General features: G+C 43.9%; 1 protein-coding gene and 1 pseudogene across 2 annotated transcripts; one reads left to right on the top strand and one right to left on the bottom strand.

Annotated features, from left to right (window-relative positions):
- Nucleotides 1-34,031: 34,031 nt before the first annotated feature.
- LOC141110915 (uncharacterized) lies at nt 34,032-71,875 on the top strand. Of its 2 annotated transcripts, none has more exons than XM_073602700.1 (5): nt 34,032-34,645; nt 41,017-41,179; nt 45,571-45,830; nt 49,868-50,395; nt 68,593-71,875. In XM_073602700.1, exons 1-5 carry the CDS (start codon nt 34,544-34,546, stop codon nt 69,115-69,117), a joined length of 1,578 nt encoding a protein of 525 aa, XP_073458801.1. In that variant the 5' UTR covers nt 34,032-34,543; the 3' UTR covers nt 69,118-71,875. The 2 variants fall into 2 exon arrangements, with proteins under 2 accessions (XP_073458801.1, XP_073458802.1); XM_073602701.1 differs by lacking the exon at nt 34,032-34,645 and adding an exon at nt 35,724-35,871.
- Nucleotides 64,593-64,711, bottom strand: LOC141111586 (5S ribosomal RNA; annotated as a pseudogene).
- Nucleotides 71,876-72,089: the final 214 nt, after the last annotated feature.

Below are 72,089 nucleotides of genomic sequence, written 5' to 3'. Positions count from 1 at the left end.
AAGCTCTACAAACTATGTGACCGAGAAACGGGGTATATCTAAGCCTTCCAGGTGTACGAAGGGAAGGACACCCAACTGCAGCCCCCTGAATGTCCAGAGTACATCGGAGCCAGCGGAAAGGTTGTTTGGGAGCTTATATATCCACTCCTTGGAAAGGGTTACCACCTTTATGTGGATAACTACTATACAAGCTTGCCCCTCTTCCGCAATTTTTACCGCAAGGACAATCCAGCGTGTGGTACAGTGTGAGCCAATAGGAAGGGATTCCCGCAAAGGCTCATTACTGAAAGACTATGACAAGGGGAGACGGCGTCTTTGCCGAATGAAGAGATATTGGCTCTCAGGTGGAGGGACAGACGAAACGTCCACATGCTCACAACGATCCACAAGGACACCTATGTGGAAATCCCCCGAAGAAACGGCCCAATCCAGAAACCAAAATGTGTCCATGACTATAATTTGTTCATGGGGGGGAGTCGACTTCAATGATCGGATGATCGAACCCTACCTTCCCACAAGAAAAAGCCGCTTTTGGTATAAAAAAGCCATATATCTTTTCAGTTTGGCCATTTACAATAGTTTTGTTATTTACCGTAAATCTACAGAGAGCCCCTTATCTTCAGTACCAAGAAGAAATTATCTCCACCCTTTTGTACCCTGAAGGCACACCAGAAAGCATTCGCTCAGATTCAGTGAGCAGACTTCACGAACGCCACTTTCCTAAAAGACTCCCCCACCATGAAACAGGCCGGAAACGTCAGAAGAAATGCCGGGTGTGCACCAAAGGAGGAACTAGAAGAGACACCGTGTATTATTGTCCTGATTGTCCTTCCCAACCAGGCCTTTGCATTGATGAATGTTTCCGCCGTTACCATACTTCTCATTATTAGGGAAGTATGGTAAACGTAATTGTCATTTAACGCCACACCCCTTTATGCCACTGTACATACCGCTGCCTTCTCCGGAACTGACCCTGGCCTGCTAAACGACCACGCTTCTGCCTAATGCTAAACTGTGAAACAAAGTGTAGCGCTAAAAAGTGAAAAGTGATAAATAAAAAATAAATATACATAGGTGAAATAAACACACTAATTTAACGTGTCTTATATTAACGTGAAAAAGTCCATCATTGTAGTCCATATGTGAATAGGACCATTATGGTCATTAGCTGTGAGGCTAGTGAGAATGCCGTCACCAGAATGAGCGAAAACGGTCTGGGCTATCCTGCGCCCCAAGATAACATAAACAAAATAGTATGGTGATGGTTGTTGATCGTTCATCAATCAAATGTAAACAAAGGTTTTCAGAAATCCGACAAAACTGAACAAAGTCCACCTCAGTGTCCTATATAAGAACGTGTGAAATTCCCACAACCAGTAAAGTTGGAGGCTTACTGGAGGGTTTGAACCTGAAACAGCAAATACTGTAAGGGTCAAACCGGCTTGTATTGCCCACCGGCAATGAGGGGGATCTTGGCAACCTGGAGAAATAGGGGTCCCAGATGCTTTCATGGAAATATCCTCTCCACACGGGTGATCACATATCCCAGAGTGCGGCCTGGATCAGCGATTTGATCTCCAGGTCATACTTGACGATCTCCTGGTGACAGATCTCTACGTGGTCTTCCCGGGATGTCCACGTAGAGATCTGTCACCAGGAGATCGTCAAGTATGACCTGGAGATCAAAGCGCTGATGGCCTGTTATACAAGCATGCTTCTGCCTAACACTAAACTGTACCTACCTCTGCCTGCTCTGAAACTGACCCTGGACTGTTTGACCATGTTTTTTGCTTGCCTCTTGGATTGATCTGTTACCCTGCTATGCTAGTGGGAACACAGGGGTCTCACATGTGAGGGGCTCCAGAATTGTTTTTCTGGATGAAGAAAACACATTTTTTAGTTTTCTCATTCCGGATTAGGGTCTGGAGACTCGGGGGCTTCCAAGAGATTTGGGTAGGAGAAGCCTCTACCCCTCTCCCCATTCTTTCCTGGCCTGCTACTTGGACCATTTTTCTGCTTACTACCAGGACCAACATTTTGGCACTACTGGCAATGTCTCTACTTGCACTGACCCTGGACTGTATATGGACAGTATCCCTGCCTGTACTGACTATGGACAATATTCCTGCCTGCTGCCTGGACCATTCCATTCACTGTTGCTGACCACGTCCCTGCCTGCTGCCTGGATCGGGGCTCTCCTCCTGTGGAAGATAATATTCCTGCCTGCTGCCTGGACCATTCCATTCACTGTCGCTGACCACGTCCCTGCCTGCTGCCTGGATCGGGGCTCTCCTCCTGTGGACAACTGCACTACTAAAACCACAGGTAATCTTTTGTTTACCCTTTGCTCAGAAGAATGTATTTTAGGGTGTGATTTTTGGTATGTTCATGCTATGTGTTAGAAATATGAAGGGCCTTCAACAATGTAATAGACTGTATGGAAATTAGATATGTAATTTATGCTCCTAGAACGCCTGAATGTGCTACTTCAATGTTGGGCCTCTGTATGTGGCCAGGCTGTGTAAAAGTCTCACACATGTGGTATTGCCATACTCAGGAGGAGTAGCAGAATATATTTTGGGGTGTCATTTTTGCTATGCACATGCTATGTGTTGGAAATATCTTAGAAATGGATAACTTTGTGTAAAAAAAAAATGCGTTTTCATTTTTTTCCCACATTCTCCAAAAACTTCTGGAAAAAATGAACCGTTCAAAAGGCTCATTATGCCTCATAGATTATACGTTGGGGTGTTTGCTTTCAAAAATGGGGTCACTTTGTGGGCGTTTCCATTGTCCTGGTGCTCCAGGGCCTTCAAAAGTGTAATAGGTGGTTGAGAGATTAGATGTGTAATTTATGCTCCTAGAACGCCTGAATGTGCTACTTCAATGTTGGGCCTCTGTATGTGGCCAGGCTGTGTAAAAGTCTCACACATGTGGTATCACAATACTCAGGAGAAGTAGCAGAATATATTTTGGGGTGTCATTTGTGGAATGTACATGCAATGTGAGAGAAATAACCTGTTATATTGACAATTTGGTGTAAAAAAATAATAAAAATAAAAAAAATCTTAATTTTGCAAAGAATTGTGGGAAAAAATAACAACTTAAAAAAACTCACCATACCTCTTACTAAATACCTTGGAATGTCTACTTTCCAAAAAGAGGTCATTTTGTGAATATTTGTACTTTCCTGGCTTGTTAGGGTCCCAAGAAATGAGATAGGCCTCAGTACATCAGGTGTGATCAGATGTGATCAATTTTCAGTGACACAGACTAATACTACTAATTTGGGTTATTTTTACCAAAGATATGTAGCAGTATAAAGTGTGGCCCAAATTTATGAAGAAAAATTACTTATTTGCAAAATTTTATAATAGAAATGAAGAAAAATTATTTTTTTTTACAAAATGTTCAGTCTTTTTCATTTATAGCACAGAAAATAAAAAACCCAGAGGTGATCAAATACCACCAAAAGAAAACTATTTCTGTGAAAAAAAGGACGAAAATTTCATATGGGTACAGTGTTGCATGACTGAGTAATTGTCATTCAAAGTGTGAGAGCACCGAAAACTGAAAATTGGTCTGGTTAGGAAGGGGGTTTAAGTGCCCTGTGGTCAAGTGGTTAAAGAGACAACCGGCCTTTTGAGGGCAGCCACAATGCTGATGCAGCCCTTGAGGAAAATTAAAAACACAAGAGAACCATAACTATTGAATATGTCTAGTAGAAGTGGCTGCTGCACTGGTGCTCGATCCGTATGATCCCTGAGGAAAGGGGAGATTTGAGCTCCCAAATGCATTAGCTACCCACATTTATATTGTACTCCTGTTGGATATCAGCAAGGCACACCATCACCTATTGGGGGGTGGAATGGGGAAAGATGGGGGGAGGGCTATGGCAGATGATATGAAGGTTCCTATGTTACAAACAACCATTGGAAATTGTACGATTTGTACTAAAATAAAAAATATGCAACATACGTTTGCAAAATGTGACAAGTAATAAAAGTTTGTTCACCAATGCCAGAAGTCTGCCAAGCAAAATAAGGGAGTTGGAAGCTCTGATGCACGAGGAGAACTATGATCTAATTGGTATTGCTGAATCTTGGCTTCATCCTTCTCATGACTGGGCTATTAATATTCCTGGCTATGCTCTCTTTCCGAAAGACAGGGTAAAACGGAGGGGTGGTGGTGTCTGTCACTATGTGAGAAGTGATCTCAAAGTGAGTGTGAAGGAGGACCTAGTTGATGGAGAGTGTGATGAGTCTGAAGCATTATGGGTGGAACTGTACATGGGTGTGCGTACTACAAAGGTTGTTATTGGAGTTTGTTGTAGACCTCCCAGTGTTAGTGAGGAGGTGGAAACTCAGCTCCTTGTACAGATGGAAAGGGCTGCAAGGGCTGGGACAGTGATAATAATGGGGGATTTTAACTACCCGGAAATTGCCTAGGGGTAATGGCACTTCTGAGACAGTTAAACGGCAAACATTTATAAGCCTATTACAAGACAATTTTATGGTCCAGTTTATTGAAGCTCTGACTAGGAACGAAGCTCTTCTGGACCCGGTAATCTCAAACCATGCAGAGCTTACTACCAATATTCATATAAAAGAGCATCTGGGCAGCAGTGACCATAACATGATTTCATTTGATGTTAGCTGTAAGCAACAAACACTTCTCAATTTATTTTAATAAATATTTATATTAAATTTTTTTTCAATACTGTTTATGTGAGTTTATTGCTTGTACATTGTTTAATTTTAAAAAATGTGTTGTTTTTTTTTAATTGATTATAATTTATCATTTTTTTTAATAGATAATATTGTACTTCGATTCGGTACGGCAAAGATAATTCTTTACGCCAACGATAAATGCCATACATTTACAGGTATGTTAAAATCTAAATTTTTTTTTTATAATTAAAATTTTTTATTTTTGTTACAGACTTCAACATCTCAATTCAATATTGTATATTCTTGTATTTCCATAGTTTACATTAAGATACACAGAAATAAACATTACAGGAGAAAACTAAGTACGAAGCTATCTTGCCAAAAGTTTACTAGTTATACTACCCCCACCCCCTCCAAGAAAGGAGAAGAAAAAAAAAAAACACAAAAAAGGTTGTTAATTTCCTCCTCCCCCCCTCCCTCCTCCCCGCCATCTCTGGGGTAAGTCTGCTCTATCCCTTCCCACTCCATTCCTTCTACTTCAGGACATGTATTCTCCTACTATACCCTTCTGTGTCGAGGAAAGAAAAAAAAAAAAAAAAAAAACCCCACCTTTATGTGACAAAAAAAAAAAAAAAATTAAGTATTGTGCCATGTGATTAAATATTGATTATCCATAATTGTGTATAACGGCCCCTCTCCTACTTCCACGTATTTACCAAAACCTATAATATAAGAGGCCTCTAATGGCCATAGTGTTAAAAATAAAAATAATTATACCATGTGATAAAAATATTATGGACTATATTGCATATAAACAAACGTCTTGACCCACCCCACTTTGAGTGTCAAACCCTCCACCAACCTTTCCATTCCTCCCCTCACTACTTCCACATGACTTGACTCTCTCTCTCCCCCTCTCTCTCTCTCTCTCTCTCACACTTGTGCGATGCGAGAACACTGCGAATCCATTGCGGATTCCCGCATTGCACCAACTCGCATGTCAGTTCACACTGCCATATGCGAATTGCTGGGGAGTGTCAATACATTGTTAACGGCACCCCCAGTTCAGCTTGAATATCGCACTGCGAACTGACAGTCCGGACATGAATCGGATCACATATGTGTGAACACACATGCGATCCGATTCTGGTCCGAACAGAAAAAAGGGTCCTGTGCGTGTTTGGGCCGAATGCGGTGCAATATCAGCCAAACTATCTGTATGGCTGATATCGCACCGCACAGACATCGCATGTAATCTGAAAAGGATATATAAATAAATATTTCATTTTTATTTATATTACTCTTTACCTCTATTTATTTAATTTAAATCGCAATAATTTACATATATATATATACATATATATATATATATATATATATATATATATATATATATATATATATAGTGAATGACATTGAAAAAAAATTGTGTGTATAGATATACATATATATTTAAATATTTTTAAATGCTAAAATTTGTTTTTAAATAAATTAATTTTGTATACAATTTTTTTTAAATCTCTCTCTCTCTCTTTTTATTTATATATATATATATATATATATATATATATATATATATATATATCTCCTAGATTGTAAGCTCTAACGAGCAGGGCCCTCTGATTCCTCCTGTATTGAATTGTATTGTACTTGTACTGTCCTCCCTAATGTTGTAAAGCGTTGCGTAAACTGTTGGTGCTATATAAATCCTGTATAATAATATATAATATATATATATATATATATATATATATATATATATATATATATATATATATATATATATATATATATATATATATATATATATATATGTATGTGGAGAGAGATTTCTTTGTGCAGTGGTATAAAAATATATATTTCAAAAATACTTAAAAATGCAAATTGATCTTAAAATATTTAAAAATTGAAATATTTTAAATCAAAATATATTTAAATATTTTTTTAAATATATATTTAAATCAACATGATTTGAAATCGAAATATTTTAAATCAACATATAATTAAATATTTTTTTTTTAGTGTTTGCTAATCGTATTCTGCCAGAGCGCCTCGTTTGCGTTACCTTTACAGAGATGCTGGTCTCTCCCTGTACTGAGCTTTGCTTTGTTATCTTTTTTTTTTGTATTGGTTTGGTTGCCATCACAACGGGGCGGGAACTTCCGACGACGACGCCCGTTGTGATGGCAACCCGGACGTTTACGGCGCTGCTCGCCGTAAATACTGAGCATGCGTGGGAATGAGCGGTGAATGCTGGGAGCTCAGCATTCACTGCATCTAGGAGATCAATGCTTGTGGGCTTCCCATGCCAACAAGCAAGATGGAAACGCCCATCATCACATTTTATAACTTCTTCTTACGTACGAAAACAGACAGAGGCTGATATATTACACCCAAACAGTGAGTATTACTTTGTGATTGGGAAAGTGTCTGAATGACTTAAAAAAAAAAAAATGAATGGTCGCCGGACCTCCGCTTGAACTTGGTGTTGAGTTATTCACTTTAAGGTCATCACAGAGAACAAGGGGGCACTCTTTATGTCTAGAGGAAAAAAGATTTAATCTCGAAATACTGAAAGGTTTCTTCACAGTAAGAGCTGTGAAAATGTGGAATAGACTCCCTCCAGAAGTGGTTCTGGCAAGCTCAGTAGATTGCTTTAAAAAAGGCCTGGATTCTTTCCTAAATGTACATAATATAACTGGGTATTGAGATTTATAGGTAAAGTTGATCCAGGGAATATCAGATTGCCTCTTCGGGGATCAGGAAGGAATTTTTTTCCCCTGCTGTAGCAGATTGGATCATGCTTTGCTGGGGTTTTTCGACTTCCTCTGGATCAACTGTGGATATAGGATTGTGTATATGGGATTATGTTCATTTTTTTTTGGTTGAACTAGATGGACTTGTGTCTTTTTTCAACCTGACTAACTATGTAACTATGTAACACCAGGCATACTGGCTTGTATTCCTGCAGAAAAATCTAGTCAAGGGTACAGCTTCTAACTCATATATCCTTCAGTAGTGAGCAGGGTACAAAAAAAAGGGTGTTGATGTGTAAATTTTCATCAGACTTTTTTTTTTTTTTTTTTGCACGAATCATGGCAGCAAAACAAAATCGGAAATGTATGTCTTTGTACTAATAAAGTTAATTGAATCCCTCAGTGATTTTCAAGGTAAGTGGAACATTGGATTTTTTTTTTTTAAGGAGTTTTAGATTAGAAATTTACAAGAAAAAAAAATAAGAAAACAAACTGGTCATACACTATGTGAATTCTGGATCCAGATGATCCAGATCCCTATTTGCCCCCTCCTTCCCAACATCCTTTGATTAAGGCTGGGTTCACACTAATGCGATTGAATGAGGGTTCACCGCATCCAGTTCGCAATAGCAGGAGATTTTGGCCGACTCTCTATGGAGCCAGTTCACATATCTCCCCTTCAGCTCTGGTGTGATTTTGCACAGGGGTTCTGTGCGTCTTTTGGTTTGTTTCAGGTCCGAATTCAGCCAAAAATTTGGGCTGAAATCAGACCTCAAATGGTGAACGGGGACGCACTGGACTCCTGCTGTGAGCCGCATGCGAATATAGTGTGAACCGAGCCTTAATAATCAAAGGAGCTGGATGAAAATCTTTCAGCTTAACAGAGACCGCATCCAATCAGATGCAGTTGCTGTCTGGGTTTTCTGATACAATATAAAAGGCACAGCAGGCGATTTGTCCATCTTGCAGGCTGAATGAAAAAAATCTAACAGTGTATGGCCAGCTTTAGGGAATCCCATAATCCAGCTCCCATGTTGTGATCCTCAATGTATATCTAAAGGCAAAATGTTGGTTGTCATTTTGAATAGAGAATGGAAGGGTAACAACTGCTTGAAGTTTTTTTTTCTTGCCATCTATGTTTCATTATAGAGATTTTCCTTTCACTTCATCTTCTGTTGACTCAACAGGAAATGAGAGGATAGCTTTCTAATGTGAGGGAAATCACTTCTAACACAGTTGTCACAAAAACAAGTGTCCCAATTGGAAGATTTCCCCTCTATTCCTGTTCAGACAACTCAAAATGTTGGATTTACCATCACTTTAATTCCCAGTGATATTGGTGGTCAGGATAATTGTAGAGAGCAAATCTCCCTAAGGGGGCACAGATGGTGATAATGCCCTGACAGTGGATCTAACCCTTCACCATTCTATCCAAAACCAAATGAAAAATTGCCTTTAGTTGATCTTTAATTACTTAATTTATTCAAAATAAAAACTGTATTGCCTCTCATTACACTGGGGTGCTCCTGTGAAGGAAGAGACTGGTGCCCTTCAGAACAAACTGGTGTTTGCCACGAAAAATATGATAGCATAGCGCCTACAACAGAGGTTTGATTGCCTCCATCTCAAAACAACACCTATGCCGTGTACACACGGGTGGACTTTTCGACCGGACTGGTCCGACGGGACAATCCGGCCGTGTGTGGGCTTCATAGGACCTGCAGCGGACTTTTTCGGTCGAAAATCAGACGGATTTTAGATTTGGAACATGTTTCAAATTTTTCCGCCGGAACTTTGCCGGACCCAGTTCCTATTGAGAAATCCGCTCGTCTGTATGCTAGTCCGATGGACGAAAACCAACGCTAGGGCAGCTATTGGCTACTGGCTATGAACTTCCTTATTTTAGTCCGGTCATACGTCATCACATACGAATCCGTCGGACTTTGGTGTGATCGTGTGTAGCCAAGTCTGTTCGTTCGAAAGTCCGTCGGAAGTCCGTCAAAAGTCCGTCAAAAGTCCGTCGGAAAGACCGTCGGGCCTTTGATGCCGAAAAGTCCACCCGTGTGTACACGACCTTACAAAGAAGTACAAAAACCATTCACCCCTGGGATTTTTTGGGAGGTCAAAACACCACTATACATATAAAATATAAAGCTCAAATGCTTTATTACAGACAACACTCCCCTGTTTGTACATCCAAAGCAGAGATTTAGCCTGGAACTCGATAGCTCCCTAGTATTATCCTTTGTTTGGCTACATCATATACACATGATCAATGCTAACATGTTTCGGCTATTACAGCCTGTGACGGGAGGGCCCGTGGAACTCAGAATCCCTTGGAAAGTAGGGGATGCCCTTGTTTCAGCTCCACATACACCTCTTATGTCTAAGTCACCCTGTGCTATCCTGGCACAGGGTGAGTAAGAAAATATATCTTGGACTACTTAAAATGGGACAGTAATATTTGTCCACAATATCTCCCAGGATGTATGTAGCGACTATTATTGGTTTGTTTGATTCTGAACTCAACCTGTTAATTGAGTGAGCTGATCACATTAGCCCAACGATGTATGCTGGCCTAGGCCGACAAGGCCCAGGCCTAGGGCAGCACTTTGCAGGGGGGCAGCACGGAAAGAGTCCCTGCCAGCTTGCACTGTTAGTGTAGTGCCAGTCTTATGGGCCGGACTGGGCTGAGAGGCAAGCAAGTCTAGTGCCCCCATAAAGCGGCCGTACTGCTTCCGGTATGCGGGCGGCCGGCATTCCGCAACTGTGCGGGGGCGCCACTTCTAATTTTGACTGTCCAATCATCCTGGACCACAAACCTTCCTCACTGTGCTATATGTTTTCTGCTGCACCATTGGCATGGTTATATCATCTTAGTCCTCTCCATAAAATTATCAGAAATTTGTGCTTAATGTAGAACTATAGGCAACACTTTTTTGTTTAATTTGGGAAAGAGTAAGGGAGGGTTATAGCCCGTCAGTTTATTTTTTTACCATCCTTGTCCCATTGCAGAGATTTCCCTTCACTTCCTGCCCCATAGCCAAACAGGAAGTGAGAGGAAATCTATGCAAATTAAGGGAATCCATTGCCCCCCCACCCCCAGGCCCTTAGAACTAGTGTACCCACTCGAAAATTTAGAGGCGGGTCTTAAACAGCAAGGGGTATGGCCTTGACATGAAGGGGTGGATCATATTTAAATTAGGGGGTGCACGAGTCTAGTCAGGCTTAGGGCAGCACAAAACCTAAATACACTACTGCATTAGCCTCCAGGACTGGCTAGGAGACGAACAGTCTACTCCTACTATAGTTGTTGATGACTAGGCTGAGGAGGGGGGAGATTGTTGTTTGTATTGTTAATTGTAATTAGCTCCTGCTGTTGTGTTTATACTACTGTGTGAAGCTCGGTGCCCACAAGTCTGTGTCCTACAGGTCATGTCTCTGAGTCATCTGGTCTGGGTAAATGATTTAGTAAACTAGCTCATGTTAATTAGGTTAATTAGGTTACAGGTGTATTGTTAGAGTAATATGAGTAGTAGGGGGAACCTCATCTTCTACTGTATATAAGACTGTATTCTGGTTCTAAATAAATATAGTCCATGTTAGCAGTGAAACAAGTGTTGCCTTGTTTTGTGCTTATGAGCGGTTGGAATATCTGATATCTGAGTCCAGACTGGGAGGAAGTGGTATACTGACGGAAGCACTCAAGTGGAGTGTGGGACATTCCGTGACACAGCCTTACTCATAGGAGTGAGGCTGTAATGGCCGAAACATGTCAGCATTGATCCTGTGTATATGATGTAGCCAAATAAGGGATTATACTAGGGAGTTATCCAGTTGCTGGCTAAATCTCTGCTTTGAATAATCTTAAAGTGTTTCTTGAAACACAGTTCACTTCATCAGGAGTTTGATGTTGCTGACAGGGTGTATGTAATTAAATCTACAAATATTTAATGAAGGAGAAAAAAAATATATGTATAATAAAATTGGGGGGAAAAAGAAGTGGCTGATGATCTCTATTCGCCGCTCTTCCATCCTAGGCATAGCTCCCTGATAAGCAGGTCTGTGTTTGTGAGTGCATCTTTACATTGCTCTTTTTATCAATAAAAACCTCATGCACACAGGATGTTTTGCAAACTCTCCTAAAAGCCTTTTCTCCTGGCAGCAGTGTTTTGGCAGTAAAAACGCCCGACGCTTAAAAAAGTGTCTAAAGCTTTTACAAGCTTTTAGGAGCGTTTAAAGGCTTCAAGAGCTTGGGCGTTAAGGCTGCATTCACACAGGGGTATTCTGAGTTTCAGGAGCTTTTTTTGGGCGACATGCTTTATGTGATGTGGTTTGCCACGATTGCAGCAAGATTTATCGCACGACATTCATAGTAGAACCACACTGCGTTTTTAGGTGCCATTCAAATGAATAGCATCTGAAACGTGCGTTGTGCGATTTGTTATTCACATTTAAAAATTGCAAGCAGAATCGCTGCAGTTCTGTCCACGATTCAAAACACCCATGTGTAAATGCATCCTTATTCATTTCATTGGCCAGAATAATAATTTAGCACCGTTTAGCAGCCTCAAGCATTTTTTTCTGCCAAAACTCTGTGGCTCCTGGACGCACTGGCTGTGTGTTTTTTTTTTGCCACTAAGACCTTGTTCACACTTGAACATTTTTCAGCTTGACGCTTAGAAACATTCAACAAACAAAATGATATTCATTTCAATTTCCCCTGTTCACATTTGAGCAGTTTGTCGCCTGTAGCAAAATGCCTGTCGTTCAAAAAATTACATGAGCTACTTTTAAGGCAGATTGGAGTGTCTTTGTCCCCATAGACTTGAATGGCCTTGAAACGTCTTGAAAAACGCGACATGGGTGTTTTGTTGTGTGGTTTTCTGCTCAGACAACAGCTCTACACAGTTGCGGCCCGTCCATAGGGGGCGCATTGGCACCGCCCCCCCCCCCCCCCCCCCCCCCCACAAAGCCGGTCACAAAAAAAAATGTAAAAAAAAGGACCTTTAAGAAAAAAAAAAGTTCCTTTAAGTGCACTGTGTTCAGGGGCCGGACACAGTACACTATGGGAAGCGTAATGCCAATGTAATCCCGTGATTGCAGGCGAGATGCTTCATTTTTTTCTGATGCTTTGTGGCACTATGCAGTGCGGTGCTTTCCCCGGGTGACAGCGTCCTTTCCGGTTTTGGCTCTGTGGATGGAGAAGCCAGGTAATGTATTCTAACAACACCCTGTAGTTGTCTGCCCACCCCACCCATATACAGCAGCACCTTGTGCTGTATGTAGTCTTCTCATCCTGTGATTGGACTGCGGGTGGAGGGCGTCCTCCTTCACCTCTGCCCCTGGAATCAACCTCCACTCCAGCCCTGCACTCAACAATCTGTTGGAGCATTTCATTACACATCTACTGTATGTGTATACCATGAGGGGTCCCAGCACTGTGTCCTAGAGCCATGCTTTACAGGTCTCTGCTCTCTCATCTATCTGTACCTGTCTATCTATCTGTCTGTATATCTATTTATTTATCTGTTTGTCTGCAAATACAGTATCTCACATACGTGAGTACACCCCTCCCATTTTTGTAAAGATTTTATTATATCTTTTCATGTGACAACACTGAAGAAATGACACTTTGCTACAATGTAAAGTAGTGAGTGTACAGCTTGTATAACAGTGTAAATTTGCTGTCCCCTCAAAATAACTCAACACACAGTCATTAATGTCTAAACCACTGGCAACAAAAGTGAGTACACCCCTAAGTGAAAATGTCCAAATTGGGCCCAATTAGCCATTTTCTCTCCCCATTGTCACGTAACTCATTAGTGTTACAAGGTCTCAGGTGTGAATGGGGAGCAGGTGTGTTAAATTTGGTGTTATCACTTTCACTCTCTCCTACTGGTCACTGGAAGTTCAACATGGCACCTCATGGCAAATAACTCTCTGAGGATCTGAAAAAAAGAATTGTTGCTCTACATAAAGATGGCCTAGGCTATAAGAAGATTGCCAAGACCCTGAAACTGAGCTGCAGCAGGTGGTCAAAACCATACAGCGGTTTAACAGGAAAGGTTCCACTCAAAACAGGCCTCGCCATGGTCGACCAAAGAGGTTGAGGGCACGTGCTCAGCATTCATATCCAGAGGTTGTCTTTGGGGAATAGACGTATGAGTCCTGCCAGCATTGCTGCAGAGGTTGAAGGGGTGGGGGGTCAGCCTGTCAGTGCTCAGACCATACGCCGCACACTGCATCAAATTGGAGTGCATAGCTGTCATCCCAGATAGAAGCCTCTTCTAAAGATGATGCACAAGAAAGCCCACAAATAGTTTGCTGAAGACAAGCAGACTACGGACAGGGATTACTGGAACCATGTCCTGTGGTCTAATGACACCAAGATAAACTTATTTGGTTCAGATGGTGTCAAGCGTGTGGGGCGGCAACCAGATGAGGAGTACAAAGAGTAGTTTACCCTCAGCTTCTTTAGAAAGACAGTGGTCAACCTTGGAGGTGTGTTTGGAGGTCATTACCATGTCTTGCCTACAGTCAAGCATGGTGGTGGGAGTGTCATGGTCTGGGGCTGCATGAGTGCTGCTGGCACTAGGGATCTACAGTTCATTGAGGGAACCATGAATGCCAACATGTACTGTGACATACTGAAGCAAAGGATGATCCCCTCCCTTCGTAGACTGGACCGCAGGGCAGTATTCCAACATGATAATGACCCCAAATTCACCTCCAAGACGACCACTGTCTTGCTAAAGAAGCTGAGGGTAAAGGTGATGGACTGGCCAAGCATGTCTCCAGACCTAAACCCTACTGAGCATCTGTGGATCATCCTCAAACGGAAGGTAGAGGAGAACCAGGTCTACCTACCTGTATCTATCTGTCTGTCCTATCTAATCTATCTCTGTCTATCTGTCTGTCTGTCTGTCTGTCTGTAGGCCCCATCACGGGCGAGTGACGTGGGGAGGGGGTTTGGTTGGGGCTTTGTTTGCGCCCCCCCAAAAAAATGGAGCACCAGCCACTACTGGCACTACACCTGAAAAAATGCCTATAATATTTGCAAATCTGCTCAAAAATGAAAAATGTCCTAAAAAAAAAAAAAAAAACGCTTAAAGAAATGCCTGGAAACGCTCAGCCAAGTTTGAATGTAGCCTAAACCCTGCTAAAAGCCTGTGTGTGCATGGGCACATAGGGGTTGATTTACTAAAACTGGAGAGTGCAAAATCTGGTGCAGCTCTGCAAAGTAACCAATCAGCTTCCATGTTTTTTTTTGTCAAAGCTTAATTGAACAAGCTAAAGTTAGAAGCTGGGAAATATATGGAGAGGTAACGCCGTTCCAGGTGAACAAATAAACTTGATCCGGATGTGCTGGGTGCAAGCCATGGCTCGCCACCAAAAACAATGGGGAAAAAATAAAAATTGCTGCACACCAACAATGCCGTTTCAATGTGGTTTTATTGTTCAAACAACAGTCACATGACAGCCACCAAGACAAAGACACAGGAACCAGAAGAGGTGACGTGTTTCAATCTGTCAATAGTGCTTCTTCAAACCTAGGGCACAACTGAAGTATTCAGCCTTATAAAGGCTCCCTCCTCCTTAACAGGTGTCTGGTAATGCAATCAGAATCCCAAATGCTTAACAAGCAAATCCCTGTCACATATTGTTAGATCCCTGTATATAGAACACCATAAACTACATTACCCAGTATTACCAATTTAAAAAATAATTAATTAAATCTGACCTACATGTAAAAAAAGAATATATGTAAATGTATCACTAGTCATAATAATGGCTAACGTCCCACTCAAAGTTGAGACCAGAAGGGATACGAATCTGGAGCGGATGGATCCAGGGCACCTCCCTCTGGCACAGCATCCAAAAGACATCTCCTCCCCTCTTGGGCACACACACCTTCTCTATTATCTGAACTTTCATGGCAGAGACATTACCATCATGACACTCTCTAAAATGTTTAGCTATGTTGGTTCCTTTGTTTTTAGCTACACTATAGATGTGTTCATAAAAGCGGTCCCTCAACCGTCTCGTTGTCTGACCAACATATTGAACATAACATAGAGTATACTGCAGATGACCAGATATATCACATAGTTAGTATTGCAATTATAAAAGGACTTGATCTCTTCTTCCCTTTGATTAGATGATGCTCGGAACATATTGCCCCCCAGAATATGACCACAGCAAGAGCAACCCAATGACCCACATTTAAAGTTCCCCTTATTGTGAAGCCATGTAAATGACTGGGATTTGATTTTATTATCATATAAACTAGGTGACAAGGACTGACTCAATGTTGGTGCCCTTCTGGGTACTATATTGATACCGTTCTGTAGTATGTTGGCACAAGTGTCATCCATACAAAGAACCGGCAAATATCTATTGATAATGGCTCGAACATCACTAAATTCTATACTAAATGGAGTTAATAAGGTTAATTTATTTTTGTATGAATCTATTTTCTTGCTCGCAGTTAAATTCAACAAATCCTCCCTACGTTTATTTTTAGCGATATTAAAACCCCTTTCACACTGGGGCAGGGCAGGCGTTAGTGTTAAAGTGCTGCTAGTTTAAGCAGCGCTTTACCGCTGTTATAGCAGCACTTCTAACCCCCCAGAAGGGGATAAAAAGGGGTTAAAAGTGCCCAATTAGTGCTGCTTTCAAAGCGATTTGAAAGCGGTGCCCATTCATTTCAATTGGCAGGGGTGGTGGAGGAGTGTTGTATACACTGCTCCCGCACCGCCCCAAAGATGCTGTTTGCAGGACTTTTTTTCCTGTCCTGTAAGCGTACCTCCCCAGTGTGAAAGCACTCAGGCTTTCACACTGGGGCTGCAAAAGAGGCAGTTTACAGGTGCTATTTTTAGCGCAAAAACGCCTGTAAAGCACCTCAGTGTGAAAGGTGTCTAAGAGCTCTGTTGAGCATTCATATATGGTAACCCCTGTCCAAAAAACGTTTGTACAAAGCACTTAAATTGCAATTCATCACTGCAAATACGTTTTAAGCATAAGGTCTAATGGGGTTCTCCACTCCAAAGATGCGGGATCGCTCCCACCAACCCATATAAAGGTTTTCCAGGAATGGAGAAAATGTGGCCCCTATCACAGCCCCGCACCTTTGGAGATAGGAAACCCCATCAAACACAAAGTAGTTATGTCAATAAAAATTCCAGTGTCTCCAGAATAAAGGCCCAGTACTCAATGGTAAGATTAGTATATGTGTCCAGATAAAAGGAAACATCCTCTAACGCTAAACTATGAGGGATTGAGGAATAAAGGCTTTTAAATACCAAGGCAACTGTTTAACTAAAGGGAAGTGAAGTGAGAAGCTGATTGGCTACCATGCACAGCTGCACCAGATTTTGCACTCTCCAGTTTTAGTAAATGAGCCCTATAGGCTAGCACGCAGGGGAGTTTGGAGGGAATCAGAAAAAATGCCTATATGGTCGTGTGATGCTCCTCTCTACACAGTGCTTAGGTTCCCAGCCCCGAAGAGGATGCAGCCCAGCCTAGATAGCTGACTATTATTTGCTTAGATCCTGTCCACAGGGCAGTAACCATTTGTTGTGGTTTTACTTGTTACAACTTGTTACAATTTGGTATAGCATAATATTGTTCACCAATTTTGTCTATCTGTCAGATTGAAATTTTTGTTTTAACCTTGTGAAGGTACACTATATTGCCAAAAGTATTGGCCTGCCTTTACACGCACACAAACTTTAATGGCATCTCAGTCTTAGTCCATAGGGTTCAACAATGAGTTGGCCCACCTTTGCAACTATAACAGCTTCAACTCTTCTGGGAACTCTGTCCACAAGGTTTAGGAGTGTGTCTATGGGAATGTTTGACCATTTGTGAGGTCATGCACTGATGTTGGATTAGAAGTTCAGCCTGGCTCACAGTCTTCTGCTCTAATTCATCCCAAAGGTGTTCTATAGGGTTGAGGTCAGGACTCTGTGCAGTCCAGTCAAGTTCCTTCACCCCAAACTCGCTCAATCATGTCTTTATGGACCTTGCTTTGTGCACTGGTGCGCAGTCATGTTGGAACAGGAAGGGGTCATTGCCAAACTGTTCCCACAAAGTTGGGAGCATGAAATTGTCCAAAATGTCTTGGTATGCTGATGCCTTAAGAGTTCCCTTCACTGGAACTAAGGGGCCAAGACCACCCCTGAAAAACAGCCCCACACCATAATCCCCCCTCCACCAAATGATTTGGACCACTGCACAAAGCAAGGTCCATAAAGACATGGATTAGCGAGTTTGGGGTGGAGGAACTTGCATTTAGGCATCTAGACGTGGTGAAGACGACTTGATGAAGTTTAAACCGAGCATTAGAATGTGGAAGAAAGGGAACTTAAAGTAGCTTTAAAGCCTTAAAGCGGAGTTCCACCCAAAAATGGAACTTTCGCTTTAAGGGAAAGTGACCCCCTGACATGCCACATTTGGCATGTCATTTTTTTGGGGGGGGAGCCGGTACCCTCTTTTCAGAGGGTCCCAGCTCCCACTTCCTCCCGGCGCACCGCGGCACCAGAAGGGAGATCACCTCTCCCCCCTCCCTCTCGGCAATCATCTGGGACACGTCACAGGTCCCAGATGATTGCCCAGCCAGTCATGGCACACAGCGTGGCTCGCACATGCGCAGTGGCGGGTGCCCACACTTACAATTCCGGCACCACAGACAGGAGGGGGAGACGAGCGGGACTTCACTCCCCCGCATCGCTGGACCCTGGGACAGGTAAGTGTCCAAATATTAAAAGTCAGCAGCTGCAGTATTTGTAGCTGCTGACTTTTATTTATTTTTTTTTTCAGCAGAACTCCGCTTTAAGGTTTTTCTATGCAGTAAGGTGAAAAACCTTCTGTGCTGCAGCTCCCCCCTACCCCCCCCATCCCTTTTCTTACGTGAGCCCGATCCGATATAGCAATATGCACAATCGCAGTGGCTCCGGCCGCTGACTCTCTCCTCATTGGACAGATACAGATTGATAGCAGCAGGAACCATTGGTGTCAGACAAGTTGGTTTGAATATTTCAAAAACTGTTGACCTACTAGGATTTTCACACACAACCATCTCTAGGGTTTTACAGAGAATGGTCTGAAAAAGAGAAAATATCCAGTGAGCGGAAGTTGTGTGACAAAAATGCCTTGTTGATGTCAGAGGTCAGAAGAGAATGGGCAGACTGGTTCAAGATGATAGAAAGGCAACAGTAACTCAAATAACCACTTGTTATAACCAAGGTATGCAGAATACCATCTCTGAATGCACAACACATCAAACCTTGAAGCAGATGGGCTACAGCAGCAGAAGACCACACCGGGTGCCACTCCTGTCAGCTAAGAGCAGGCAACTGAGGCTACAATTCACACAGGCTGACCGAAATTGGCCAATTAAAGTTTGGAAAAACGTTGCCTGGTCTGATGAGTCTTGATTTCAGCTGTGACATTCAGACGGTTGGGTCAGAATTTGTGGTAAATAACATGAAAGCATGGAACCTGCCTTGTATCAACGGTTCAGGCTGGTGGTGGTGGTGTGATAATGTGGGGGATATTTGCTTGGCACACTTTGGGCCCCTTAGTACCAATTGAGCATTGTTTAAATGCCATGGCCTACCTGAGTAATGTTGCTGACTAGGGATGAGCTTCGAGTTCGAGTCGAACTCATGTTCGACTCCAACATTGGCTGTTTGCAAGTTCGCCGAACAGCGAACAATTTGGGGTGTTCGCGGCAAATTCGAATGCCGCGGAATACCCTTTAAAAGTCTATGGGAGAAATCAAAAGTGCTAATTTTAAAGGCTAATATGCAAGTTATTGTCATAAAAAGTGTTTGGGGACCCAGGTCCTGCCCCAGGGGACATGGATCAATGCAAAAAAAAGTTTTAAAAACGGACGTTTTTTCAGGAGCAGTGATTTTAATAATGCTTAAAGTCAAACAATAAAAGTGTAATATCCCTTTAAATTTCGTACCTGGGGGGTGTCTATAGTATGCCTGTAAAGGGGCGCATGTTTCCTGTGTTTAGAACAGTCTGACAGCAAAATGACATTTTGAATGAAAAAACTCATTTAAAACTACCCGCGGCTATTGCATTGCCGACAATACACATAGAAGTTCATTGATAAAAACGGCATGGGAATTCCCCAAAGGGGAACCCCGAACCACAATTAAAAAAAAAAATGACGTGGGAGTCCCCCTAAATTCCATACCAGGCCCTTCAGGTCTGGTATGGATATTAAGGGGAACCCCGGCCAAAATTTAAAAAAAAAAATGACGTGGGGTTCCCCCTAAATTCCATACCAGACCCTTCAGGTCTGGTATGGATTTTAAGGGGAACCCCGCACCAAAAAAAAAAAAAAAAACGGTGTGGGGTCCCCCCAAAGATCCATACCAGACCCTTATCCGAGCACGCAACCTGGCAGGCCGCAGAAAAAGAGGGGGGGACGAGAGTGCGGCCCCCCCCCCTCCTGAACCGTACCAGGCCACATGCCCTCAACATTGGGAGGGTGCTTTGGGGTAGCCCCCCAAAACACCTTGTCCCCATGTTGATGAGGACAAGGGCCTCATCCCCACAACCCTGGCCGGTGGTTGTGGGGGTCTGCGGGCGGGGGGCTTATCGGAATCTGGAAGCCCCCTTTAACAAGGGGACCCCCAGATCCCGGCCCCCCCCTGTGTGAAATGGTAAGGGGGTACTTGTACCCCTACCATTTCACTAAAAAACTGTCAAAAATGTTAAAAATGACAAGAGACAGTTTTTGACAATTCCTTTATTTAAATACTTCTTCTTTCTTCTATCTTCCTTCATCTTCTGGTTCTTCTGGCTCTTCTGGTTCTTCCTCCGGCGTTCTCGTCCAGCATCTCCTCCGCGGCGTCTTCTATCTTCTTCTCCTCGGGCCGCTCCGCACCCATGGCATGGGGGGAGGCTCCCGCTCTTCTCTTCTTCTTCATCTTCTTCTCTTCTTCTTTTCTTCTCTTCTTCATTTTCTTCTCCGGGCCGCTCCTCACACATGCTAGCATGGCGGGAGGCTCCCGCTGTGTGACGGCGCTCCTCCTCTGACAGTTCTTAAATAACGGGGGGCGGGGCCACCCGGTGACCCCGCCCCCCTCTGAAGCACGGTGACTTGACGGGACTTCCCTGTGACGTCACGGGGAATGCCACAGGGAAGTCCCGTCATGTCCCGTGCGTCAGAGGGGGGCGGGGTCACCGGGTGGCCCCGCCCCCCGTTATTTAAGAACTGTCAGACGAGGAGCGCCGTCACACAGCGGGAGCCTCCCTTCATGCCAGCATGGATGCGGAGCGGCCCGGAGAAGAAAATGAAGAAGAGAAGAAGAGAAAAAGAGAAGAAGATGAAGAAGAAGAGAAGAGCGGGAGCCTCCCCCCATGCCATGGGTGCGGAGTGGCCCGAGGAGAAGAAGATAGAAGACGCCGCGGAGGAGATGCTGGACGAGAACGCCGGAGGAAGAACCAGAAGAGCCAGAAGAACCAGAAGATGAAGGAAGATAGAAGAAAGAAGAAGTATTTAAATAAAGGAATTGTCAAAAACTGTCTCTTGTCATTTTTAACATTTTTGACAGTTTTTTAGTGAAATGGTAGGGGTACTTTTGTACCCCCTTACCATTTCACACAGGGGGGGGGGGCCGGGATCTGGGGGTCCCCTTGTTAAAGGGGGCTTCCAGATTCCGATAAGCCCCCCGCCCGCAGACCCCCACAACCACCGGCCAGGGTTGTGGGGATGAGGCCCTTGTCCTCATCAACATGGGGACAAGGTGTTTTGGGGGGCTACCCCAAAGCACCCTCCCAATGTTGAGGGCATGTGGCCTGGTACGGTTCAGGAGGGGGGGGGGCCGCACTCTCGTCCCCCCCTCTTTTCCTGCGGCCTGCCAGGTTGCGTGCTCGGATAAGGGTCTGGTATGGATTTTTGGGGGGACCCCACGCCGTTTTTTTTTTTTGGCGCGGGGTTCCCCTTAAAATCCATACCAGACCTGAAGGGTCTGGTATGGAATTTAGGGGGAACCCCACGTCATTTTTTTTTTTAAATTTTGGCCGGGGTTCCCCTTAATATCCATACCAGACCTGAAGGGCCTGGTATGGAATTTAGGGGGACTCCCACGTCATTTTTTTTTTTTAATTGTGGTTCGGGGTTCCCCTTTGGGGAATTCCCATGCCGTTTTTATCAATGAACTTCTATGTGTATTGTCGGCAATGCAATAGCCGCGGGTAGTTTTAAATGAGTTTTTTCCTTCAAAATGTCATTTTGCTGTCAGACTGTTCTAAACACAGGAAACATGCGCCCCTTTACAGGCATACTATAGACACCCCCAAGGTACGAAATTTAAAGGGATATTACACTTTTATTGTTTGACTTTAAGCATTATTAAAATCACTGCTTCTGAAAAAACGGCCGTTTTTAAAACTTTTTTTTGCATTGATACATGTCCCCTGGGGCAGGACCCGGGTCCCCAAACACTTTTTATGACAATAACTTGCATATTAGCCTTTAAAATTAGCACTTTTGATTATTCATGTTCGTGTCCCATAGACTTTAACGGTGTTCGCGCGTTCGAACGAACTTTTTTCCTGTTCGCATGTTCTGGTGCGAACTGAACAGGGGGGTGTTCGGCTCATCCCTATTGCTGACCATGTCCATCCCTTTATGACTACAGTGTACCCTTCTTCTGATGGGTTTTTCCAGCAGGATAATGCACCATGTCACAAAGCTCAAATCATCTCAAACTGGTTTCTTGAACATGACAATGAGGTCACTGTACTCCAATGACCTCCACAGTCACCAGAACTCAATCCAATAGAGCACCTTTGGGATGTGGTGGAAAAGGGAGACTTGCATTATGGATGTGCAGCCAACAAATCTGCAGCAACTGCGTGATGCTATCGTGTCAATATGGACCAAAATCTCTGAGGAATGTTTCCAACACCTTGTTGAAACTATGCCATGAAGAATTAAGGCAGTTCTGAAGGCAAAAGGGGTCCAACCTGGTACTAGCAAGTAGGGCTGGAGAAAAAATGGATTTGAATCTTGAATCGAGTTGAGAGGTCAAATCGATTTTTTTAGATTTTTTTTTTTTTCACCAGGACCGGTGCTGACACTGCGCCGGTCCTGTGGAGCTGCGGGCAGGAGTTTTTAGGTGAGGCCGCGGCTTTGGCCTAGTCCGCAAGGCCGGACGCCACGGACTAGGCCGAGGCCGCGGCCTCGCCTAAAAACTCCTGCCCGCAGCTCCTCAGGACCGGCTCGGTGTCCAAAAAAAAAAACTCGATTCGAATCGTGAATCAAGTTTTTTTTTTTTGAGAAAATCGCCCAGTTCTACTACCAAGGTGTACCTAATAAAGAAGCCGGTGAGTGTGTGTATGTAGAAACCAGAGAATTGGCTCATCAGACCAGATTAATTTTCTCAGACTTCTCCAAAGGTTATGATGCGGGGATATGCATTGCCCTACTCTCCAAATACAGTACACCTTTGTATAAGTCAGCATTAAGATAGCAGTTGTATTTGCCAAGGGATGAAATCCCATATACTTAGATGTACAGTCTCACTGTGTTTCTGAGAAACTGGGCTCATCAGGTGTCCAGCTTTCTATATAATAGGGATATTTTTACTAATCATAAGTATATTCTCTGTCAACCAGTTAGATGTCTGGTTTCTTTGGAAATAAGAATTAGAAAATAGCTGACATTTCAGTGACTGTCAAGATCAATCGATTATATTCATTTGCTCGTAAAGAATTATAGACTTTTCCACACACCAGCAGTTGTCTAATGCGCTGATTGAGGGAGGGGATCTAACAGTTTATCTTTATTAGCATCATCAGAAAGGTGTGTGGGCACACAATTAGTTTACTCATACTGTACTATTGTGCTCCTTTAAAACTACAGGGCAGGAAGCATTGATTTTCTCTTCAGGTATATAAATTCAAAGTTATGTCGCATAATGTTTTGTTTTATGACATTTGAGAAGATCTATACAATAAGGGCACAAATAGGGAAATACTTAAATCGGAACCCCATTTTCGTATTTTTTAAAAATAAAGCAATTAAAAAAAAAAAAAAAAAAGACTAAAAAACTAAAAAAAATAGACATCAAAATTAAAACTGCTGCACAAGCCATGTTGTGATTTAATGTGATTAAAAAATATCTTTCTTTTTCAATCTACAGTGCTGTAACTTTCTGTAAAATTCAGTGCAATATGGCAATTTGGAGGCATTCTGTACACCGTTGGTATACAGAACGCCTCCAAAATGTAATTGCCTGCCTGTGTGATTGGCTCACTGATTTTCCCAGAAGTCTACACTAAGATAAAAATTAAAATTTAGACACCCCCTGCAATAGAAATGTAGGTTTTGGTGAGATACTCTCCAAGGGTTAATCACTTCTAAAGGGATGCAGACACTGCAGCTTTTCTCATTAGAACACAGTAAGCGTATCAGCTGATTAATAATAATCCAGACCAAACCATTTAGAAAAGAGTATGCAGTCAGTCTGGGGAAACAAAGAGCTATTTTGTCACAGCAACAAAAGGAAATTGCTACAAGGTTGGTTGAAATCCCTGCAATGTACATACAGTATCTCACAAAATGAGTACACCCCAAAAGTTTTTGTAAATATTTTATTATATCTTTTCATGTGACAACACTGAAGAAATTACACTTTGCTACAATGTAAAGTAGTGAGTGTACAGCTTGTATAACAGTGTAAATTTGCTGTTCCCTCAAAATAACTCAACACACAGTCATTAAAGCTGTTGGACCCAAAGTGTCAATATTTTGTGTGACCACCATTATTTTCCAGCACTGCCTTAACTCTCTTGGGCATGGAGTTCACCAGAACTTGACAGGTTGCCACTGGAGTCATCTTCCACTCCTCCATGATGACATCACGGAGCTGGTGAATGTTAGAGACCTTGCGCTCCTCCACCTTATGTTTGAGGATGCCCCACAGATGCTCAATAGGGTTTAGGTCTGTAGACATGCTTGGCCAGTACATCACCTTTACCCTCAGCTTCTTTAGCAAGGCAATGGTCATCTTGGAGGAGTGTCTGAGGTCATTATCATGTTGGAATACTGCCCTGCAGCTCAGTCTCTGAGGGGAGGGGATCATTCTCTGCTTCAGTATGCCACAGCATATGTTGGCATTCAAGGTTCTCTCAATGAACTGTAGCTCCCCAGTGCCGACAACACTCATGCAGCTCCAGACCATGACCTTCCCACCACCATGCTTGACTGTAGGCAGGACACACTTGTCTTTGTACTCACCTGGTTACCAATCAACCTCCCTGCCAGCTCAGTGAAAGAGAAGTGCACACTTCTCTTAGGGCCCTTTCACACTGGGGCGGGTGGCAGCGTCGGCGGTAAAGCGCCGCTATTGTAAGCGGCGCTTTACCGCTGGTATACGGCCACTAGTGGGGTTTTACCCCCGCTAGTGGCCGAGAAATGGTTAAAAACCACCGCAAAGCGCCTCTGCAGAGGCGCTTTGCCGGCAGTATAGCCGCGCCGTCCCATTGATTTCAATGGGCAGGAGCGGTGAAGGAGCGGTATACACTCCGCTCCTTCACCGCTTCGAAGATGCTGCTAGCAGGACTTTTTTTACCGTCCTGCCAGCGCATCGCTCCAGTGTGAAAGCCCTCGGGGCTTTCACACTGGAATGAAAGCAGCAGCACTTTCGGGTCGGTTTGCAGGCGCTATTATTAGCGCAATAGCGCCTGCAAACCGCCCCAGTGTGAAAGGACCCTTATGGTAGAGCCGGTAAGATGGAGATATTTCCTATTTTTCCACTGGCACACAGAGCAATAATGCTAATGGGCATGGGGTGATAAGTGGGTGCCTAGGCACAAGCGACACACCCTGTGCGTATGCCTATGACTTGAGCCTACACTGCTTTGGGTCAAGAGTGCATAACACACAGAGTGCAGGGGTAAGAAGTAAGTAACACACAAAGTGCAGGGGGCTCAGAAGTAAGTAACACACAGAGTGCAGGGGTCAGGAGTAACACATGAGTGCAGGGGTCAAAAGTGTGTACAGTATTGCACAAAGTGCAGCATGCATAACAGGAGTAACTGACACACAGGGGTCAGAGGTGTCTCCACGCCATGAATGCCTGCATTTTTTTCCCATATGTCCCTTCTATCTTTTTGTACTCCATCGTGTTCTCCACTTCAGCTCTCTGCACTCTTGTCCATCTCTATGTGCCCTCTCCTGCATCTATCCATCTCTCATGATAATCAGTCTTCCAATTCAGCCCTTTCTCTTCTTTCAGCTCTCCCTATTATTCTCAATGTGCCCCTTCACACTGTTGTGTCGCTTTTCATCTGTCGTGTGAATCTCGAAAAAGAATTTGAACTTCTTTTCGGTAAAATTGCATGTTTACAGCCCCGTAGTTTTTAATGGATGCATCTTAAAAAAGCTTGAAAAGTGCCATCTGTGCGGGTTCATGCACAGATGTCTATTGAAATTGCCCCAGAAGTCGCCAAAAGTAGTGCAGTAACTACTTTTGTATATCGGTATGGCGTTGCACTAATTGGGACAGTGCTGTTGCCGGCAATAGGCTGCGATTTGGCATGCGTTTTGACATGTCAAATCGTGCCGATGTGAATGGGGGCTAAGTTATACTTTAATTGAACAAGCTGAAGTTAGAAGCTGATTGGCTACCATGCACAGCTGCACCAGAGTTTGCACTCTCCAGTTTTAGTAAATCAACCCCAGTGTTGAGTATAGCATGTTCTCTGCTAGCAAGCTTGTACCTATGTTATCCTACAACTTCTTCCTCATGCATATTATTATTATTATACAGGATTTATATAGCACCGACAGTTTACGCATCGCTTTACAACATTAGGGCAGACAGTACAAGTACAATACAATTCAATAGAGGAGGAATCAGAGGGCCCTGCTCGTTAGAGCTTACAATCTAGGAGGGAGGGTCAAGTTATACAAAAGGGTAATAGCTGTGGGGGAAGAGCTAATGGAGAAAATAGTGCAGTTGTTAGATGGAGGCAGGATAGGCTTCTCTGAAGAGGAAAGTTTTCAGGGATCGCCTAAAAGTGGATAAATTTGGAGACAGTCTGACAGATTGGGGTAGGGAATTCCAGAGGATGGGCGAGGCTCGGGAGAAGTCCTGGAGGTGGATATGGGAGGAGGTGATGAGGGAGCTAGAGAGCAGGAGATCTTGGGAGGAACGGAGATGGCGTTTAGGTTGGTATTTTGAGACTAGGTTAGTGATGTAGCTATGGGCACAGTTGTGGATGGCTTTGTAACTTATTGTTAGTATTTTGAATTTAATTCGTTGGGCGAGTGGTAGCCAATGGAGGGATTGGCAGAGAGGGGTAGCAGACACTGAGCGGTTTGTAAGGTGGATGAGTCTGGCAGCCGCATTCATGATGGACTGAAGGGGGGATAGTCTATTTAAAGGTAAGCCAATGAGGAGTGAGTTGCAGTAGTCAAGGCGAGAGATAACCAGGGAGTGAATCAGGAGCTTTGTGGTTTCACTGGTTAGAAAGGGACGTAGTTTAGAGATTTTGCGGAGGTTGAGGCGGCAAGCTTTGGAAAGTGATTGGATGTGGGGCTGAAAGGAGAGTTCAGAATCTAGGATAACACCTAGCACCCTGACATGTGGGGACGGGTGGATGGTTTTGCCATTGCTCTTCACAGAGAAGTCAGGGGAAGAGGCACGTGGGGGAGGAAATATTATAAGCTCGGTTTTGGACAAGTTGAGTTTGAGGAAGTGGTGTGACATCCATACAGATATGTCGGTTAGTAAGTTAGTGATGCGTGAGGAGACTGATGGAGTGAGTTGAGGGGTGGAGAGATAGATTTGTGTGTCATCAGCATAGAAATGATATTGAAAGCCGTGAGAGGCTGACCCAGGGAAGAAGTGTAGATTGAAAATAAAAGAGGTCCAAGAACAGAACCTTGGGGGAAGGGAAGAGGAGTGGAGGAAGTAGAATTGTAAGTGACACTGAAGGTGCGTTGGGATAGGTAGGATGAGAGCCACTGAAGAGCACAGTCACAGAGACCGAGGGAGTAACGTTTTTCGAGGAGGAGGGGGTGGTCAACCGTGTCAAAGGCAGCTGAAAGATCCAGAAGTAGGAGTACAGAATAGTGTCCGTTGGTTTTTGCAGTTAGTAGGTCATTTGTGAGTTTTAAAAGAGCAGTTTCTGAGGATTGTTGAGGGCGAAATCCAGATTGAAAGGGGTCAAGAAGGTTGTTTTTAATGAGGTGGTCACTCAGTTGGTTGTAAACCAGGCATTCAAGGAGTTTAGAGGAAAAGGGGAGCAAGGAGATAGGGCATAGGTTGTTAAGATTGGTAGGGTCCAAGGATGGCTTTTTGAGTATGGGAGTGACCAGTGCATGTTTTAGAGCATCGGGGAAGATGCCAGAGGTGAGGGAGAGATTGAAGATGTGGGTTAGAGAGTGTAGGATGGGGTCAGAGGGTGACTGTAGCATTTGAGAGGGAATAGGGTCCAGGGGACAGGTGGTTAGGTGGGCGATAGAAAGGAGTTTAGCAACTTCGTCTGGAGTAGCAGATTTGAATAGGGGGAGTGTCAGTTGTATTTGTTGACATGGGGTCTTAGCTGGGGGAGATACCTGTAGAGTGGAGATTTCATCACGGATTGTATCAATCTTGTTTTTGAAGTGATTAGCGATTTCCTGGGCAGTGAGTAAGTCAGTGGGGGGAGGCGGTGGAGGACAAAGTAGAGAGTTGAAGGTAGAGAAGAGTTTATGGGGATTGGATGAGAAGGTGTTAATAAGAGTTGTAAAATAGGTTTGCTTGGCAGTGTGGAGGAAAGAATAGTATTTTTGGAGGGCAGATTTGTATTTGTTGAAGTCTTTGAGAGACTTAGTCTTGTTCCACAGACGTTCAAGAGCGCGACTACGTTTTTTGAGAATTTTAGTGTCATCTGTTTGCCAAGGTTGTAGGGGTCGAGGCCTGATTCTGCGTGTAGTGAGGGGAGCGAGCTTGTCCAGGGTGGAGGACAGAGATTTATTGTAGATGGACATGGCTTGGTTGGGGCAGGACAGGGGAGAGATTTTGTCATAGAGGTGGTCGGTAGCAGAATAGAGGAGAGAGGAGTTGAAGTTGTGAAAGTTTCTACGGGTGATGGTTAGGCGATTGGAGGGAAAGGTGGTGGAAGACAGGGGGAGAGAGAAACTAATAAGGTGTTTGTCGGAGAGAGGAAAAGGATTGTTTGAGAAGTTGCATGGAGTGCATAGGTAAGAGAATACAAGGTCAAGGGTGTTGCCATCAGAGTGAGTAGAAGCCTGTACCCATTGCTTCAGGTAAAATGAAGAGGTTAGACTAAGAAGTTTAGAAGTAGCAGGAATGTTTGCATTAGCAGGGATGTTGAAATCACCGAGAAGGATTGTGGGAATATCCGAAGAGAGAAAGTAGGGTAGCCAGGCAGAAAACTCATCAAGGAAAGTCGATAATGGTCCAGGGGGACGGTAGATCACAGCAATTCTTAGGGAAGTAGGAGAGAATAGACGTATACAGTGGGCTTCGAATGATGAGAGTGAAAAAGAGGGAGGAGGGTGAATAACCTGGAAGGTGCTCGGGGGGATAGGAGGAATCCCACTCCACCTCCCTTGCGTCCATTAGGCCTGGGGGAGTGAGTCCAGTGAAGGCCACCCTGGGAGAGGGAAGCAGGAGAAGGGGTGTCATATTCGTGGAGCCAGGTTTCTGTGAGAGCAAGTAGATTAAAGGAATTAGTGACAAAGAGGTCATGAACAGCAGTGAGTTTGTTGCAGACAGAGCGGGCGTTCCAGAGGGCGCAGGAGAGAGGGAGGCTGGTGTTGGCAAGAAGAGGAATGGAGACTAAATTGTGTAGATTGCGACTACTGCCAGAGGGTGTAGGGTGATGGGTGTGTTGGGCACAGTTAAATAAAAGGGGCCCAGGGTTTGGGGAAATATCTCCAGTGATTAGGAGAAGCAGAAGAGTGAGGGAGGTAATATGAGAATATGATTTGTATGAGGGGACATGCTTCAGTATCCTGGGGGGTATGTTAGCAAGTGGGCTTAGAGTTAGAAAGAGGTGATGAGTGCAGTAATAGAGGAAGGGGAGAAGTGAGGGTGATATGTACACATTGGGGGGTGGAGCAGAGGGATGTAGAAAAGAGAGTTTGAGGAGAGAGGCAGCAATTGTGAAAAGGAGGAGAGGTAAAGAGTGCATGTTTCAGAGAGGTAGATGATAAAATGCTTTCAGGTATTGGGTGTAAACTGCAGACATATTTCAGCACCTGAGAGAGAATTCTGCTGCATACCGCCAACCTCAGTAATGTATGGCTGTACGCTAGCTGTATTTAAGTATACACCGAGCTTGCGTAAACTCTTGCATGGGTGTAAATCCCTGAACATGGCTTTTGTTCATCAAGGGATTTACACCTGTGTGCAATGTTTAGACAAGCATGGTGTATACCCGTGTACAGTCATTCATTACTGCAGACAGCTGTGTGCTGCAGCCAGTGTCCCTCCCAGGTGTGGAAATGCTCCCGCAATTTACATTGGATGCCTGAAAGTGTCTGTGTGCATAAAGCCCTAGACATTTTCCTATATGAACATCTTCCAATACTTGTGGATGCTGAAACTCTTGCTGCTATCACATAATAGGACTTTTTGTCTAATTTTCTCATGGTGTGTACTAGGCATTCGGAAGAGTATAACTCCTCTTTTTGCCATCTGTCTCCTACTGGGGAGATTTCTCTTTACTTCCTGCCCCATAACCAAAATAGGAAACAAGAGGAAATTTCTCCAAAGTGAGGGAATCTCTGATTGTCACCAGGGCCACTAGAACTAGTGTCACCACTGGAAAATTTCCACTTTTTTCATTATCTGGTGACAGGGCCGGCCCTACCATGGGACCTAATGGAGCGATGGCTCCAGGCGGCACTTTCAGGGGGCGGCAAATTTCCACCCGCCAGCCATCCTGTTCCGCCCACTCCGCTGCGGATCCCACTGTGAGGAGCCTGGTGTTCTGCCAAGAAGGGTCCCCCATCGGATAGTGTCCACCTTGTACTGCGCAGGCGCAGCATTTGCGCAGTACGGAGGACAAAGAAGAAGCCGAAAGTCTCCGAACATAAACAGCTGTTCATCGGCTCTACACAGCGCCTGCGCAATTAAGAGTACATTAAGCCACACGCTCCCGCTGTTCATGTTCAGAGACTTTTGGCGTCTCCTTTGTCCTCCGTACTGTGCAAGCGCTGCGACTGCGCAGTACAGGGCGGACACTATCCGATGGGGGACAGGAGCGTGTGGGCAGAACAGGGGAAGTCAGACAGCGGGCAGGACAGTCGGCTTGTGAGCGGGCTTGCTGGCCAATCAGCGGGACGGAGGGCGGGGGAGCAGAGAGATGACATCATCTCTCACCGCCCGCCCTCCATCACTGCAGTTCCGCCTTCACTGTGCAGCCGCGGGCAGCAGAGAGATTATATGATCTCTCTGCTGCCTGCCTTTACTCTGGGACACAGCAAGTGGCAATCCGCTACGCATGGCAGGTGACGTCGTGGCAAGTGACAATCCGCAATGTGTGGCAGGTGACGTGGCACGTGACAATCCCCTATCTGCTACGTGTGGCAGGTGACGTTGTGGCAAATGACAATCTGCAACGTGTGGCAGGTGGCATCGTGGCAAGTGACAATCCGCAATGTGTGGCAGGTGGTGTCGTGGCAAGTGACAATCCGCAATGTGTGACATCGTGGCAGGTGACGTTGTGGCAAGTGACAATCCGCAACATGTGGCAAGTGACACTCACAGCCGCGGCTCAGGCCAGCCAGCTAGTGCTTGGTGACGTCAGGTCCTACAGCTCCACCACGCACAAGCTGGCTGGCTTGAGTTCTTATTGAATACACTGTTTTTTTGGATGTCAGTTGCTTATCCTCATATTGGAATAAAGAAACCTTGATTTTAGTACTGCACCATGAAGTCTTCTTTCTACCTTTCATAATAAGCTCCACGAGCGATCTTACCCTGACAAGGGTCCCACGAAGCATACTGCAGCAGTTGGAGAGTTGCCTTTGGAGGAGAGGATTCGGATATCGGATGAACGTGTGAACACACCGTCTCTGGCTGATTGATCCCTCCTGTGTATGCCTATATGATCTCTATAACCTGGGATCCAACAGATCTGGTAAACGGGCCTTTGGTCTTTAAAATCACTTTTTTGGCTGTTGTCTGGCTGCCCTTTTTGCGGGGTGAATAGAGCAATTGTTACACCTTCTGAAGAGTCCAATTTCAATGGATTGACATCTGTTATGGCACTATTTGTGTTTTTTTCATTCCTACACCTATGTGTTTTTATACATTTATTTATATTATTTTGGTTGCGCATCTAAATTTGTTACACATATCTATTAGCTGAATATTCAGGTTTTCTAGTTGCAGCACCACTTTCTTCCTTTTTAATGTTTTTTATCAACAAATATACTTAATTTTGTTTCACCGCTTTTTACCAACACAAATATTTTTAAATATAAGTATATGCACATATGTTAGAGGGTTTAGCGTGGATATTCCACCATATATAATGTATAGAGCCATGACAGGTCCTCTTTATACTCCTATACATGAATAGAGCCATGACAGGTCCTCTTTATACTTAAATATACACGTATAGTGCCATGACAGGTCCTCTTTATACTCCTATACATGCATAGAGCCATGACAGGTCCTCTTTATACTCATTTACATGTATAGAGCCATGACAGGTCCTCTTTATACTTATATATACACGTATAGTGCCATGACAGGTCCTCTTTATACTTATATATACACGTATAGTGCCATGACAGGTCCTCTTTATACTTATATATACACGTATAGTGCCATAACAGGTCCTCTTTATACTCCTATACATGAATAGAGCCATAACAAGTCCTTTTTATACTCCTATACATGTAAACAACCATAACAGGTCCTCTTTATACTCCTATATACATGTATAGAGCCATGACAGGTCGACTTTAGTTATCATGATATAAAATAACTGATGTGGGGGCATTTTGGTGGGCGTGATTTTTTTTTTTTATGGGGGGGGGCAGCATTTCATTCTTGGTATGAGGCAGCACAATGTCTTGGGCCGGCACTGTCTGGTGACAACCCTAAATTTTGGATTTTCTTTCACTTTCGGTAATAACAGTAAACAGGGCAAATGGAGAATCTTCTGAATGGCAACACGAACAACAAAAGAAACACATCAAATGTTCCAATCCCTCTCCACTCTATCCAAAACTAAAAATAAAAAAGTTTTGCCTTCAATTATAGTCATAGTATTAATTCTTATTAGGCACACTGATAATACTAATTGCCCTATTAGCAAATTGCTATTGTAGAAGAGTTATGAAAATAGATGTGCTGCAGCAGCCCGCGATGTGTGTAAAGGCCCGTACACACGATAAGAAAATTGGATGGAAAAATTAATACGACAATCTGTCTGACGATTTTCGGATCGTTAGTACGTAGTGCTTTCAACGCCCGATTTAGATTTTTCGTCAGACAAAAGCTGGATGTGCAGACTATAAAATTTTTTGGATGTGAACTCAGCGTGTGATTTTCGTTTCAACAGTATGGTTTTCGTACGAAAAAAATTGTAAGAGCAAGACTACGCATGCTCAGAAACGAAAGAATACATACAAAACTATTCAACATATTACTATTCAACATATTACGTCACTTCTGACGTTGTATTCTATCGTAAGAAATTTTTCGTATTGTGAGTAACCTTTTCGTATTGTGAGTCTAGACATGAGACTAGCATGTCACAAAAAACAGACGTTTGGTCGTCCGAAAATCAAAGTTTGTGTACGAGGCTTTAGACTTTGTTCAAACCTACAGGTGCTAAAGAGTGTACGCGTTCCCACACGTTGTGTGTTGGGCAGTCAATTAATTCTATTGGGTTGCACTAGGTGCAAGAAATACAGAAAAAAGTCCCTAACTGTTTTAGAAAAAATGTGCCGCACTGAACTGCATGCATTTACAGATTCAGACGCATAACAATTAGTGCTCATGCACATGGATGTTTTAAAAAACGAGCTGTAAAGCTAGGTTCGACGCCTGGAAAAACCGGCGTTAAAAACGCGATTTTTACCGCGTTTTGCATTAGCGTTTTTGCGCGTTTCGCCTTTTTACAGCTCTAGCGCCGCGCCTCGGAACGCACTGGTTCTGGGTTTTTTTTACAGCTTAAAAACGCCTAGGCCATTTGCAGCTCAAAAACGTCTAGGTGGGCATGAATCCATAGACTAACATAGACAGGCGTTTTTAAGCTGTAAAAAACGCTCAAAAACGCGGCTGTAAAAACGTCCGTGTGCATGAGGACTTAATGGCATGGCTGCGCATCTTCTACAGGGCAACACGTGTGAGTAATGTGTAGAACGTTTTGAGAAGGAAGCACTGTTTGATCAGAAATTTGTTGGAGAAATGGCAAAAAAAAGGTTAATATTGCTAAACGTTAATAAAGAGTTATTGCTGTGGACAGTGGAAGAGTGTGCATATGAAGGAGGGAGTCATGGTGTGAAAGGTTTGTAAAAGATTACTGTGGAAAGGGCGGGCTGGCAATGTGATCCTTATCTGTGTTTACTATGGTAGACAGGAAGTGAATGTGTGTGAGGGGAGAGGAGGTCTGTGTGAGAGCAGACTGGAGAGGAGGGGTTGTATTAGAGGAGCATGGCTGACACAGGGAAAGGAGGGGTTGTATTAGAGGAGTATGGCTGACACAGGGAAAGGAGGGGTTGTATTAGACGAGCATGGCTGACACAGACTGTGTGCACTTAACCTCTGCTTCTACTCTCTATATTCAGGGTATGGGAGGAAATACCAAGTGAGGTCTGCGAGAATGTATACCTTCCAAAAACAACTCTCACATCTGTAACCACCGGAAACCACACTGTCACCTATTATTTCTTGCCAATACATCAGACAGAAAGCACCATCTTTCAATCTGGCAAACAGTCAGCTATAGGGCAAGTTCACGTCTGCCATCTTGTTTTCAAAGTGAGGCTACAATCAACTTCCTTAGTGTAATCCTGGCTGAATGTACAGTCTTTCTCTTTGGATTGTGTACAGATACTTTAGTTTTGGATCACATTAGCAGATCTGGGCGCCACAAAGTTTATAAATGGAGTCTGAGTGTGAAAATGAGATCTGTGAGCGAGCGACTGCAGAGAGCGACACAGTCCTGCTTAGCAATGATCCTAAGAGCAGCTGTCATCTGATACAGGTAACAGTGCTACACTGACACTGACTGTACACGTCATCTAATACAGGTAACAGTGCTACATCTTCACTGACTGTACACGTCATCTAATACAGGTAACAGTGCTAAATCTTCACTGACACTGACTGTACACGTCATCTAATACAGGTAACAGTACTACATCTTCACTGACTGTACACGTCATCTAATACAAGTAACAGTACTACATTTTCACTGACTACACGTCATCTAATACAACTGACATTGACTGTACATACACCTCCTGATACTGGAAACTGCTGCACATTCACCAACACTGATTAGACACATGCTATCTGATACAGGTAACAGAACTACACCTTCACTGACTGTACACATGTCATCTGATACAGGTAACAGTGCTACACCTCCACAGACACTGGTGCTAGTGCTACACCTACACTGATATTGACTGCACACACGCCATCTGATACTGGAAAATGTGGTGCACATCCACCAACACTGATTAGACACATGCTATCTGATACATTTAACAGAACTACACCTTCACTGACTGTACATGTCATCTAATACAGGTAACAGTGCTACAACTTCATTGACACTGTCTGTACATATGTCATCTGAGTCAAGAAACAGTGCTACTCAACCTATACATGTCATCTGATTTAGGTAACAGCACATAACCAGCAAGACAAAGAATCTAGTGAAGGGCTGGTAGAGGAGAGCTGTTGTGATCCAGGTTGCAGTGTGATTGAGAAACAAAGAGAGAGATCCGTCTGTCCCTGGGCTTGTTACACACATGCTGTCTGCCTCTATCCATTTATTTACAAATGTTGTGATGGACACTTTTTCTGTTAGCACATGGGATTACTAATTTATCCAGTTGTGGGTGTTATATGATTATTTCAGTCACTATATTTATTTTAAATTAATTTAATGGTTTTGTTGATTTATTTACAATGTATTTTTAGTGTTTTGTTTTTTTTTTCTTTTTCTTTTAATTCTATGCATATATAATTTTTTGGCACATGCAATCTGGATTTGGAGTTTTGGTGCTGTAGTTTTCTCAGAGGTATTTGGAAATAACATATATTTGAGATGAACACATGGAGACAGGTCCCGCCTACTGACTGCCGCACTGGACGGAGCTACCCTGTTTGTTTCTGGCCCTTCACTGCAAAGCCGTGGTGTGACGTTGCCAGCCACTGAGTGTCAGGTTGCCATACAAGCTTACTAAAGCTTGCCGTCTGGTAAGCGTACAGTACATACGGTGGTGGATCTCCTCACATGTTGGTGTCTGTGTGATCGATTAACCTCACCTTTATTTGTTCTGAACACTTTCGGATGGTTTTATCCACGGACTTTTCATCATTACATCCACATTCCTTATTGTTGGGACTAATTTTTACCACCCCTTTATGTTTTGTGGCACTTATATTGTTTAATTTGTATATCTCTTTGGGTCCATCATGGATCCATCATGGATCCTCCTATAGCGCAGACTATAGGATGTTGACGTTCCCGCTTAGTTTACGCTGAGCTCTATGTGACCAAAATGGATGCAACCTTTTTTTTTTTTTTTTTTTTTTTTTTTACTGGACCTGATTGGGCCCGTATACCAGTCAGTTTACACCTGCCTGTCCATAGGGTTCCATGGACCCTTCGATTAGGTCTGCCTGAAAAACTGACAGGTGGACCTGATTGGAATGCCTGTGTGAAAGAGGCCTAACAGTGCTGCCTATCCACTGACACTAACTGTACACATCATCTGTTTCTGCTAACGCTGGGGTCCGTCCCCCAAAAACGGACTGATACAGATAACAGTGCTACAACGCCACTGACACTAACTGTAAACGTGTCAAATGATACAGGTGACAGTGCTGCCCATCCCCACTGACTGTATGCATGTCACTGGACTTCCATAAACCACCTCAATACAGGGCACTTACACCCCCTTCTGCCCAGGCCATTTTTCAGCTTTCAGCACTGTCACACTTTGAATGACAATTGTAAGGTCATGCTACACTGTAACCAGTTTTTCTTAGTTTCTGTCAGTAAGTTTTGTAAATAAGTAATTTTTCTCCTTCACTGATGGGCACTGATGAGGTGGTAATGATGAGGAGGCACAAACATGCTGCACTCATGGGCACTGATAGGTGGCACTGGTGTGCACGGATAGGCGGCATTGATGAGCAGCAGTGATGAGCATTGATGGGCAGCACTGATAGCCAGCACTGACTGGCATCACTAATGGCCACTTATTGCTGGCAATTGTGGGCACTGGTTGGCCCTGATTGCTGGCAGTGGTGGGCACACAGTTCTGGCACTGGTGGCACTTAATAATCAGTGCCCTTATTACATCCCTCGATGTCCTCTGTAAGGAGATGCCACTGATCGGCTCTCCTTTCCTCACACTCTGACAGTGTGAGTCGAGGAGCGCCGATTACTGGCATCTCCGTGTTTACATGTGACTGGCTGTGATTGGACACAGCCGATCACATGGTAAAGAGCCACGGCTTTTTACACAGATCAGGGTTGCGCCGTGTCCTAGCAACACGGTACGGCCCGATCGATATGATGTCCACCCAGTACGAGAGCCGCACCACCCAGCCGCTATTTGACGGCCGGCGGGGGGGGGGGGGGGGAGAGGTTAAAGTGATGGCAAAGCTATACATTTTTTTATTTGTATCATTAATATAACAAACATGTCATACCTACCTGCTCTGTGCAATGGTTTTGCATAGAGCAGCCCCAATCCTCATCTTCTGGGTCCCCAGTGCTCCCGGTGCCTCATCTTCGGCCACAGCCTCATAGAAAGCCATTTCCTATGGGGACACTCGCGTGGGCTCACTCCTGAGCCACCCTGTCTGTGTCTATAGACGCAGGCGGTGTGGCTAGCCCCCCCCCCCCCCCCGCTTCCTCATCAAATAATTTGATTAAAGCAGCGGGAGGCAATGGGAGCTATCAATCTGCCCAGTGAGGAATGAGAGAGCGGCTGCTCTCGTGCACAGCGCTAGATCGAGAATGAGCTCAGATAAGTATAATGAGGGGTGAGGTGGGGAACCTGGACACAGATTTTTACCTCAATGCAGAGAATACATTAAGGTAAAAAACCTTAAGACTGGGTTCACACCTATGTAGGTTTCCCCGCATCCAATTCGCATAGCAGGAGATTGTGACCGGTTCTCTATGGAGTCGGTTCACACATCTCTGCAGCGGCTCGGTGCGAATCGCACGGGAGTCCTGTGTGTCTTTTGGTCAGTTTCAGGTCTGAATTCAGCCAAAAATTCTGGCTGAAATCAGACCTGAAACAGTGAATTCACACCGGACTCCTGCTGTGAGCTGCTGCCTTTTTCAGTGTGAACCCAGCCTAAAGCTTTAGAATCACTTTAATGCTGAAAGGCCAGGCATCCAGTGCTAGATATTTGCACATTTGGGCTATATATATGTAAATGTGTATAACACCTTGAATTCCTGCGTTAAACAAGTGACTACAAAAGGAATAATAATGAATTACAAAGATAAGTGATCACTAACGTTCAGGGTTGCTGCTCTCAAAAGTGCATGTGCCTTTTAAATATGTGGTCAAAATAAGAGCGCTACCCCATGCTATACTAATACACCATTAGCACTATAAAATAATAATAAAAAAATAATAAAAAAGTGAATAAAAAATATAGAAAATAATATGAATATAGTCCAAAAAAAACCCACAATGAGTGTGTACGATCTTCCAACACAACAGCAACCTAAGTGTTGCACAAATTCAGTCCATATTGTGTGCACCAGTGTATAATCTTCTAATAAACACCACTAAGAGACAATGCACCTCCACCACATAGAGTGCGTGCTTACCAGAAGGCAAGCTCTTATGAGCCTGCGGCTATAAACCCAGCCAGGGCCTCTGTCTGGAGGAGTGTTGATAATTCACAGATATTGAATGGGAAGAATCTTGGAACAAGCACCAGGCGACCAGGGAGACTCGATCATCAACCAGCCAGGGGGGTAGGTCAAGCGTTGCCCAAAAATGTAAACAGACTCACCATAGTGTAAAATGTACCATATAAGGTTTATTAAAGCTAAAAATTGCACTTACAGAAATGCTGAAATCATCGGGAAACAGCCGGGCCACTTGTGAACACCCGTCCACTGTGTTGCAGCGAGATGATGTCAGCACGTCAAACCTCCCGACGCGCGTTTCTTCACAATCTGACGTCTCGGGGAACGTCAGATTGTGACGAAACGCGCCAACCCCCCTGGCTGGTTGATGATCGAGTCTCCCTGGTCGCCTGGTGCTTGATCCAAGATTCTTCCCATTCAATATCTGTTAATTATCAACACTCCTCCGGACAGAGGCCCTGGCTGGGTTTATAGCCGCAGGCTCATAAGAGCTTGCCTTTTCATAAGCACACACTCTATGTGGTGGAGGTACACTGTCTCTTAGTGGTGTTTATTACAAGATTATACACTGGTGCACACTATATGGACTGAATTTGTGCAACACATAGGTTGCTGTTGTGTTGGAAGTTCATACACATTCATTGTGTTTTTTTTTTTTTTTTTTTGGACTATATTGATATTATTTTCTATATTTTTCATTTATCCCTATTTTTTGTTAATTATTATTTTATAGCGCTGCTTTATTCAACTTTATATTTGTATATGTGTGTATCTCACGTTTTTAACAGCTGCTTTGTTTTTTTGTTTATTTCTTTTTTATTGGTATTTAGTGCTGTATTTTCTACTTTTATCATTCCTAATGCATCATTATCACAAAATAAATAAATTCATAATACGCTTAAATTAAATAATATATGACAATGAATAGATAATAGAGTCCATAGATTCAAATAAATAAATTAATCAATAAGTTTCATGTGATTCAAAAAGTTTTTACGGTGCAGCTTTGACTGCACTGGACTTGGTGACATCAGAGGACAAGCAACTGACAGAGCATAGAAGAGCAGATGTTGCAAGTATAGGAAGAAAACAAAAGAAACAACAGCGCAACCCCATAGTGTAGCATAAAAAATAAAATAAATTACAATGTATTGAAAAATAGAAATTCACTCAAAAAAGTATGCATGTGTAGGGCATGGCATAAAGGTAATGTGGAAGCCAGAAATGTCCAAGAGGCAGCCAGGGAACCACCAGCTTTGACCACCAGCTGGGAATGAAGGATGCTAAAGATGGAGGAAGCCACTGTCACTGCAACTGGTGTTTAACCCAAGACTGGAATCCCCGACGTCACTGTAGGCATATGCATTGTAGACACGAAATATGTTTTAAAGCCAGTTGGCCTCCTCATCTGTATCATGCTGCAAGTATACTGTAATGCCCTGTACATATGATAGGATTTTTCGACAACAAAACGTGGATTTTTTTCCGACAGATGTTGGCTCAAACTTGTCTTGCATACACGCGGTCACACAAATGTTGTCGGAAATTGCGATCATCAAGAACGTGGTGACGTACAACATGTACGACAAGTCGAGAAAAATGAAGTTTAATAGCCAGTGCGGCTCTTCTGCTTGATTCCGAGCATGCGTGGAATTTTGTGTGTCAGAATTGTGTACACACGATCGGAATCACCGACAACGGATTTTGTTGTTGGAAAATTTGAGATCCAGATCTCAAATTTTGTTTGTCGGAAATTCTGACGGAAAATGTCCAATGGAGCCTACACACGGTCGGAATTTCCGACAACAAGCTCCCATGGGGCATAAGTCTTACAGCCTGGAGAAAGTCTGCGTGAGCGGAGGATTGGTAAGTAAAACTGCTTTTTCTGGTCCCCTAGACCTAAATGAGCATTTAACCCTTGCAGTATGGGGTCAGCCCCACCACAAGGGAGAATATCTACTTTCCCTGGAGTTCAGCTTAAACTATATGAATAAAAGTTGACCATTGTAAACCACCTTGTCATCTTTCTCAAATCTTATTCATACTATTGTCAGTCACGTGACAAATCTTGCAAAATCCCACAAATTTTCACATGTGCACGAAACATGCAAAAAAAAATAAATAATGGCATGCTTGCAGTGAAATTTGTTATTTATGGCATCCCAAATGCACCAAGCAAGAAGAGCATGCTTGCGCGTGCAACAACGAATGGTACTACAACCACAGCGAAGCTCAAAAGGTACCCTACTTTGCCACGTCTGTTGAATGTATTGCATCTCAATGCAATCAACCTATCTAACTTTACACTCTCAAATGCTGCATTACAAGGGGACAGGTGGCACTACAGGGGGCTGGGGTTGGGTTGGTAATTTTCTTATTTTGAAGAGGTTTACTTCAATGTCCCTAATTCTTTACTCGTGTTTTTATGTCAATATATATTTACAGTACCTGATTTATATAAGTGTGTACATACCTGTTATCTTCCTTACAATCAGGACACTGAAATCTCTAACATGAGTCCTCTTGATTACGTCATGGAACAAGAAGTTGCAGAAGACATGTGCATTTCAAAGAAAAAGCTGAACCGGAGAAGAAAGGATGGAAAAAGCATTAGAAAAAGAGCACAAAATTATTCTCCTCAAATGTCAAAAGAGACAGGTATGAACCAGTGTTATATAAAAGGATACACGCATGGATGTTTGCAGGTGCAAAGTAGCTCTAGCGTGAAACTCCAGCATTTTTCCACACCTGGTGAGCTGCAAGGGATTCCTATAACCAGCCATAGAAGTATAGATATGCGCTTGTAATTATAAACTTGTGTACTCATGCTTACCTGTGCATGTGCGTATGACGTATTTACGAAACAAGGAGGTTTTGCGTTCAGGAAATAAATCATATGCATGGATAAAAACCAATGCAAAAAAGAGCATTGTGCTTACATGTAACATGAGTACAAGTGGTCGGCTAAACGGGTCACCTGTGACTCCCCAGGCATGGGAAAACGCCAGGAATTTTAAGCTAGACCTCCTTGTGTTTACACATCTGTGTGTATGTACCCTAAATTTGATTCACAGATACCCTAGTCTCTGCTGTCACATACCTATCCTGTATGTGACAGCAGAGACTGTACTTTTCAGGTACCTCCAAAGCTGCCTCTAATTGTGATGGAAACATCAAGGACTTATAGAATGGATCGTTTGGCCTATACGTGCCTCATCCCTATTATACTTGAAAGTCTTAGAACCTGTTTGGCATGGTGGGACTTTCAAGGCACAACAAAACTTGCAGTTAAAAATATATAAAGTTTATTTATGCAACAAAATATTTTAAAATCAATTTCCAATTACATGGTGAATAAAATATTATTAGAATAGGTAATGTTCTTATTATCTCCGTATTGCATTAAGCACACTTTAATTAAAGTGGTTCTAAAGGCTCTTTGTTTCCACTGCTGTCAATCACAGCCACTAAGCCAATCAGGAGAGAGAAGGGGAGGGGCAGAGCCATGACTGTGTGTGAATGGATACGCAGAGCCACAGCTCAGGAGCATGCCTGCTCAGGTGCCCCCATTGCAACCTGTTTGCTCTGGGGGCAAGAGTGAGGGGCCAGGAGCGCCGGCGGGGAACTCGAGCAGAGGAGGATCGGGGCTGCTCTGTGCAAAGCCGCTACACAGAGCAGGTAAGTATAACATATTTGTTTTTTTTAACCACTTGCCGACAGGCTTACGCACATATACGTCGGCAAAGTGGTTCGTTCCCGCTAAACGCCATACCCGTACTTTAGCTCCCTTAAGAGCCATAGCAGACGCGCGTGTTGCACGGCAGGGGACCCGACGTGCGTGGCCAGCGGGAGGCGCGATCGCGGGCACGAGAGCCAGAACAAGGATTTGTGTGTGTAAACACGCAAATCCTCGTTCTGACAGGCGAGAAGAGACAGATCTGCTGTTTGTAGTAATTACGAACAGCATTATGTCTCCTCCTCCAGTCAGTCCAATCCCCCCACAGTTAGAAACACTCACGAGGGAACACATTTAACCCCTTATAGTAAAAAGTTGATTGCGCTAACTTTTGTGTATAATAACCACCACAATTGTGCAAAATAAAAAATATTTCTATATTGATCCTATGATGAAGTGTTTTTCTCTGCCATCTATATTGGTATATTGATATTTTTCTCTTTATTTATTTTTTGCCTTTATATCAAAAAACTTATCTTTCCCATATATTATTTATGATCAAAATGTATCTAGGTAAAATATCTTATAGTGTTACCAACCACTGTGTAAAGTGCTAGTGCTAACAAAATATATAGGTATATATATATATATATATATATATATATATATATATATATATATATATATATGTATGTATGTATGTATGTATAATCTGAGAAATAAACTGAAAACTAAAATCAAACAATGTGCCAATATTACTTCATAGAATTCCCATACCAATGTATATACATGTGTGTGTATGTGCTGCACAGTGCAAGTAAATTTGCAGAAAATTTTTTGAAAAATGTCCCCAAAATGTGCACCACAGTACACTAGATGTCCTCAGTGAGTGATCACTCCTGTGCAGTAATAATGTTTTTCTTCAATATAAAGTGCTCCAAATTCACCACTTATTGTGATATCACCACCACCTGTTGCAATGGCCACTCACTAGATACGATAAAAAATATGTGCCTTTGGTTCATTTAGGATAACCACTCTGTTTATGATGGGTCCAATCGCAGCCTGTTCAAGCAGTACAATAGTGTCTCTTGCTCTATATAGTGCTCACAAAAACATGTGGATAGCCATCATGGTGTAGTATGTAACTTCCTGATGACGCAAACTCTATTGCAAAACGCGTAGAGGCTGCTGGGGACTTATCTACCGCGTCCGATCAAACGGGTGTGAGGCTTGGAACAAACACCGCTGTGAGGAGACACTAGGACAGATTGAGACTCCGCTCTCCACATACACTGCTGTATTAGCTTGGTGCCGGCTGAGGGGCACCAAAACATGTGAGTTTGACTATGTTTTTTAATTTTTTTAATAAATGAGAGTTACATACTACACCACGATGGCTATCCACATGTTTTTGTGAGCACTATATAGAGCAAGAGATATGTACAAATTGGCATATTCAGACATTATTTTTTAAATTTTGAAACATTTCTTGGAATGTATCCATTTCTTCAGGAGCTAATGGGATAGATGAACCACTCTAGGTATAGAAGTACATAAAATTACAACATTATCATAGAATACATCATTTGTAACAGTACCTCTGTGCATGTCACACGCCATTCACAGTTGCCTGAATATGCACCAAACAAGGGGAGAAATGACCAGAGGCCCACGCAGGAGAGCAAAATCTGTTTTTCATGTAGATCATTTTGCTCTTTTTATAAAACCAGTCCCAGTGCGCATTTTTGGTTACTTAGGCGTCTTTTCTGCTCGAAAGCTCCTCTCGAAAACGTGAGTTTGGTGGGGGGGGGGTTTCTGCATGTAGGAGTTTATGCCTGTAAACTCCTGAAAAAGCTAAATTGTGTACATGGACACATTGGCTAACATGGAGGGGAGTTTCCAGGCCGAAAAAAATGAGAGCTTTAAAAAGCTCAAAAGACTGTAGGAGCTGCTTCTTTGAGATGCAGTGTGCATGAGCCCTAAGTCTAGTTGTGCCTTGAAAGTCCCACCATGTCAAACGGGTTCTAAGTCTTTCAAGGACTTCTAGATAATCTCTTCAGTGTGCAGGAAAATGAGCTCATTCATCTTAGTGAACTGAGCCTTTCATGTGCTTGTCTTGTTGCCCTCTACCACAACTGATGAAGACTTGACTGATGGCCCAGCCATCTTTCTTGGAATAGCCAATGTATTCTGGCCCTCGATGATACCTGACACTTGTTTATCCAGTATACCTTAATGAGGTTAGCTGCAGTAATTTGGCATAAGGTATTACCTAACATAATCCTCCTGGCAAAACCTGTACCTGGTCTTCTGCTCTAGTCATTGGTTGACATTTTTTGTCTGACAACTCTGCCTCATGGGCAGATTTCCCTTCACTTCATATCCTAGACTCTCACCAGGAAGTGAGATAATATCTTTCCAAAATGAGGAAATCCTCCCCTTAGACAGTTATCATGGAAACAAGTGTCCCATGGAAAGATTTCTCCTATATTTCTAGTCTGGTGACAACTCAACATATTGGGTTTACCCACAATTTAATTCCCAGTGATATTTGTGGTGAGGATAATTGGAGAGAACCCCCAAGGCAGCCTATAATTTCATAATTTTTTTTTTCCGTTCAACTCTGGTTGAACGAAAAAAATGATCCGATTCCCCCATCCACACATTCAATGTGGATAAAAGGAATCCTCCCACTGTGTTGCTGCTATAGCCTGCAGCACTGATCGATCAGGAAAAACCCAACAAGCTGGTTATACAGAAGTCAATTGGTAGATTGACTTTTGTACAACCAGGGTGCCCAGAAATGGATTGAAATTCACCCAGTTCAGCACAGACCGGCTGAATTTCGATCCATGTATGGCTGGTCTAATGGGGACATAGACAGCAATAAAAACCTGACCATGGTTCTCACCACTCTATTCAAATCTAGAAAAAGTGTTGGCTTTAGTTATACTTTAAAAATGATTTTGATAATATTCCTTGTGCTCCCTTTTCTGCCAATTTATAAAGATTTTCTATTAAACTCATTGAGGGAAACTTATCAAAACTCGCATGGCCAGAATCTGGAGCAGCAGGGATTGAAACCAATCAACTTCTATCTTTCATTTTTAAAGCTTAAGTGAAAAAGTTTAAGATAGACATTGATTGGTTGCCATGTCCAGCTGCTTGGAATCCGTCTGCTCTAATTTTGCTAAATTCTCCCCATTGTATTTCAATTATTGAGTGTCAGTGCCACTGTTTATAAGTCTTTGTAAGATGGTCACCACTTTGTAAAGTAAAACCTATTCCAAAAAATCTGTTTAAATACTTGATGTTGGAGGTTATTGTTTTATAAAGCTGCAGTTTATTCTTCTCTCTTCTCTTCCATCAGTGGAAGTTCAGTCCAGTATTGGAGACCTGGTTTTGGCAGCAGAGATGATGGAGAAAGCAAGTGAAACAACATTCCAAGACCCAGGTGCAGTAAATGAGTACATAATACATGACCATGGAGATTATTGTGTACCCGATGATCCTGAGCTCCTCAAAAAGATGGTAAGAGAGCTAAAGAAGGTATCTCATCAGCAGAGCCAACTTCTCATCTCACTGCAAGAAGCGCTCAGCAGCAAAGAGATTCAATGCCGTACGCTGCAGGTACTGTGCAAATAGGAGTACCATACTGCTATATCACTGTTGGGCAAAAGGCCTTTTTCACCCTGCGTTAAAAACCAAAAAGAATTACAATTAGCGTTGCACCGATTCAGACGGTGCCATTGCCGGCAATAGCCACCGATTTGGCATGCCATTTGCCGGCAATGGCAACGTCCGAATCGGTGCGACGCTGCATTTGCGGCACCGCACCGATTCCCAAAAGTAGTTTCTGTACCACTTTTGGCGACTTCGGAGTGTGATTTCAATAGACATCTGTGCAGAAACCTGCACAGATGTCTCTGAAATCTCCCCCTGAAGTCGGGACTGACATGCAGGAATTAAATTGCGCAAGTTCAGCTGAACTCGCACAATTTCATTCCCGCTGTCAGTGTGAACCTGGGCTTACACAGTCAAGCCTGGAAACAGAATTTTCCTCTACTGCAGTAAGGTATTATTAACTAGGTCCACCCCTTCAACCTCTGCAGCAATGCTGGCAGCACTCATACGTCTATTTCCCAAAGACAACCTCCGGATATGACTCTGAGCACGTGCACTCAACTTCAACCGCGGCGAGACTTGTTCTGAGTGGAACCTGTCCTGTTAAACCGCTGTATGGTCTTGGCCACTGTGCTGCAGCTCAGTTTCAGGGTCTTGGCAATCTTCTTATAGCCTAGGCCATCTTTATGTAGAGCAAAAATTCCTTTTTTTCACATCCTCAGAGGGTTGATGTTGAACTTCCAGTGACCAGTATGAGAGAGTAAGAGCGATAACACCAAATTTACCACACCTGCTCCCCATTCACAACTGAGACCTTGTAACACTAACGAGTCACATGACACCACGGAGGGAAAATGGCTAATTGGGCCCAATTTGGACATTTTCACTTAGGGGTGTACTCACTTTTGTTGCCAGCGGTTTAGACATTAATGGTTGTGTGTTGAGTTATTTTGAGGGGACAGCAAATTTACACTGTTATACAAGCTGTAGACTCACTACTTTACATTGTAGCAAAGTGTCATTTCTTCAGTGTTGTCACATGAAAAGATATAATAAAGTATTTACAAAAATGTGAGGGGTGTACTCACTTTTGTGAGATACTGTATTGCAAATTACCGATTTATACGAGGCCTTTAAAACAGTGATTGTCTAGTGATCAGATTACTTGAGCTTATCCCACTGTCAAGTCCATCACTAGCTTGATATAAAAATAGTGCATGCTGCAGCTTTGATGTGCCTCCTATTGTGTGCCATTAACCACTTGCCGACCAGCCGCCGCAGTTGGTCTGTGGCAGAATGGCACAGCTGTGCGAAACGACGCTTCGCCCTGTGGCCACTGCTCCCCGATCGCTCGGGGCACACCGAGAACTGGGATCTCTGTGTGTAAACACACAGTTTCCGGTTCTCTGAGGGAAGAAGAGACAGATTGTCTGTTCATACAGAGTATGAACAGCGATCTGTCATCTCCCCTACACAGTCCCCTCCCCTTTCAGTTAGAACACACACTGAGGGAACGCAATTAACCCTTGATCGCCCCCTAGTATTAACCCCTTCCCTGCCAGTGACATTTTTACAATAATCAAAGCATTTTATAGCACTTATCGCTGTATGAATGCCAATGGTCCCAAAAATGTGTCAAAATTGTCCGACGTGCCCGCCATAATGTCGCAGGCCCGCCATTACTAGTAAAAAAAAAAAAAATATAATAAACATGCCATAAAACTATCCCCAATTTTGTAGACTCTATAACTTTCAATATACGCTTATTACGATTTTTTTTTTTTTTTTTTACCAAAAATATGTAGAAGAATACATATCGGCCTAAACTGTGGAAAAAAAATAGTTTTTTTTATATATTTTTGGGGGATGTTTATTATAGCAAAGAGTAAAAAATATTGCGTTTTTTTTTTTTTCAAAATTGTCGCTCATTTCTTGTTTATAGCGCAAAAAATAAAAACTGCAGAGGTGATCAAATACTACCAAAAGAAAGCTCTATTTGTGGGAAAAAAAGGGCGTCAATTTTGTTTGGGTGCAACGTCGCACGACCGCGCACTTGTCAGTTAAAGCGACGCAGTGCCGTATCGCAAAAAGTGCTCTGGTCAGGAAGGGGGTAAAATCTTCTGGGGCTGAAGCAGTTAAAGGACACTTCTGTTGTCTCAATTTCAAACAAACTGCTGGTTGGCTTTAACACACAATATGCATGCACATCATTTTGATTTAAAACACCTAATTTTAATGGCCAATTATTTATTTTTTTTTTTTTTTTAATGCCCATTTATTGGGCTCATTGTTATTATATATAATCTGGAACAGGGGTCTCCAAACTTTTCAGTACAAAGAGCACATTGTTTGTTTATTTTACAAATATTTGTGGGACAAAAAGATCAGTTTTATCGATGAATTAATAAAATGTAAATGAGTGAATATGATTATGAATCAATATAATATGATTCAGAACAAAAGGAAAAACATTTTTAAGTAAAACTAAACAGCCTCCCCCCTTACATCAGGGTCCACATCACAGTCCTCTATTACATCGGGGTCTCTACCCGAGTCCTTCTTACAATCAGAATTCCCCCTTACCTCTTTATTCAGCTTTGGGAATGGCTGCAGTTTGTAGCAGCAAAGCGGGAGGTGGGGCAGGTCTGGACGGAGGAAATTCTGTCGTCCTGAATGAATGGTCGGGCAAGCACATCATTGGTTGTAAGGAAGCCAGCAGTGGTCTGGGAGTAGGGGAACATCTGCTGTTGCAGGGCAGGTGAGAATGTGCACCTCAGCATGGGAAGAAGCGGGGACTGTGCAAATCAACTGTGGACTGAGCAAAATCTTGTAACGGGCTGCATTTTGAATATCCCTGCTCTAGCAAGTTGAACTTTTCATAACTCTCTTGTCTTGAATTGTACTTCAACAGCATTATTATATAAAGTGCAGTGGAAGCTGCTGAAGTTATATAAATCCTTTATAATAATAATTAATATGTGGACTAAATGGATCTGTCCACAAAACAAGAAAAGAGTAATAACAAAGCTACATGAGGTTGCAGAAAGAAAAACTAGTTAAAATCATCTGAATAGTTATGATTGGTGCAAGCTACAATAGATACACTGCTGACAGCCTGAGAGCACTGAGCAGTCATAGTCAATGAAGAATCACTGGCTGCATGACCGCATCCTCCCTGCAGATCCTTCTGTTTGGCATTTGTTTTAAATAACGATAGCAATTAAGAATATCATCTCCTGAACACAATCAGATAGGATTCTGCAATAAATGTTTCTAAATTCCTTGCACATTTGGTGAAATCATGCAATGTACTGTATGTAGCACAATAACAAGCCTGTCTTTAAAGCAGAACATATATACAAATACATATATAAGAGGTTGTTTTTTTTTTTAACTTACCAAATTACTTCTACTCATTTCAGAGATTTAGCCTAGGTTCACACTGACGGCGGGAATGAAATGCATTCATTCCCGCATGTCAGTCCCCACTTCGGGGGCAATTTCAGAGACATCTGTGCAGGTTTCTGCACAGGTATCTATTGAAATCACACCCCAAAGTCGCCAAAAGTAGTACAGAAACTACTTTTGGGACCGATTCAGATGGTTGCAGCAATTTGGCATGCAATGGCACCGTCCAAATCCCAGAAGTAGTTTCTGTACTACTTTTGGCGACTTCAGGGTACGATTTCAATAGACACATGTGCAGAAACCCACACAGATGTCTCTGAAATTGCCCCTGATGTCGGTACTGACATGCAGGAATGAAATTGTGCGAGTTCAGTTGAACTCGCACGATTTCATTCCCACTGTCAGTGTGAACCTGGGCTTACACAGTCAAGCCTGGAAACCTAAATTTCCTGTACTGCAGTAAGGTATTATTAACTAGGTCTTGTCCCTGCTCCTAGCCTGTCAATGAACTGTGAAGAAGGTGCAGAAGAAGACTGATGAGCTCTTCTCTGTCACTCTGCTTCCTCTTCCTGCCAGCTTAAAACAAAGTTGAAGGCTTAATATAACATGTTTTCTACTTCTATTCCCAATTAAAGGAGCAGTGGGAGAATGAGAGGTGGATGTTATTGACTGACATGGGTCAGCAAATTTCCCAGCTGGAATCAGAGTTAAGAAATTTGCGCTGTGAGAATGAGATTCTAGAGAAGAAAAACAAAGATTTAGAGGAACAACTCGAGAGAAGTTCTGGGACAGTTCTGTACTTGGGTCAGCAGGTAAAGCAACAGGAGAACAGCAGGAATGATGGTGGATTCTGTATGAACAGCATCAAAAGTGATGGCAAGTGGGTACGTTTCTATACAGGCTTTGACAGCTATGAGCATCTCACAGACTTCCTCAGCTTTCTGACAGCAGACCAAAAACTCTGCTCTGGCAAAATTCGGAAAAGGTCAGAGGTTGGACCGCAAAGTGCTTTGAGTTCAGAAGACCAGCTCCTGCTTGTCCTCACAAGGCTGCGTTTGGGGTTGTTGCTTCAGGATTTATCCTTTCGATTCAGAGTATCTGAGTCCACTGTCTCCCGTTACTGGCTGAATTGGACAGATCTTCTACATGCAAGACTTACTCAGGTAACATTCTGAAAAGTGGCCGTTTTCCTACAAGTAGGATTAATTCACTCTTTCAGACAAGTTAGTTGCATAGTTAGTCTGGTTGAAAAAAGTCCATCCAGTTCAACCAAAAGAAGGGGAAAAAAAAATTATACGATCCTATATACACAATCCTATACTCACAGTTGATCCAGAGGAAGGCAAAAAAAAACCCAATAAAGCATGATCCAATTTGCTCCAGCTGGGGAAAAAAAATCCTTCCTGATCCCTTAAGAGGCAATAGGATATTCCCTAGATCAACTTAACCTATAAATATTAGTATCCAGCTATATCATGTGTATCTGAGAAAGAATCCAGGCCTTTTTTCAACCGCTTGCCGCCCGACGGCTGTCATATGACGGCCAGGCGGCGTGGCTCTCGTTCTGGAAGGGCGTCATATGCCGCCCTCGCCTTCCCTGCCCACCAGGGGGTGCGCGCGCTCCACTGGCGCCAATCGCGCGCGCCTGCCGTGTCACTGGGCACCCGATGCACGTGCACAGCGGCCACGATGTCCGGTGGGCACCCGCGATTGCCCGGTAACACGGCAGGACCGTGGATCTGTGTGTATGTAAACACACAGATCCACGTCCTGTCAGAGATTAGAGGAGACCGATGTGTGTTCTCAGTATACAGCAACACCGATCGGTCTCCTCCCCTTGTGAGTCCCCTCCCCCTTCAGTTAGAAACACTCCCTAGCAACATGATTAACCCCTCAATCACACCCTAGTGTTAACCCCTTCCCTGCCAGTCATATTTATACAGTAATCAGTGCATTTTTATAGCACGGATCGCTGTATAAATGTGAATGGTCCCAAAAAATGTGTCACAAGTGTCCGATATGTCCGCCACAATATCGCAGTCATGATAAAAATCGCAGATCGCCGCCATTACTAGTAAAAAAAAAAAAATAATAAAAATGCTATAAATCTATCCCCTATTTTGTAGACGCTATAACTTTTGCGCAAACCAATCAATATACGCTTATTGCGATTTTTTTTTTTTTTTTACCAAAAATATGTAGAAGAATACATATCGTACTAAACTGAGGAAAAAATTTGTTAAAAAAAAAAAAAATTGGATATTTATTATAGCAAAAAGTAAAAAATATTGTTTTTTTTTTTTTTTTCAAAATTGTCGCTCTTCTTTTGTTTATAGCGCAAAAAATAAAAACCGCAGAGGTGATCAAATACCACTAAAAGAAAGCTCTATTTGTGGGGAAAAAATAATAAAAATTTCATTTGGGTACAGTGTTGCATGACCGTGCAATTGTCATTCAAAGTGTGACAGTGCTGAAAGCTGAAAAATGGCCTGGGCAGGAAGGGGGTGAAATTACACTGTATTGAGATGGTTAAACAATCTACTGAGCTGGCCAGAACCAGCTCTTGAAAGAGTCTATTACACATTGTTACTGTGAAGAAGCCTTTCCGTATTTGGAGATTACATTCCCCCCTTGTACTCTGTGATGACCTTAAAGCGGAGTTCCACCCAAAAGTGGAACTTCCGCTCATCTGATTCCTCCCCCCCTCCGGTGCCACAATTGGCACCTTTCAGGGGGGAGGGGGGTGCAGATACCTGTATTAGACAGGTATCTGCACCCACTTTTGGGAATAGACTCCCACAGGAGTCACGCCCCCTCCCGCACCGCCCGGCTGTCTCCTGGGAAACACACAGGTCCCAGGAGATAGCGGGGACCACTTAGGACGCGCAGTGCGACTCACGCATGTGCAGTAGGGAACCGGGAAGTGAAGCCGCAACGCTTCACTTCCTTATTCCCTCACCGAGAATGGCGGCGGCAGCAGCCGAGAGCCGAGCTATTGCTCTGCTACGGCTGCCGACATCGCTGGACTCCAGGACAGGTAAGTGTCCGTTTATTAAAAGTCAGCAGCTGCAGTATTTGTAACTGCTGGCTTTTAATCATTTTTTTCAGGTGGACTCCCTCTTTAAAGTGGATAAATATGTCTATGGGACCAAAGTTCACTATATGGACCACTTATGTATTTACACATGTTGATCATATTCCCCTTTAATCTCCTCTTCTCAAGAGAGAATAAATTAATTTCCTCTTATCTTTACTCATAGCTCCTTCATGCCTCTTATCAGTTTGGTTGCCCTTGTCTGCACTTTCTCCAGTTCCCCAATAACTTTTTTGAGAACTCGTGCCAAAAACTGAACTGCATATTCCAGATGTGGTCTTACTAATGATTTGTACAGGGGAAAAAGTATGTCTCTCTCTGCAGTCTATACTTCTCTTAACACAGCTTTGGAAACTGCTGCTTGGCATTGCATGCCATTATTAAGCTTATGATCTACCAAAGCACCTAGACCCTTCTCCATCATTGATTCCCCCAGTTGTACTCCTCCCTAGTATGTATGATGCATGCATATTCTTAGCCCCCAAGTGCATAACTTTACAATTATCTACATTAAATCCAGTGGCGGGCCGTGCATTGTGGGCACATGGGTGCCGCCCCCTCCCTATCCATGCGCCCGGCCCCTTTCAGGACGCCGGGTGCATGGATTCTTATGACAGGGTGGACGGGAGGAGTTTTTTTTTTTTTTTTTTTAAGCACCTGATTTAGAGCCTAATCTAATAGGCTTAAAAGAAGGGTGGGCTCGGGGCACAGTGTGCGCCCTGATCCCACTCAATTGTGTGACCATATCAAATAAACTTTCGCTATTTTCACACTACAGTGCCTCGCCGCCAATCAGGAGGCAGGTCGGTGAGACCTGTTTCCCGATTGGCCAGTATTGCTGGGCTACTTACCCTATCTGTATTGCTGGGCTACTTACCCTATCTGTATTGCTGGGCTACATAAACTATCTGTATTGCTGGGCTACATACACTATCTGTATTGCTGGGCTACATACACTATCTGTAATTCTGGGCTATATGCACTATCTGTAATGCTAAGATATATACCCTTTCTGTAATGCTGAGCTATATACCCTGATCTGTGAGGCTGATCTATATACACCTTCCCATGATTTTGGGGCTGTATACTCTGTCATGTGATAGTGTCCTGACACTACGAGTGGAAGCATGTTGAATACAGGGGATGGAGCTTAGGATAAGTAGGGGGGGGTCAAAAAGGAAGGGTGGGGTATGGCGCCCCCCCATCCTAAAACGTCACCAGCCTCCACTGATTAAACATCGTCTGCCACATAGTTGCCAAATTAAACAGTGCATTGAGGTCAGCTTATAAGTGAGACATCCTGTAAGGACGTTATTCCACTGTATAGCTTAGTGTCATCTGCAAAGACTTAAATGGTACTTTTAATCCCAGACCCTATATCATTTATAAATATATTAAATAGTAAGGGTCCCAACACTGAACCTTGGGGTACACCACTGATAACCTTAGACCATTCAGAGTATGAATTTTTAGCCACTACTACTCTGAATTCAGTCTTTCAGCTAGTTTTCTATCCATTTACAAACAGACTTTTCCAAGCCTGTAAACTTTACCTTAGACATTAGCCGTGTGTGGGGAACTGCGTCAAAGGCTTTTGCAAAATCCAAGTATACTACCTTCACAGCCACACCTCTGTACAAGGTTTCACTTACTTCTTCATAAAAAGAAATTTGATTTGTTTGAAAAGTTCTGTCTTTCATGAATCCATGCTATCTGTTGCTTAAAATATTTTTTCCCAGCAAGAACTCATGTATTTGGTCTTTTATTAAACTCTCCAGTATCTTCCTGACTATAGAAGTTAAACTAACATGTCTATAGTTACTTGGTAAAGACCTTTTTAAATATAGGCACCACTTAAGGACCAAGCCTATATTTGACACTTGTTGTTTACAAGTTAAAAGTTTTTTGCTAGAAAATTACTTAGACACCCCCCCCCCCCCCAAACATTATATATATTTTTTTCAAACACCCTGGAGAACAAAATGGTGGTCGTTGCAATACTTTATGCCACACCATATTTGCACAGCGGTCTTACAAACGCAAATTAAAGTTAGCACTTTTTTTCTACATTGTGGAAGATAATGTTACGCTGAGTAAATTGATACCTAACATGGCATGCTTCAAAATTGCACCCACTTGTGGAATGGCATCAAAATTTGACATTTAAAAATCTCCATAGGCGACGTTTAAAAATTTCTATCCCTTACATCCCTTGTAATAGAAAGAAAGCATGACAGGACCTCTTTAATATAAAATCTGGGGTCAAAAAGACCTTTCTTTTTTTTAAATTGTCCCTTTAAGGCCGTTGGGCAGAAGTGACGTTTGACGTCGCTCCGATCCATCATGCCCTCACTCGACTTCCTGCCCATCAGGCCAGAGGACTGGATCGTCTCCGCCGCTTCCAATGGCTCGGGTAAGTGGCGGAGGTGCCCAGAACATGGCGGAGACCACTTTTATCTTAAAGCAGACTGCCCGCCGTGAATATAATTACCGGGGTTATGGCATAACAATGGTATTTAACGTTAAAGTAGCAACGTAAATCCACGGTGGGCGGTCCGGAAGTGGGAGTGTCTCTAAAAATTTGAAACAATGGCTTTGAAATGACAGAGCTCAATTCTTTTAGGATCCGTGGGTGTATGTCATCTGGTCCAGGTGCTTTATCCACCTTTCTATTGTCTAAATATTTCTTGACCATATCAATCTTGAGCCATAGTGGATCACTTGGGGCTGTGTCCATATCCTTTGTATATGTACACAGAGCTGAAGAAGGTATTTAATAAATTTGCCTTCGCTTTGTCCCCAGTCACCCACTCTAGATTATTTTGTAAAGGGCCTACATGCTCAGACCTGAACTTTTTATTATTAATCTATTTGAAGAATTTCTTTGGATTTGTCTTACTCTCTTTTGCAATCTGTCATTCATTTTGAATTTTTGCGGCCTTGATTTCCTTTTTACATATTCTGTTATATTCTTTGTAACATTTAAATGATGATAGTGTTTCTTAATTTTTATATTTATATTCAGTGTAGTGCAACACCTAGATCGACATATAAACAAATTCAAAGTCCCACAAAGTTAAAGTGATTTCAAACCTTCGTGTTTTATTTTTTTTAAGTAACAAACATGTCATACTTACCTCCACTGTGCAGCTCATTTTGCACAGAGTGGCCCCGATCCTCCTCTTCTGGGTTCCCTTTGCGGCTCCTCCTCGCATCAGATAAGCCCCTAGGAGAAGCGCTCTCCCAGGGGGGTTACCATGCAGGTGCACTCCTGAGTCCAGCATTTGCCTTCATAGACACGAATGCTGGACTCGGCCCCGCCCCCGACGTCATTGGATTTTATTGACAGCAGTGGGAGCCAATGGCTGCGCTGCTATCAATCTATTCAATCAAGAGCTGGGACCCCGTGTAGAGAGAGAGGGTGCGCCTCCCTGCCGAGGGAATGAAGGGGCTCAGGTAAATAAAACAGGGGGCTGGGGGGGCCGGTCACTGCCAGAAGTTTTTTGACCTTAATGCATAGGATGCATTAAGGTAAAAAAAACACCCCTTTAAGTGTCCCAACAGTTAATATACAGTAAGTAAATATTTCCAATTGCTTCCCAGTAATGTAAAAAATTGTGAAAAAATTATGTAAAAATTAAGCACCCAGTGTCTTCACTCATGTGTAGTGCATATCCATCAACAAGTGGAGTGCCTGCTCCCCTCAACCAAATGAACATCATGCTCATCACACTCCAACCCAGATATGTTGTCTCCTCCTTGATTCCCCAATAGAACCGTCCACTACACGAAACACTCCAGTTCAGCTCCCATGTCTGCACGTGGGGGAAAAAAGTGGTCCTTTGCAAGAGCGCCTGGTCACCGGACACTGAGCTGTCCATTAGAAGCTTGACTGCTACAATCAGGTGATTGCAGCTGAAAAGCTTCATTGGGTGGTCTTTGGAGTATAAACAGGACGCAGGCCATACGTCCTGAACACTCCCACTCTACATCCATTCATTCATGATTCCACCCTGTTGCACCTTTCTGATTGGCTGGTCGGGGGACGATAGGCGGGGCTTATCCTGGAACCGTCACTTCCTGTTTTCCAATACTCGGAGAGCACAGCCTGAAGGAACAGACGGGTAAGCTAAAAACTTAGCTAAGCAGTACCGATTCGTCCGTCTAAATGCCGCCTATGAGCCTCAGCTGGTCTGCACATGGATTGTGTCAGTGACCCTGATTGGGCACAGTGAGGCTGCATTTTGATGGGCACAATTACGCTGATTGATGGGCACAGTGATGCTGATTGATGGGCTGCATTTGATGGGCACAGTGACAGGCTGCAATTGATGGGCACAGTGAGGCTGATTTTGATATGCACAGTGACGCAAAATGATGGGCACAGTGACGCTGATTGATGGGCACAGTGAGGCTGCTTTCTGATGGGCACAGTGACAACGCTTACTGATGGGCACAGTGGGGCTGCATTTTGATGGGCACAGTGATGCTGGTTGATGGGTACATGGACACTGATAGACGGGCACAGTGAGGCTGCATTTTGATGGGCACAGTTATGCTGACTGATGGGCACAGTGACGCTGATTAATGGGCACAGTGAGGCTGCATTTTGATGGGCACAGTGACGCTGATTTATGGGCTGCATTTGATGGGCACAGTGACAGCGAGGCTGCAATTGATGGGCACAGTGACAGCGAGGCTGCAATTGATGGGCACAGTGACAGCGAGGCTGCAATTGATGGGCACAGTGACAGCGAGGATGCAATTGATGGGCACAGTGAGGCTGCATTTGACGGGCACAGTGAGGCTGCATTTGACGGGCACAGTGAGGCTGCATTTGACGGGCACAGTGAGGCTGCATTTGACGGGCACAGTGAGGCTGCATTTGACGGGCACAGTGAGGCTGCAATTGACAGGCACAGTGAGGCTGCAATTGATGGCCACAGGTATACAGACCCGGGAACTCAGCACAGGGATGGTGGGAACCCATCATAATGGACATAGAGAGACTGTAATTGATGGGCAAAGTGAGGCTGCATTTGATGGGCACAGTGAGGCTGCAATTGATGGGCACAGTGAGGCTGCATTTGATGGGCACAGGTGTACAGACCCGGGAACTCAGCACAGGGATGGTGGGAACCCCTCATAATGGACACAGTGAGGCTGCATTTGATGGGCACAGTGAGGCTGCAATTGATGGGCACAGTGAGGCTGCAATTGATGGGCACAGTGAGGCTGCATTTGATGGGCTCAGTGACGCTGCATTTGACGGGCACAATGACTCTGCATTTGACGGGCACAGTGAGGCTGCAATTGATGGGCACAGTGTTTGTAATTGATGGGGACACAGGCTGCAATTGATGGGCACAGTGAGGCTACAATTGATGGGCACAGTGAGGCTGCAAATGATGGGCACAGTGAGGCTACAATTGATGGGCACAGTGAGGCTGCAATTGATGGGCACAGTGAGGCTGCAATTGATGGGCACAGTGAGGCTGCAATTGATGGGCACAGTGAGGCTGCAATTGATGGGCACAGTGAGGCTGCAATTGATGGGCACAGTGAGGCTGCAATTGATGGGCACAGTGAGGCTGCACATGATGTGCACAGTGAGGCTGCATTTGTTGGGCACAGTGAAGCTGCAATTGATGGGCACAGTGAGGCCGCCAATGATGGGCACAGTGCGGCTGCAATTGATGGGTACAGTGCAGCTTCAATTGATGGGCACAGTGCGGCTGCAATTGATGGGCACAGTGCGGCTGCAATTGATGGGCACAGTGCGGCTACAATTGATGGGCACAGCGTCGCTATAGTTGATGGGCACAGTGAGGCTACAATTGATGGGCACAGTGAGGCTACAAATGATGGGCACAGTGAGGCTGCAATTGATGGGCACAGTGAGGCTGCAATTGATGGGCACAGTGAGGCTGCAATTGAAGGGCACAGTGAGGCTGCAATTGATGGGCACAGTGAGGCTGCATTTGATGGGCACAGGTGTACAGACCCGGGAACTCAGCACAGGGATGGTGGGAACCCCTCATAATGGACACAGTGAGGCTGCATTTGATGGGCACAGTGAGGCTGCAATTGATGGGGACAGTGAGGCTGCAATTGATGGGCACAGTGAGGCTGCATTTGATGGGCTCAGTGACGCTGCATTTGACGGGCACAATGACTCTGCATTTGACGGGCACAGTGAGGCTGCAATTGATGGGCACAGTGTTTGTAATTGATGGGGACACAGGCTGCAATTGATGGGCACAGTGAGGCTACAATTGATGGGCACAGTGAGGCTGCAATTGATGGGCACAGTGAGGCTGCAATTGATGGGCACAGTGAGGCTGCAATTGATGGGCACAGTGAGGCTGCAATTGATGGGCACAGTGAGGCTGCATATGATGTGCACAGTGAGGCTGCATTTGTTGGGCACAGTGAAGCTGCAATTGATGGGCACAGTGAGGCCGCCAATGATGGGCACAGTGCGGCTGCAATTGATGGGTACAGTGCAGCTTCAATTGATGGGCACAGTGCGGCTGCAATTGATGGGCACAGTGCGGCTGCAATTGATGGGCACAGCGTCGCTATAGTTGATGGGCAAAGTGGCTGCAAATGATGGGCACAGTGAGGCTACAATTGATGGGCACAGTGAGGCTGCAATTGATGGGCACAGTGAGGCTGCAATTGATGGGCACAGTGAGGCTGCAATTGATGGGCACAGTGAGGCTGCAATTGATGGGCACAGTGAGGCTGCAATTGATGGGCACAGTGCGGCTACAATTGATGGGCACAGTGAGGCTACAATTGATGGGCAAAGTGGCTGCAAATGATGGGCAAAGTGGCTGCAAATGATGGGCAGAGTGGCTGCAATTGATGGGCAGAGTGGCTGCAATTGATGGGCAGTGAGGCTGTAACTGATGGGCACAGTGAGGCTGTAACTGATGGGCACAGTGAGGCTGTAACTGATGGGCACAGTGAGGCTGTAACTGATGGGCACAGTGAGGCTACAATTAATGGGCACAGTGAGGCTACAATTGATGGGCACAGTGAGGCTACAATTGATGGGCACAGTGAGGCTACAATTGATGGGCAAAGTGACAGCAAATGATGGGCACAGTGAGGCTGCATTTAACGGGCACAGTGAGGCTGTAACTGATGGGCACAGTGAGGCTGCATATGATGTGCACAATGAGGCTGCATATGATGTGCACAGTGAGGCTGCATATGATGTGCACAGTGAGGCTGCATATGATGTGCACAGTGAGGCTGCATATGATGTGCACAGTGAGGCTGCATATGATGTGCACAGTGAGGCTGCATATGATGTGCACAGTGAGGCTGCAATCGATGGGCACAGTGAGACTGCAGTTGATGGGCACAGCTAGGTGCAATTGATGGGCACAGTGAGGCTGCAATTGATGGGCACAGTGAGGCTGCAGTTGATGGGCACAGTGAGGCTGCAGTTGATGGGCACAGCTAGGTGCAATTGATGGGGACAGCTAGGTGCAATTGATGGGCACAGTGGCTGCAATTGATGGGCACAGTGAGGCTACAATTGATGGGCACAGTGGCTGCAATTGATGGACACATTGTTTGCAATTGATGGGCACAGTGAGGCTGCAAATGATGGGCACAGTGAGGCTGCAAATGATGGGCACAGTGAGGCTGCAAATGATGGGCACAGTGAGGCTACAATTGATGGGCACAGTGAGGCTACAATTGATGGGCACAGTGAGGCTACAATTGATGGGCACAGTGAGGCTACAATTGATGGGCACAGTGAGGCTACAATTGATGGGCACAGTGAGGCTACAATTGATGGGCACAGTGAGGCTACAATTGATGGGCACAGTGAGGCTACAATTGATGGGCACAGTGCGGCTACAATTGATGGGCACAGTGAGGCTGAATTTAATGGACACAGTGAGGCTGTAACTGATGGGCACAGTGAGGCTGCATATGATGGGCACAATGAGGCTGCAATTGATGGGCACAGTGAGGCTGCAATTGATGGGCACAGTGAGGCTGCAGTTGATGGGCAGAGTGGGTGCAATTGATGGGCACAGCTAGGTGCAATTGATGGGCACAGCTATGTGCAATTGATGGGCACAGCTAGGTGCAATTGATGGGCACAGCTAGGTGCAATTGATGGGCACAGTGAGGCTGCAATTGATGGGCACAGCGAGGCTGCAATTGATGACCACAATGGCTGCAATTGATGGGCACAGTGAGGCTACAATTGATGGGCACAGTGAGGCTACAATTGATGGACACAGTGGCTGCAAATGATGGGCACAGTGAGGCTACAATTGATGGGCACAGTGAGGCTACAATTGATGGACACAGTGGCTGCAAATGATGGGCACAGTGAGGCTGCATATGATGTGCACAGTGAGGCTGCATATGATGTGCACAGTGAGGCTGCATATGATGTGCACAGTGAGGCTGCATATGATGTGCACAGTGAGGCTGCATATGATGTGCACAGTGAGGCTGCAATCGATGGGCACAGTGAGGCTGCAATCGATGGGCACAGTGAGGCTGCAATCGATGGGCACAGTGAGACTGCAGTTGATGGGCACAGCTAGGTGCAATTGATGGGCACAGTGAGGCTGCAATTGATGGGCACAGTGAGGCTGCAGTTGATGGGCACAGTGAGGCTGCAGTTGATGGGCACAGCTAGGTGCAATTGATGGGGACAGCTAGGTGCAATTGATGGGCACAGTGGCTGCAATTGATGGGCACAGTGAGGCTACAATTGATGGGCACAGTGGCTGCAATTGATGGACACATTGTTTGCAATTGATGGGCACAGTGAGGCTGCAAATGATGGGCACAGTGAGGCTGCAAATGATGGGCACAGTGAGGCTGCAATCGATGGGCACAGTGAGGCTGCAATCGATGGGCACAGTGAGGCTGCAATCGATGGGCACAGTGAGACTGCAGTTGATGGGCACAGCTAGGTGCAATTGATGGGCACAGTGAGGCTGCAATTGATGGGCACAGTGAGGCTGCAGTTGATGGGCACAGTGAGGCTGCAGTTGATGGGCACAGCTAGGTGCAATTGATGGGGACAGCTAGGTGCAATTGATGGGCACAGTGGCTGCAATTGATGGGCACAGTGAGGCTACAATTGATGGGCACAGTGGCTGCAATTGATGGACACATTGTTTGCAATTGATGGGCACAGTGAGGCTGCACATGATGGGCACAGTGAGGCTGCAAATGATGGGCACAGTGAGGCTGCAAATGATGGGCACAGTGAGGCTACAATTGATGGGCACAGTGAGGCTACAATTGATGGGCACAGTGAGGCTACAATTGATGGGCACAGTGAGGCTACAATTGATGGGCACAGTGAGGCTACAATTGATGGGCACAGTGCGGCTACAATTGATGGGCACAGTGAGGCTACAACTGATGGGCAAAGTGAGGCTGAATTTAATGGACACAGTGAGGCTGTAACTGATGGGCACAGTGAGGCTGCATATGATGGGCACAATGAGGCTGCAATTGATGGGCACAGTGAGGCTGCAATTGATGGGCACAGTGAGGCTGCAGTTGATGGGCAGAGTGGGTGCAATTGATGGGCACAGCTAGGTGCAATTGATGGGCACAGCTAGGTGCAATTGATGGGCACAGCTAGGTGCAATTGATGGGCACAGTGAGGCTGCAATTGATGGGCACAGCGAGGCTGCAATTGATGACCACAATGGCTGCAATTGATTGGCACAGTGAGGCTACAATTGATGGACACATTGTTTGCAATTGATGGGCACAGTGAGGCTGCAAATGATGGGCACAGTGAGGCTACAATTGATGGGCACAGTGAGGCTACAATTGATGGACACAGTGGCTGCAAATGATGGGCACAGTGAGGCTACAATTGATGGACACAGTGGCTGCAAATGATGGGCACAGTGAGACTGCATTTGATGGGCACAGTGAGGCTGCAGTTTGTTTTTCAGAATTTCTCATTTTACCAGTCCAAACCTTGAGAACAGCCCTCATGCTTGGAAAATTTGAAAACTTAAAGTTAAGTGTTTTTATCTTTCTTTATCTATGTGCTTGTTGCTTACAGCTTACACTCAAGTAAATCCTGCTATGGTCACTGCTAGCTACCCAGATGTTCATATATATATATATATATATATATATATATATATATATATATATATATATATATATATATATATATATATATATAACTCACCTGTCTGCCCAGTTGTATTCTATTTCACCCTACCCCCTCAATCCTAGCTTAAATACTCATCCAGTCTTACCATAAACCTCTTCCTCCAGCACAGCAGACCCCCTTCCTAGTGAATCAGTACAGCTGCTCTTATTGTCTATACTGCAGGGGTCTCCAAACTATGGCCCTACAATTGTTCAGGAACTACAATTCCCATCATGTCTAGTCATGTATGTGAATTTCAGAGTTTTACAATGCCTCATGGGACGTGTAGTTCCGCAACAGCTGGAGGGCCGTAGTTTGGAGATCCTTGGTCTATAGCATAATTAGCTGTGGGTTCATGTAAGTATTTAAAGCAGAGTTCCAGGCTCCTTTAGAAAAAAATTTAAAGTCAGCAGCTACAAATACTGTAGCTGCTGACTTTTAATATTAAGACACTTACCTATCCACAAATCCAGCGGTGTCTTCACCCCAGCCGATTTTTCAATCGGCTGTCGGGTGCTGCCACTGCCATCTCCACTAAGGGAAACCGTCGGTGAATCCTATGCAGCTTTACAGCCAGTTCCCTACTGCGCATGTGCACTGTGCTTTATGAATGGCCAAGCGGTGGGGGAAGGAGAAGGGGGGCCAAAAAGGTGCCAAATATGGCAGTGGGGGGGGGGGGGGGAGGCAAACAAGCTGAGCTTCTCCTTTTGGGTGGAGCTCCATTTTAATGTAAAAAGCCAAACATACTTATCTTTACTCTACTTTACATCAACCTTTCTCAACCAGAATTTCTGGAACCTTAGGGTTCCTCCAAAGGTTGCTGGGGGTTCATTGAGCTGTAAGCAATGGTGAATTGATTTTCACTATAAAAGGGATGATTAGCTGACAGCAGGCAGAGCTTTTGCCTATTTTTTCAAATGTGCTGCTGTCTGCTACCCATTATTTCTTCATATTTATAGTCCTCATAAAGTGTATCTGAAGCCATCTTTTTTTTTTTTTTTTTTTAGAAAGAACTCAAGGCCAGCCTTATTTCTCACCCCATCTGCAGAAAGTCAAGGATTCTACCTTTTGACCTATTTCCTGGGGTGCAACTCCTGGTTTAACACCAGAAGACATATGTTTCCCAGACTCCATAATATATAATTATGGAGGCCGGTTCCCTTGCATTAACCAAGGTAGAAACTACTGAACCTGACAGCCCACACTTCTTCAGAGTGTGGGTCTCAATAGCCAGACTATTAAATTTAGCGTTTGTAAAGTAGGATGGAACACCGGACCTTGCGAGAGAAGGTCTGGCCGTGATGGTAGGGTCCATGGGTCCCCTACTGCCATCTTTACGATCTCTGCATACCAAGATTTCCTGGGGGCCACAAGAATCAATTATTTCCCTTCCTGCTTGATCCGAAGAAGTCATGGACGCAGGCAGAATAGGAGGGAATGCATAAATCAGTAAAAACCAATTCCACGGAAATAGCAAGGCATCTGTTCCGCATGCTAGCGGATCCTTTGTTCTTGACACAAAGTTGTTGATTTCTTTGTTGAACCTGGACACAAACAGATCTATGTCTGGGATCCCCCATTTTTGACATATTGACAGGAAGGGATTGGGGTGAAGGAACCATTCTGCCAGGAACAACTGCTGGCGACTCGAGTCGTCCGCCTGTCAATTTTCTATTCCTAGAATGAAGACTGCCGATAGGCAAAGTACATTGTTTTCTGCCCAAGATAGGATATGATTCACCTTTCTTTGGGCCGCACAACTTCTTGTGCCCCCTTGGTGATTAATATAGGCAATTGCTGTGACATTGTCGGATTGAATCCTGGCAGGACAACACCGTAAACTGAACGTTTAGGCCCTCAGGACCAAGAACTCTGTCTGAATTTCTAAAATGTTATGGGCAAGGTCATTTCTGATCTGGGCCACTTCTCTTGGACAGTTGCCTCTTCCAGGACTGTTCCCCAACCTAAACAAAAAAGGTTGGCATATGTTGTTACCACTTCCCAGGTAACTGAAGGAAGGATTTTCCCCTTAGTAGATTTTTGTATGTATAATGCATCCAAAGGGTGTATAAACTGAGGCTCCGGCGCACCCAGCCTACAGCACCTGGTATTTCCAGGTGGTCTCTCATCCAGGTACTAACCAGGCCCGACCCTGCTTAGCCTCCAAGATCAGACGAGATCGGGCACTATCAGGGTGATGTGGCCGTAGGCTTTGGAGTCGGACACATTGGAAATGTAGAGCTTGAACCCTTTGTTCCAAGCCGATAGGATACTGTTTTGCAGCAGTCTTGAATGAAACTGAGCATAAGGAACGGCCTCGAATGAAGCCACCATCTTTCCCAACAACCTCACGAAAAGTTGAACAGAAGATGATCATCTTGCTTCGACCACCTAAATCAGTTCCTTTATGGCGCTGATCTTTGCCTGGGGTAAGAACACCCTTTTCTGGGTGTACCTATGATCGGACCCAAGTATTTTAGCCGCCTTCGTGGTTTTAAAGAAGATTTCTCCTAGGTTGAGAATCCGACCTAGACATTCCAGGTAGTTGAATGTGGTGACCATACTTTGGTTTAAGCACGCTACCGACTGGTCTATCAAGAACAGATCGACTAGGTAAACCATAATCGTTATACCTTGGGCCCTTAATCTGGCTAGAAGAGGGGCCAGAACCTTTGTAAACACTCAAGGTGCAGTAGCTGGACCGGAAAGCAGAGCTACACACTGAAAATGAAGATTTTCCACCTGGAAAAATAAATATTACTAGTGAGCGAGTAAATGGGCATATGGAGGTATGCATCTTTGATGTCGATTGACGCCAGAAGTTCTCCTCCTTGTAGGATGGAGATAACTGATTTTCAATCATTCAGGAATTGAATTTAGATTTTTGAGGTCTAGAATGTCCATTCGGAATTGGCACCGTGAAAAAAAGAGGTTTGAATCAAACCCCAACCTCTGTTCTTACATGGGGACCCCCATGATCACTTTTTTCTTTTTCTCTGGATCCTTAGAAACGTTTGATCTGAGAAAACGAGGAGATGGGAACTCTTGGAACTCCAGTTTGTACCTTGGAGCTACTGAGGAAGTCCCCCATTCGTCTCGACACTCTTCCTGCCAGATCCTTGAGAACTGCAGAAGAATTCCCCCTATTCGATTGAACCTGATGGTGAAAGCCGCCGTGACTGCCTGGAGGCTGATGCCTCTGGCACAGGAGAAGGAGCTTTAAAACCAAAATACATTTACTCCTTTTCTTAAATGGCAAAAGGGGGTGCTTTCCACTAGAATTTCTTTGGATGTATTATCCAAAACATCCCCAAATAGCTGTTTCACCACAAAAAGGAAGACTAGCCAGGAGCTTCTTACAAGGCGCTTAGCGAAGGGCGCAAGCCCTTTAGGATAGAATCTTTCATAGCAACTATTGCAAACCTAAAGCTGCCTCCTGGGCCTGCTGAGCAGGATAACCTTGAACACCTGTTTAAACTGGTCTCTCTATGATTAAGCAATTACTGTCAGCGCAGGCTGAGACACTCAATCTGCCAGAGAATAAAGTGGGTTTTTTTTTTCTTCAATAGGAATTCCACCTTTTTTATCCGCTCGATCCCTTAGCATTTGAGCATTGTCTGCCGGACAAGTCAAACTTATTCACAGAGAATATAGCAGCGTTAATTGCTAGTATACCCTACTTAGTGAATTTCCTCCACCATAGGATAAAGTGTGAAAACTTTTTAGGAGGGAAAAAAATGTTTATCTGGGTGATCCTCTCAGATACAAAAAAGCTTTTCCAGCAATGAATGGACAGGAAAAGGCATGCACAGCTTGAGGAGGCTTTAGTGAACCCAAACACTCAGTTAAGGGTACATAAATGTGGAGCGATCATTCAGCAAGAAATTGCACCATCAATCTTAAGATTAGAACAGCTGATTCTCCCGCATTTGACACCTCAGAGGAGTCATCAGCCTCACTACGGTCCCCTGAGGGAATCGTCTTCTCCTGCCCCTAGTTCCTCAATTTGAGGGTCCTGGGTAATGGAAGAGAACCTGTCGCATTTTGACCCACACTGGGATGCGATTAAAGTCGCTAAACTTATATTTTTTTTTAAGTGTCATAAAATAAACAGGGGCTGCAGTGTTAAAAACAGTTGCAGACATTTCATGGCCCTGATGCTCACTCTGACCAGCCACCTCCTCTCAGAGGAGGATGCCATTTGTAGAGATGAGTAGGCTTTTCAGAACTTGAGGGAGACCCTTTTAGCTCTTTTTTGGGGGTGTTTCAACCCCCCCCCCTTCTGACCATAGCCCGATGCACAAAGCAGAGGTACTACCAGAAGAAATCACATCCACTGCTTGAGCAATAGTCCAGCTATTGTCGCTGCTATTAATGCTCAGCCTGATGCAAATAGTAAATGTGTCAAATAGGAAATGCCTGTATCACCAAAACCTCTTTCATGCTCTTCTTTGCTCTTTAGTCTCTCTGACAACTTTGCAGCCAGCAGAAATGGAGTTTTTCTTTTTTTTTTTTTTTTTTTTTTTTTTTTAAAAAACACACTCCCACGTTGGAGGACGCCAACGCCGCGCTAAGCCCCACACCCACTGTCGCATCACGCCCCCTCTCCTTTCTTTTTCAAAAAAAAGTTTTCCCGCGCAAGCACGGGCCTCGAATCCGACGGGATCAGCTGAGTGAGGGTGGGATGGCGTGGAGGAGACCTTGAAGCCGCCGCCGTGTAGGGGCGGTTAAAAAAAAACTTTATACTCAGCCTCTTGAAGAGGGGAAGAGTTCAGCTCAGGTGGGGGTGTCTGGAGGAAGCAAACCCCCCCCCCCCCCAAACCTTTCCCGCCGCAGGGTTTTCTGTGGTAAAACCAACAGACCCAATCTTCACCCTTCACAGTGGGTTCCGTTAACAAACCTTCAGGAACCGGGGACCCTCGGGGAACCCACAATCCTGGACCTGTAAAAAGCACCCCCCCCCCAGTAAAACTTTATGGCCTTAATACCAAAAGTACTGGATCCGGGGGTCCAGCTCTCTAAAAAGAGAAGCGTTACAGGCAAAACCTTGATACAATGCCCGGGTACCATTCAATTCAGCCTAAAAGACACTTTGAATGGATCTGGCTGCCAAGCTAGCCCCAGCAGGGATTGCTCCAGAGGAGCTCAACACAGCACTAAGACACTCCCAGTAGTGGGAGGGGTTATATAGGGAGGCAACTTCCTGTTTAGGGTGTTTAACAGCCGCAGTCCATCACTAAGCACAGAAGCTGAATTTATTAGCTCCTGGGCATGTCTGCACTGTGTTTACATTGGCAGTGGAGTGGTGCCATAACACTTCCTGTTAGTACTGAGGCTCTGGCAGCATCTCCCTGATAAAATAATTCACTGCTATATGGATCTATTACTGGTTGCTTGCAGCCCACATCCTTATTTTTTATTGGTTAGATGGACTTGTGTCTTTTTTTTTTTTTCTTTTTTTTTTGCAACCTGACTAAATATGTTAGAAATCTGCTATAAAATAGAAGTTTCAAAACCTAGAATTGTAAAAAACAACTAATAGTCAATAAAATAAAACAGACCAAAAAAAAATATTGTAACTTGTATAACAATACTGGGAAACATAAGCTGCTATTGAGGACCTTCTTCTGAAACTGCTACTTGCCTGGATGTCTCTGTCTTCAATCATTTGAATCAATAACTCAAAATAAGCAATCAGCCAGGGAAATTAGAACACCACTTATATGTTCAGTGCTACAGCCAGGTAAACAACATTTGTACAAGGAGGGGGAGCAATGACAGTCTATATATTGATCTCTTTGAAAGTTAACTTTTATATGGCAGTGTGTAAAGCTCAGCTGGAATTCCGATTTCACAAATATGACATTTAAACTGAATTCTGGTTGCTGGGATTTTTTTTTAAATCTTAGTATTACTGTATGAGGGTGCCAAGGTTGCTTTATCAAACTCCCATCAAACTGCATTTCCCTTTTTCTTACCGTATGAATGTGGGCTCAAACTTAGAATTGTACATATGACTTGTATGCCTATAAAAATTATGCACTAGACAGCTGATGATTGGTTTGTTCACAATTGTTTATTCCCATTTCTAGGTACCCATCCTATACAGTACCAGATACCTAGAGCTCTTTGAACCCAAGAGAACAGTACAGTATCAAGGACTCAACTGTACTGTAATGGACTGTACAGATCTGTTCTTTGAAGTCCAGGCCAAGGACCGCACTAAGCCATCTTCTACACACCCCTCCAGAAACCATTATTTAAGGCGAGGTTACGCCATTGCCTCTTCCAATGGATTCATAACATTTTCATCTAGCTTACCATTTGGAATAGCTACCAAGGTCATGGATGGACAACCACAGGAAGAAATAGTTGGTGGAATTAGCCAGCTGTTGCACTTTCCAAATTTCATGCAAAATTCTCCAGTCCAGCTGACCCACCAGCAGCAGGAAATGAGCAGACAGGTTCTCAGTCTCCTGAGCCTTATAGACAAAGCATTAAACTTTCGATTTTTAAAGTGTATATATCCACAGAATATGGAAGTACAGGTGGATCGAGCCTGGATAATCTGTTGCTACTTGGCTTGTTTGCTACACGATCCCATGGGGTTATCCTGAAATTGACTGTGGGATATAACCATCTAACAGACAATGCTTTCTTTGGGTCCAGTATTATAATTTTGCACTAAGAGATTTTTATTCCAGTTTGTTTGGGACAGTTTTACAGAAAGATTATCCAAATAGATTCTCAGTACAGTGGACAATCTTTTTTTTCATTGGTCTGCTTATGACAAAAAAAAAAAAAATTCAACTTAAAGGATAGGTTTACCTTTTGTAACAAGTTAACATGTTTATTGTGCTCTAGTTCCCGCACCTCCTCAATCCCCTGCTGTGACAGCAGGCGGGGGATCCTCTCCTCATACCCGCTGTCACAGTTTAAATATAGCACGGCTGTGCAGGCTCCACCCACATGGCTGCGCCATTCATTCACAGACCTCTGTGATGAATGAAATACACATACCATTTGCTACCATTGCAGAGGGTTTGCAGTTCTCAATGAACTGCGAGGGTGTAATTTAGTGGCTCTCTGCCTGTATGAGAGGTATTGGCAGACAGCTATACTGAGTGAGTATATATGTATATAATATACTGATTGTGTGTGCAGAGCTTTACAGGCTACAGTGTAAATTAAAATAAATGCACTTTTTTTTTACCTGCAAATCCATGTGCATTTATTTTTTAATTTTTTTTTTTACAAAAGGTGAACTTATGCTTTAAATATAAAAACAGTAAGGTTGCCAGAAAAAGGGTATTGTTTTCCTACCGGTATATGCAACTCTATTTCCTTCCATGAAGGAATCTACTCTTTGACCCCTTTCACACTGGGGCATTTTTTCAGGCGCTTTTGGCCTAAAAATAGCGTCTGTAAAGCGCCTGAAAAACACCTCCCCTGCAGTCCCAGTGTGAGAGCCTGAGTGCTTTCACACTGGGGTGATGCGCTGGCAGGACGTTACAAAAAGTCCTGCGAGCAGCATCTTTGGGGCAGTAAGGGAGCGGTGTATACAAGCGGGAGTTAAAAGCTCCCCACTAGCGGCCGACTAGCGCCGCTAAAATGATGGTAAAGCGCCACTAAAACTAGCAGCGTTTTACCGTCAACGACCGCCCTAGTGTGAAAGGGGTTTTACTGTTTGAATTTTTCAGTCAAAACCTGGGCAATTTAAACTGATGTAAGCAGGGGTTATTTTGTGAAAGCTACACATCAAAGTGTTTACTAGATCCAGAGATATAGGCCGCTGAAAAGAGATATACATGTTGAAATTTTCTTTAAGGGCCAGTTCACCCCAATTGCAGTGCGGAAGAGTGCGTTTTCCCACACGGGAATGCGCTATCTGCAGCTGCGTGCGGGTGCCATTAATTCCTAATGGCATTCTCACCCATTTCTCAAACCTGGCTGCATTTGTGGCCACCAAAAGGCATGGTACTGCAGGCGCAATTTTAAAAGTTACGCTTGCCTACTTTTTTTGCTCATTTGCCTGCCAATTGAAATTCTTGGGCTGGCGGTAACACATAAAAACATGTGAACGCTCCTGTCAAGGTGTGAAGAGCAGAACACAAACTCTCCTTATTGGTCTATTTAATGTGGATCGTGCCTTACTGACCAGTAGGAGGTTCATGATGTGGGAGTGTGACATCCCAAACTCACTATTTGCAGAAAATGTCAAGATTTGCATATAACTGGCTGCATTTGTGGCCACCAAAAGGCATGGTACTGCAGGCGCAATTTTAAAAGTTACGCTTGCCTACTTTTTTTGCTCATTTGCCTGCCAATTGAAATTCTTGGGCTGGCGGTAACACATAAAAACATGTGAACGCTCCTGTCAAGGTGTGAAGGGCAGAACACAAACTCTCCTTATTGGTCTATTTAATGTGGATCGTGCCTTACTGACCAGTAGGAGGTTCATGATGTGGGAGTGTGACATCCCAAACTCACTATTTGCAGAAAATGTCAAGATTTGCATATAACTTAAAGTAGACTTGAATATCTTAACAGCTTGTCAACCAGCCGCCGTCATTATACTGCGGCAGGTCGGCACGATCCCGCAAACCATTGTAGGTGTACGTGGGCCCTTTAAATGCCTATAAGCAGGCGCACGCCCGCTGCACTGCGGGGAAACTGATGCGCATGGCCAGAGGTCGCGATGACTGCCAACCACGTGCAATCACGGGCACCAGAGCCAGAACAGGGACGTGTGTGTGTGTGTGTGTGTGTGTATAAACACACAAATCCTTGTTCTGTGAGGAGAGAAGAGACAGATCGTCTGTTCCTACTAGCTAGGAAGAATGATATGTCTCCTCCTCTAGTCAGTTCCATCCCCCCACAGTTAGAAATACAAATGAGGGAATACATTTAACGCCTTGATTGCCCCCTAGTGTTAACCCCATCCCTGCCAGTGACATCTATACAGTAATCAGTGCATTTTTATAGCACTGATTGCTGTATAAATGTCAGTGGTCCCAAAAATGTGTCAAAAGTGTCCGATCTGTCTGCCGCAGTACCGCCAAAAAACACTGATCACCGCCATTACTAGTAAAAAAAATAATAAAAATGCCATAAATCTATCCCATGGTTTGTAGACGCCATAACTTTTGCGCAACCCAATCAATATACGCTTATTGCATTTTTTTTGTGTTTTTTTTTTTTTTTGCCAAAAATATGTAGAAGAATATATATTGGCCAAAACTGATTAAGAAATTAGATTTTTAAAAACCTTTTTGGGGATATTTATTACAGCAAAAAGTAAAAAAATTGTTTTTTTTTTTAAATTGTTTTTCTTTTTATTTATAGCGCAAAAAATAAAAACCGTAGAGGTGATCAAATACCACCAAAAGAAAGCTCTATTTGTGGGGGGAAAAAAACGTCAATTTTGTATGGATACAGCTTCGCACGACCGCACAATTGTCAGTTACAGCGACGCAGTGCCTGGTCATTAAGCAGGCAAATCTTCCGGTCTGTAAGTGGTTAAAAAAGATGTAAACCCTGAGTCTTCGGTCACACTGAATCCGAATGTGAAAGATGCATGATTTCAAAG

The sequence above is a fragment of the Aquarana catesbeiana genome, linkage group LG10, assembly GCF_042186555.1.
Source record: "Aquarana catesbeiana isolate 2022-GZ linkage group LG10, ASM4218655v1, whole genome shotgun sequence".
Taxonomy (NCBI): Eukaryota; Metazoa; Chordata; class Amphibia; order Anura; family Ranidae; genus Aquarana; species Aquarana catesbeiana.
Note: the sequence above shows the minus strand (reverse complement) of the source record. Positions and strands in the feature narration are given on the sequence as shown.

Excerpts from the sequence above, each read along its gene's own strand:
- LOC141110915 (XM_073602700.1), top strand. The coding sequence starts at position 34,544 with ATGGAGTCTGAGTGTGAAAATGAGATCTGTGAGCGAGCGACTGCAGAG. Across the intron at positions 45,831-49,867 it reads TTCAATGCCGTACGCTGCAG|GAGCAGTGGGAGAATGAGAG; the intron begins GTACTGTGCAAA and ends TCCCAATTAAAG. Across the intron at positions 50,396-68,592 it reads TACATGCAAGACTTACTCAG|GTACCCATCCTATACAGTAC; the intron begins GTAACATTCTGA and ends TCCCATTTCTAG.